Source organism: Mus caroli, unplaced genomic scaffold (genome assembly GCF_978045245.1).
Source record: "Mus caroli unplaced genomic scaffold, Mus_caroli_1 scaffold_18, whole genome shotgun sequence".
NCBI lineage: Eukaryota > Metazoa > Chordata > Mammalia > Rodentia > Muridae > Mus > Mus caroli.
In genome coordinates this window covers 11,603,809-11,675,321 of record NW_028227273.1, presented here as the reverse complement: position 1 = coordinate 11,675,321, position 71,513 = coordinate 11,603,809, and the positions used below count along the sequence as shown (strand labels likewise).

At 48.6% G+C, this 71,513-nt stretch overlaps 1 protein-coding gene across 1 annotated transcript; it reads left to right on the top strand.

The window, feature by feature from the left end:
- The first annotated feature begins 50,492 nt into the window (after window positions 1–50,492).
- On the top strand, window positions 50,493–60,037 carry Pkdcc (protein kinase domain containing, cytoplasmic). Its single transcript, XM_021186443.3, has 7 exons — window positions 50,493–51,163; window positions 55,040–55,162; window positions 55,926–56,197; window positions 56,761–56,840; window positions 57,080–57,184; window positions 58,754–58,927; window positions 59,198–60,037. The coding sequence occupies exons 1-7, from the start codon at window positions 50,525–50,527 to the stop codon at window positions 59,281–59,283; spliced, it is 1,479 nt and encodes a 492-aa protein (XP_021042102.1). The 5' UTR covers window positions 50,493–50,524; the 3' UTR covers window positions 59,284–60,037.
- The last annotated feature ends 11,476 nt before the right edge of the window (window positions 60,038–71,513 follow it).

Below are 71,513 nucleotides of genomic sequence, written 5' to 3'. Positions count from 1 at the left end.
TATGTAAGTACACTGTTGCTGTCTTCAGACACTCCAGAAGAGAGAGTCAGATTTCGTTACGGGTGGTTGTGAGCCACCATGTGGTTGCTGGGATTTGAACTCCGGACCTTCGGAAGAGCAGTCCGGTGCTCTTACCCACTGAGCCATCTCACCAGCCCTACATTACAATTCATAACCGTAGCAAAATTAGTTATGAAATAATTTAATAGCTTCATATTACGGTTGGGAGTCACTTCAACATGAGGAACTGTATCAGTGGGTTGTAGGAGGGTTGAGAACCACTGCCCATGTAAATGCTGACACACCTGCAAGTCCAATACTTAAAAGGCACAGAGGATCTCAGAGCAAGATAACTAGCTACACTAGTTTGCGTCTGCAAGACCTTGCCTCAGTGATTTAGATGGAAAGTAATGAAGAAAACTCCCAAAGCCAGCTTCTGCTCCCCACGGTCACGTGTGTGTGTGCATGTGTGTGCGTGTGTGTGTGTGTGTGTGTGCACTCGTGTTCATACACACTCACACACACACACACACATACCAAGGGCACTCAGAATGGCTTGTCAAGACAAAATCCGAGTGGTAAAAGAGCAAGTCTCAAAAGATGTTTTCAGTTTTATCAAACATCACTCGAGGGTGTGCAACTAGAGTTTCTAACTCAAGTCCTTGGAAGGAGGTGCAAACGCAGGGGCTCTGAGCTTAAGCTCTTGGACTGTATGGAATTTGTCAGTGGGTCAGTCTCCACTTGCCCTTTCTGAGATCTACATGGGGCTACCCAGAAGACATTGCAGTGAGTCCTGGTTCTAAAAGAGAGGCAACCCTGACTGTGGGAATAGTCCCGGGAACACAAGAACACATAACAAGGGTGGAACAAGGAAAAATAAACCCTCAGCAAGCTCAAAGGGCCCTCTAGTTACACTTAGCCCAGGAGTTAGGGAAGTGTGGGCCCATCCTGAGGGGTGTCTACTGCAGGAGTGATGCAAAGATATGGAAGAAAAATGAGTGCAGCAATTAGAGTCTGCTCCTCTGTCAGAGGAAAGGTTTTCACATCAGAAAGAACAAATATTGACAAGTCAGGTTAGAAGCCAGCAAGGAAGAACAGAGTGCTTCCTCCTACCTCAGGCTCACAGTAAACAAGTCTCTTGGTTCCTGCTTTCCAAATAGGGGCTCAGAGAAACTTGTGGATGAAATGGGTCAGTAAGAGCAAGGCTGGCAAAGATGGAAAAAGATGCTCAAGTTCTGTAGCTGACCAGACACGGTTAGGACCTTGCTCTCTTCTGCTGCAATGTTGTCCTCTGAGACAGACAGACAACCGTTAGTGTCTTAATCAAAGCTGCCTTGACTGCTGGAGAAATCCCCGGAGGATCAGACCTCCATGGGTGTGGGATGGGTCACTGCTTGCCCATTCACCCTCCTGCTAGCTGTGTGCAATACTGCCCCAGCTACACCTGGTCTCCCAAAGGGATAGCCCTCAGGGGCACAGCCTCATCCCTTCTGGTTTCTTCTATACCTCAGAATCATCAAGGATGAAAGCCCCTCCTCACCCTGTATCTCCACTGAGCCCCTCAGATCGCAGCCTGAACACCGCTCCCTTAGGAAATCTACCCAATTACTCGTTAGCATTTTTCTCATGGCTCTTTGTTAAGACAATTTTAAATGTTGAAGGGTAGGTTTCTCTGCATTTAGTGTCTAATGTCACAGTACTCCACAGTGAGTCCCTGGGAGTCAGGCTACACATTGCTCACAGATATATCCCTTGTGACTATTGTCAAAAACCTGTGCCATATACAGACTGAGAATTCTGTAAAACATATGTGTCCTCTCTGGGACTCAGTTTCCTCGTGTGTAAAAATAAGATAATAACAGTACTTATTCAACACGGTGCTGAGAGATGACCAAATAAGTTAGTCAAAGAATGAAAGGCTGTGGACAGTTTCCAGGTGTACCAAGGGCACAATAAATATTACTTATTTTTAAATATATTTATTTAGTTGTTATTGTGCGCATGTCAGATGACATGTGACACATGTACCAAAATATTTGTGTGGAGGTCAGAGAATAACTTTGTAGAGTAGGTTCCTTCCGGTGTGGACTTGGGTTTGCCAGACTCTCACGGTGAATACTTTTGCCTGGTAAGTCACCTCACTGGCCTCGAGTATTAGTTCCTTAAAAATAAACACAGCCAGACTGGGGTGTGGACCTATACAGTCTTCGCTAGCATCTGCAGAGCCATGGGATTAATCCCCAGCACTGCAAACTCCAGGTATGGTGGTGCACACCTGTAACGGAAGGCCTGGGGAGGTGGAGGCAGGACCAGGTGTACAAGATCATCCTTGGCTACCTACTGAGTTCAAAACTAGCCTGGGCTACTTGAGATCCTGTCAATAAATGAACGAATGATTAAAATCTTGTAGAGGTCAGTTTTTGCCTGAAAATAAAGTGAACTAGTGGGAGAAATGGATGCGGTCTCCTCTCTGTGTGCTTCCGTTTGTCTGTGACGTGAGGTATTTTCACCTTCTGTTACACAGCCGCACCATACTATCAAATGCTGCAGTCCCAGACTCGGCTTCTTTGTAGATTTCTGGAAGTCAATACAAATGACAAATAGAAGATGGGTTATAAAGCCCAGGGTGGTGTTTGAAGTCCAGCAGGGTTGTGGGTTCCCTGTTGATCAGACAAAAGCTTAATAAAAAGGACTGCCTTCATCCGCCAACCTCCTTTTCTGCTCTCCGTGTTTCAACATTGATTTTTGTGTCTACTCCCCCTCCCTTTAACAAGGCTGGGGATCTCTACAATGAAGAACACGCTGCCCCCGTGTTAACGTGTATAAGTAGTCAATGTATCTAAAGTGTGTAACACCCAGGCTAGTCCTTAGGGTGGTACTGGTAAGGCTGGAAGATGGGTGCAGAGGGCTTGGCCACTGGAAAAACTGACAGTCAGCATTCAGACTCGGCCCTTACATTCCCAGCAGCCACACACAAAGACACAAAGTCTAGTGTGCATGGAACCCCAATCCAACCCACAGCCCGATCTGGCCCTTCCCAGAGCAGTCAGAATTCACATTCCCAGTGCTGACACTGAATAAATGCTAAGATAACTCAAACACCAACTACAGCTCCAGAGACTCCTTTCCTACACTGCTCTCAGTTCCAGCTTCAACTCCAATTCCAAAGAAAATATGGAAGAGAATATCGCCAGTATCCCACAGCTGGTAGCCTTTCGGGGACAGCTGTCTGCAATTTGTATGGCCCTGTTTGTTTGTAGTTTGTTTTTATTCGCCTTTGCTTTGTTGTGAGACAGGGTCTCATTATGCATCCCAGGCTGGCTTTGAACTCCCAGTCCTCTGGCTCCTCTGGTGTCTGCTGAGTGCTAGGATGACAGTTGTGTGCTACCACAGTCGGCTTGCAATTTGCAGCTTGCTATGTGCCTCAGCCGATCCTCTTCTGGGACCTATGCCATTAGTAAAAGAGTTAGTAGACAGAACCCTTGGAAAGCCCCAGACACCAGGAAGCCGTGGCCAAGAAACAGGAGCATATAGTTATTCCCTCCATGAACAGCATAATAGGAAACTCCACTACAGGCCTGGGTCTGCAGGAGTCATCAGGAAGTCGGATTATCCTCAATTTGTAAATGGTAAGTGACTGGAAGCCTCTAGGAAGAGAGTGCTATAGAGGGAATAATCCAGAGGGAGTGTTAGGTTTTTAAGGGACCTCAGCATGTTTGACACTTACCATTCAGCCTCCTCCAGAGCCTCAAAGGCTGACTGCAGGTGCCAGGTCTGTGACCCACAGAGCAAAGGACCAAATGTGAAGTTGCCAAGCAGGGTTTCCCATGCCTGCCTCAGAACAAGGAGGCCTTAGGGGAAGCCCCAGAGATGGGCTCCTTCGAAGCCAGTGGGGTCAGTCTGGGAATGTGACTCCAAAACGGGCTGTCAATCAAAGAAATCAAGACAAATAACAGGCCCAGCCACAAAGCCTGGGGGCAGAGAGGGATGGAGAGCAGGGAGGGTCAGTCGGTTGCAGCAAGGGAGTGAGGGATGGGGGCTGAAAGCACCCTGAATTAATCTTAGAGTCTGGATAGCTACATCCCAAGCAGTTTTTTTTTTTTACATGCACAAGTTTTTGTGGAGAAGTCCATTTCCTTTTTTGAATAATCTTTTTCTGGATATTAAAAAAATGAACAAAAAGTTAGAAAGCATGAGAGTTGACACAAGTCAATTAAAATGAGTTTTGACCCTTGACCACAGGTCATGGTCTCTCGATGGACGGGGCATTACCAGCACATAATAATTTCAAGAATGTATCCCTTTGCCTCCTGAGTTCAATGAGTCACACCTAGAGGTGGGGGAGGGCTTTTGCTCCTGCCCTTTGTCTCAGAGGACACAGCCTCCATGAGAGAAGCCAAAGCTACAGTCAGTCCAGGTTGACACATCCTGCTTCTCTCACCTGAGTAGAACAGCAACAGGAGCTTCAGGGGAGGGCCTCTGTTCCTCTGCTACCTGAGTCACTGCTCTGCAGGTGCCAACCCTTGACTGAGCACTCACACCTTTGACCCAGGTTATCCCACCATCTACCCAGGTTATCCCACTGGCACACACATGTAGCACACTCCTATATCACGCTGCCACACACACATACACACACACACACACACACACATACACCAGTTATCTGTTCTTTCCATCATATCCCCCACCCCACCCCCACCCCCGGGTCTTGGTGTAAAACCTGCTATGGCATTTACTGTGCATGGACAGTGCCCGTCAATCTGTCCTGATTGTCAAATATGTCCATATGTCTGAAACACTCTGATCTTTCAAGAGATAGACCAGATCTGAATGGCAGTCTCAAGGCTTAGCTTGTGCATCCCATTTTCTCCTCTCATCTTTTAATTCCTGATAAACTCTCCCATACTGAGTTCCAGAGACAGAGGAGGAGCAGTGGTAGAGAATAGGTGTCCAAGTGGCTACCACTGCACCGTGTGTGCCCACTGCTGAGGGCCCAGCAGGGCGACAAGGACCCTTTTCTAGATCCGGGCATTGGATTCCTCAGTTCTGGAAGGCAGTCTGAATGACCAGAGGCTGAGACACACTCTGCAATGTCATGAAGGACCGTGGGTTAGCTCTAGCTGCTGAGAAGGGAAAGAGGAGGGAATGGGGTAGAAAAGTTGGAACCCCAGATGAACCCTGGGGTACTCACTTCAAGCTCCAATTCTGTAGAACTGACAGAAGTCCCTCGGGCTGCTAAAATGGCAGTCACCAGCGTCTTTGTTCTGCTAGATCAGGGATAGGTCATGGGATAACTCAGGGCCAGATCCAGCACTGGCACAGCTTCAGAAATGCCCTCTCCTCTCCCTGTTACAACAGCTGGTCAAGCTCAACCTCTGTCAGTGTTCTTGACTCTGTGTCAGGGCTAGAGCACCCAAGACATCTTACTGCACAATAAACACAGCCTTGGAGCAGGTCTCTGGATGCTTCTGGAGATGTCAAGATCTCGGTGACGTCCACATGACAATCTAACATCAAACTTGGAGGTAATGACTCCAAGTTTGACTTGAAGCAATGACAGTGGCAAGCTTCACCCTCCAGCCCTACCCCCTGTACAGAAATACTGGCTCCCCTCTTCCCTCCTACCAGTTGGCAACTTTAGGTACAACTCACAGGACTTGAATCCGCAACCCCCCTCCGGAGCCCATTAGCATTTTTAAGGTTCTTATTCTTATACACATCCTGTGCTGGGACTGTCCGCTTCCTTAAGGCATTAGCACCTTCCACAGGCCTTTTATCACCCCAGCCTCTCCGGCCTGAGGTCAGCCTTCAATCCACAAGTGTCTGGAGAAGAGACTGGAAGCCCAGTCACACTTCCCTGACACAGCCTGTCTTTTCCTGCCTGAGGCACGTCCTTATGTCTGGAGCTCCTTCCTACACCTTCTCCCTCCCCCAGAGGTGTTCCCCTAATCAGTAGGCATCAGTCGACTCTAATCAACCCCCTGTTTTGACTATTTTAGCAGCAATAAAAGGGCCATAAAGAGCGAGTCAGTGGGCCTCCAGCAGCACGGAGCTCTCTCTCTCTGTGATATAATGAAAAACACCAAGTGCTTCCTCAGAGCCTTAAGTGACAGCCCTGGCAGCAGAGCTATTGGAGGAAGCCTAATTATGCTATAAATTAAAGGGCTTTTTTTTAACCCAACATTATGACCTTTAATAAGATTGTTTTTACAACCGGCTGTCAATAAATCATCCAGGAGCGCCAGCAAGAAGCATTCTTCTAGAACTTCTGTGAATTTCATTAGCTGCAGTTTATTTGGGTTTTGGTGTGCTATGGTGTTTTTTAAATCTCAAATTAAAAGCTCTGAACCATAAAAACTAATTCAGAAAAGTTCCAGTTTGGGCTTCTGAAAACAAGCCCCCACCCTACCTCCACCCCAGCCCAGCCACCCCCATTGGAGAAATAGCTGAAATGGGACCAAGCCAGAAGGTCATTAGCTGGGAAAGAATGACAAGTGGCTGAGGCTACACCAGTCCTGGCAGCTGGGAGTACCCAAAGAACCGGAAGGTGATAGGCCCAGAGTGGACAGCTGACCCATGGGAAGGGGGTGATGGAAGAACAAAGAAGACAGCCCTGACCCTGAACCAGTGTCTTTGACCAGATAAGGGCAAGCCACCAAACAAACTGTTCAATCCATTGCTCAGAACTTCCTTTGGGTACAGTTCATAGCTTCTTCAGGAAGACCATGAAACTATACACTTTAAGACAAGGAGACAGAGGAAGAATAAAAAAACCGCCTTATTCCATTGTGTTTCCTTTTAGTTTTCCAAAGAAGGATTTCTCTGTGTGTCCCTTGACTGTCCTGGAACATGCTCTGTAGACCAGGCTAGAGTAGAACTCACAGAGATCATCTGCCTCTGCCTCTCTGCCTCTCTACCTCTCTGCCTCTCTCTCTCTCTCTCTCTCTCTCTCTCTCTCTCTCTCTCTCTCTCTCTCTCTCTCTCTCCCTCTCTCTCTCTCTGCCTCTCTCTCTCTCTGCCTCTCTCTGCCTCTCTGCCCCTCTCTGCCTCTCTGCCTCTCTCTGCCTCTCTCTCTGCCTCTCTGCCTCTCTCTGCCTCTCTCTCTGCCTCTCTGCCTCTCTCTGCCTCTCTCTGCCTCTCTGCCTCTGCCTCTCTGCCTCTCTGCCTCTCTGCCTCTCTGCCTCTCTGCCTCTCTGCCTCTCTCTGCCTCTCTCTGCCTCTCTGCCTCTGCCTCTGCCGAGTGCTGGCCACCATCTCCTGGCTCTTTACCCTGTTCTTATTCGTCTGTTTGTGCAGGAGGGGTTTGCATGCCATGGTACGTGTGCTGTCAAAACAAAACAAAACAAAACAAGTTATCGTGAGGAACCCAGGGATCAAACTTAGGTAGTCAGGCACCACAGCAAGCATTAGTACAGGTGGAGACATTTCTCTGGCCTGTAAGAACAACATTTAAAAGCATATGAGGGAGGGACTAGAGAGATGGACAAGGAGAGGGCTCAGGAGGTAAAGTATTTGCCATGCAGCTCTGCAAGTGTAAGGACCTAAATTTAATCTTCATTGACTATGTAAAACCCCAAGTGTGGCTTCTCATATGGGAGATAGAGACAGAAAGATCCCTAGAGCTCACTGACCAACCAACCAACCCAAACCCCTAATGCTGAGTCCCAGGTCCCCACAAAAACATCTTGTTTCAAAACCCAAGGTGGTTGGCTTGGCACCTAAGGAATAACATCTAAGGTTGACCTCTGGCCTACACACACACACACACACACACACACACACAAACACACACGCACATGTACTGGCAAGCACACAGAAGAAACAGAACAGGTGAAATGAGGCTTTGCCCACTTTTTTAGAAAGCAAAACACCAGGTGGCAGTGACACACGCCTATAATCTCAGCACTCAGGAGTCAGAGACAGGCAAATCTCTGATACCCCTGCTAACAGAGACCATGGAGACTTGAGTGTCTGCCCTTCTGGCCTCGACAAAGCAGGTGGTATGAATCACATCACTTTTAGTCTCTTTGAGTCTCCAAAGTCGAATGCCATCAAACTCGTGATATAGTCTTAATATATTTACCTAAGGTATGTCAAATCACACAGCACCGAGAGACAGGATGTACAAAAAGGTACACATCGAAACAGAGTTATTTTGTAAATAGATATTTCGTTTGTAACTGAGAGGCAGGTTTCTCTGCTTTATTGAAGTTATTCTATTAGAAGATTATCAGAAATAAGTACATCCTGCCATGACCTGCGATTTGACTTTCCTCTCCTTTTTTGTTTCCCTCAGAGAAAGATGAAAAGGTAGAAACTAAAGAAGGAACTAAATAAGACAAAGATATAAAAGGAAAAGGTTATTTCTGAGTAAGAGAAACTGAGGCTGGGACACAGCAGGGTCTCCTCCTGAAAGACTCCTGGCTCCTTTCGCCTCCACTCCCCCATCATCAACTCTGTCGGATCCAGGGGTCCTTTCTCCTAGGGCAGAAACAACAGGAGTCCAAAAGTTTCAGAACGAGAACCATCCGTGATGTTGTGCGTGGGAAATGAAATGCCAGCGCCCAGGCGTCTGTGGTCCTGAAGAGAGAGGGCAGGGCATCCCGGCTCACTGGGGATTCCTTTGGCTTGCCTCATTAATCAGCTCCCCTGGTCATCAGTACGTCTTGCCTCGGGCTCACAGGTCTGGTTTTTGTATAATACACATTTCCCATCCGTTTTTATTTCGTCTGTTTTTTTCAAGCAGCTTTTCCATTATTTCTGAACATTTCAGGGTTTTTTTTTTAAATGTAAATTACAGACGCCTGTGGATTGACGTAATCCAAAAAGAAGGCGACTGTTTTCCCTCCTTCCAAACAGAAAATGCAGCTTTCGAAACTAATAAACCCCTTAAAGTTCATGAGCCCATTTCAACCTTTTTTTTTTAATATTTATTTATTTATTATATGTAAGTACACTGTAGCTGTCTTCAGACACTCTAGAAGAGGGAGTCAGATCTCGTTACGGATGGTTGTGAGCCACCATGTGGTTGCTGGGATTTGAACTCTGGACCTTCGGAAGAGTAGTCGGGTGCTCTTACCCACTGAGCCATCTCACCAGCCCCCATTTCAACCTTTTAAAATGTCTAGTTTTTGAAGAGAAAAGGAAAAAGAAGAGGCAATAACTGCATCCGAGGCTGTTTCACTGCAGGAGAGAGAAGCTCTCGGAGAATGACTCTACCCCTCCCCCTACCAAGGTCCAAGCTCCAAGGTCACAGTCATGAACCCAAAGGAAGAAAGACCTCGATCTGGGGACCTGTCTAGGAAGCCCAGGTGGGAAGGAGAAACTGACTGAATGTGCTGGAGGGAGGGATATAGCGGAAGGGGTAGGTTCTGGAGGAGGCGAGAATCCAGGGATCAAAATCAAATAGGTGGGATTGGGTTCTGACTCCACAGCTGGGAACATGAGAGGAATAGCAGAGAGGGGGGACCCTCTGGGGATACAGCCTCAGCCTCAACTGCCTTCTCTATAAGCATGAACTGAATGTGGAAGTGACCATGGAGCTGCAAGTTCTAGATGGTTGGGAGGGCTTAAAGGGCACCATGAAGGACTCTAAAGGAATCAATAAAAGACAGGAATCAGGGCTGACCCTGTCACCAATGGTTTGGGACATCCACATGGAGCAGGGGCTCTATCAAGTAACTCCTAGGGTGGAGTCAATGTCCCCGTCTTCTCCTCAGAGGACTCTGACTGGTCATCTGCTCAGGCATTAGGTTCATTCTGCTTCCAGCTTTGAGCCAAACACCCAGTAGAGAAATATGTGGAAGTCTAGAGTGGAATCTGCTCAGTGAATAAATGGATGGGTGAGTTAGCTAATACATGAGCGGACAAATGAGTGACTGGGGATCACTCCCTAACCTCTGTCATCCTTCAGGAAGTTAGGTGCCTTGTCTCCTCAAATGTCAAGGACGCGCAACGCCCAACAATCAGGGGTGCCTGCAATGCTGCTACACGGGTACAAGGGATCCAGGTGATATCTTTGCCTCCAAACTGGCACGTCCTCAGGAAGCAGACCTTTCTAATAATAGTTGAGAAGTCTCTCTTGCTTTTTCTCTCTTAGTTCCTTAGATTTGAGAATTACAGAAAACTAAAGAGATTCCCCCCCAAAATTGTCATGCCTCCACCTCACAGCTCATTGAGGAGGCTTTGAAATTTAGCTAATTTAGCTCTTCCTTGACACATCGTGCCCAAGGATAGTGCTAGGGAGCTCTGGGGGCAATAACTTCCTGTCCCCAGGAGGTACACTCCCTTTTCAATGGAAAAGCAGGAATCAAAGATCAAGGTCATGGTAGCGGAAAGGACAGTCAACCCAAGAATAAACCCATTCTTGGCCAAAGCTAAGAACACATGGGGTCAGCTGCCACCCGACATGTCCCCTGCCATTTGAACTATCTGTGCCTACTCCACTTTGAAGTTCTACTCTGGGAAACAGTCAAGTCAAACATCTTTGGGCTCAAAGTAAAACCACTTAAAAAAAAATCACGACAGCTTATCAACTCCTATTTAGAGGTAAAAAAAAAACGCCTCAGAGGGAAGTATCCCAAGTAGAGGGAGAGTTTAGGGAATATTTCCCACATGGTTTGTTTGAAGCCCAGAGTAAACACACCCTACAACCCTTGGGGACCAAAAAAAGGGGGTCTAAGAAGCCTGAGTTTAACCTTTTGGGTGCTGGAGTGGGCTGTAGAGCTGGGCAGGAAAGATCACACAGCTGGAACCTGGCTCTGTCCTGGAGCTGGGTGACATAACTCAGCAAGTGTGTCAGATCTTCTTCCGATTTCTGTTTGCCTTTTGTTTTGATGGCCAAGAGTTATCTCGCTTCTATTCATTTTTTTTTAACTTCCATGGTGGCTATGATCATTAAGTTCTGTGCTTTCACGTTTGTGCAAATTAAAACCCGTATTTCACTAGTGAACAGACGCGGTGCCTGCTGGAAATGTAAAAAACATTAGTAATAAGAAGAATAATCGCAATGACAACTTTATTTCTTTATTTCTTTTTAAAATTGCCAGGGCCACTGGGGGTGGGGGTGGGGTGGCAGCGGCACACCTTTAATCCTAGTTGTGAGGCAGAGTCAAATGACTCTCTGAGTTGGAAGCCAGCCTGGTCTACAGAGCAAGTTCCAGGACAACCAGTGTTGTTACACAACGAGACCCTGTCTTGGGAGGGAAACCAAATTGCCAAGGCCTAAGACCTGATTACCCAACTCACTCAGAAGACACTAAGAGAAAGGACATTGAGATTTTTCTTCACCAAAGCTATATGCCTTTGTGTCTCTGTGAAATCTGCATCTGGAAAAGCCAGCACCAAGATGCCCATGCCAAAAGTCAAATTTCGAATGACTTTAGTCAGTCATGTTCCAGCTGTGACAACAAGAGGGTCTTCCAGGCCTCTTATCCGGCAAGCAAACTGGTGAATAAAACTAACAGAGCCATCTTAACTCCCAAGGAAATTTAAGAAGAGAGTGAGTCAACCCTTCTGGAGATAGAGACTTCTTGCTGGGGTTTGGCTGGGACATCATCGACTTCAACTGTAAGGGAAGGTCTTTCCCACGGAAGTGCAACCATGGCATTTGCTGCTGAATTCAAAGCAAGAGCAATGTAGTAAACATTTGGTAACAACCCCCCACACACTTGGATTTATTGACTAGTTAAATCTTTAATGGTTAAAGTTAAAAGACCTTTTATTTCAATGGCCTGGTGATTTGCACAGCTGGAATGTTGCCTTTTAATATATTCACAGTGCAACAGAAAAGCCAGAGTGACCAGGATGCTGACTTTCTTGTTTGCTTGGCCCCAAACTGATAGGAAGCCTAGCACCAGTTCCTTCCTTGCATCTGGGCTCCCCTCCTCACCCCAAGCTAAGCACAGAGAGGGAAGAGGAAATGCACTGCCCAGGGCTATCTCAGGTCTCCACCCCATGATGCTGAGAACTTAAGGAGTGCTTAGGGGACTGGCTCCTCAGAGCCTCGCTCTCTGGGTCATTCCTGCCTGGGTGAGTGGTGGCCAACACTGCCTAAGGGACTGCTCATGATTCTCTGGAAACCGACCATGTGGTGAAAGAAGAATAATAGACGTCAACAGAAGAACAGGGTGTGCTGGACCGTTTCGTGTCAACTTGACTCAAACTAGAGTCATCTGAAAGGAGGGAGCCTCAATTAAGAAAATCCCTGCAAAAGACCTGACTGTAGGCAAGCCTGTGGGGCATTTTTAAATTAGTGACTGATGGGAGAAGCCCTGTCTATTGTGGGTGGTGTCACCTCTGGGCTGGTGGTCCTGGGTTCTATAAGAAAGCAGGTTGAATAAGTCATGGGGAACTAACCAGTAAGCAGCCCCCCTCCATGGCCTCTGCATCAACCCCTGCCTCCAGGCTCCTGCCCTGTGTGAGCTCCTGTCCTGACTGACTTCAGTGATAGACTACAGTGTGGAAATGCAAGCTAAATAAACCCTTTCCTCCCTAAAGTGCTTGTGGTTGTGGTGTTTCATAACAATAGTGACCCTGACTTAAGACACGGGTTTGAGAAAAGACTTGGAAGTAATGGAAGGCGTTGCTGTGATGCTCAACCACCCATTTACTCTGTGCCACATTGTTTCAAGTTGCTTTCCAGGAAGTTAGTTGGCAGAGGACATAGGTTCTATTCCCTGAACCCACATGATAGGTCACAACCATCTATAACCATTTCCAGGCGATCCAACAGACACATACATTGTAAGGTCATGCATGCAGGCAAAGCACTCATACACACAAAGCAAAATAAGTCATCTTTTTAAAAACAGGTGTGTGTGGGGGGGACTGAAGCGCAGTGCACAAAATTAAACAGTTTGATAAGTTTTGAAAGAGAGGGACTCAGACAAAGTGACTGGTCAGCCTACAGCCTCCCTGAGGGCTTCCAGGGGATACGGCAGGCATGTTGGAAATCTTTCACTGAGCTGAGCCACTAACAAAGTCAAACCACTAAGGATGTTGTTTTTAGGAAGTCATGCTGTCCATAAATGCAGAGCACTGCTTCATGTAGTCCTTCTCTGTGTACCTGAGCACACAAACGACACCCTGACAGAGGGAGTCACTCACTCATCTCACAGGATTCAGAAACACACCAGGGAACCAACACTTCCACACAGACGCACTGAGACACACACATCTTCTAGTACCACACATGAGCGCATGAGCGCCCTCACATCAAATGGTCCTTTAGAGCTCATCCACTTTCTTGTTCCTCAAAGGTTGACCGATGGCCCTGGCTGTCTGCTATGTGTCCATGTGGTCATGGTAAAAATAATGCCCAGGCCCCCAAGACAAAGAAGAAATAGACAGGATGGTCCCCCCCAGCCCTTCCAGCTGCCTGTCCTAGGAAGCCCAGGCTCTCATCCTTCTTAGGATAAAAGGATGACCAACTCAGCCTCTGTCAGTGACCTTTAACAGTTCAAGGTTAAAGGTCAAACCTTGGTCTTTGGTTACCAATGGCTATCTCAGCTTGCAGGATGAAGACTGTAGACCACAGCAGGGGTCTGAGTTGTTCTTATTAAGGAAGCTTGATTGCTACGTGGAGAGAGGAGAGATGTGATGAAACATACTGGGCTTGAGGTGAATTTTATAACTCTTCAGCTCTAATATTTCTCATATGGAGACTCAAGGACATTCACAAGGTTTTTAATTTCAAGGCCATTTTGCTTTTTTACTGAGTTTGATGTTCTCTGCACTAACTCCGGTTTAATAATTGACAGAGGGCCAAGCTGCCTACGGTGGCACCTGGAGGTCTGTTCAGCTGGACAGCCAGGCCACTCAGTTCATGTCACCCACAAAGTCATACAGTCTATCCCCTGGCACAAGAGACCTTGCCAACTGCAGGAAGTTGCGAAATAAAAGAAATTTTTCAAATAAAAAGATGTCAATTTAACAGCCAGGGACCTGGAAACAGATGTTTCTCCCCTAGACCAAGAGCCGCCCACCCGCCCACCCATCCGTCCTCCGGGTTTTCAAAGTCAGTTCTTGTCAGGTGCCCTGGTTAAGAGGGAGAATTAATGAGCTGTGCTCCATTTTATGGCTGTGGTCTGATGTGGGAGCTGCATGCAGAGGGCTTCACGGACAGGCCAGCCAGGCCCCCAGCCCTTCCTCCATAGCTAAACCCTGATCAAAGCAGAGAGCAGCTCAGCTTTTATAGCAAAATGATTAAAACCATGTGGGGCTTGTTTCCTCACACGTGACCTCCTGACAAAGGGCATGGGGGACAGAAGAAAGGTGAACGCAGGGGTCTGTAGGCCCAGGGAGGAGCAGGACCCAAGAGGCAGAGAAGATAGAAACACATAGACACACATACACATACACATGCACACGCATGCATGCACACACACACACACACACACACACACACACACTGTTTTACATGGACTAACAGGAACATATTCATCCGCATAAATAAATGCTGTTTCCCTGAAAGATGAAACAGCCCCTGCACTCAGCCAGAGGGCCTAATTAGCCAGGATGGCTCGGCCCACATCACTACATGGATAAATAAATAATTCCTAGTTACTTGATCATGCGTAGTCCTTGGATTATGCTCTCAAAATGAAACCCCTTGACTCTGCTGTGTATAGTGATGAATTTCTCTGTCACCTCTGGTCCTGGGCAACTTCACTGCACTTGAAAACGACAACTCCTACATAGACCGACTGGATCCATCTGATGGCCTGTTCGATTCCCTTGTATCCATGTGTCATCTCCTTCCCCTTGCGCCAGGACTAAATTTAGTGACTTTACTCCCAGTGAAGACAATGAAGCAGAGACGATGTCACATTGCATCAGCAGGACCAGGACACGTGATCTGGTGCTGAAGGGAGCCAGATGCCACATGATGAACTGAAGCACAAGATGTCCACAAGGCAAAGAGACCCAAGAGACTCCGCCGAACCAGTACAACAGCCCTCACCTCCCTTTCCAATCCAAACCACAGTGTGAATACAGCCCTAGGTGATGCTATGGTAGCAGCCATCTCAAACCTAAGCTGTGCCTGAACACTGACCCACGAGAATACTAGGGTAACCAGATTGCTATTTTCACTGCTAAATTCGGGGAGCAGGAAGGCGACTTGTTTGTCAGACATAGATAACTAACACGCCTACCTGCTCCTCTTCCACAGCAGAAAGTCACAGTTCTTTAGTCTTTTCCTCTGTCTAGCACAACATTGATGCTCTCTTAGCTACTCTAAGACACTAGCGCAAAGTCCCATAGTGTACTGCGAAGTCCAAGATCAAGGCGCCGGAAGATTCTGTACCTGGTAAGGACCCCCTCTCTGCTTCATAGATGGAACATTGTATCTGTTCTTAACATGGCAAAAGACACATAGCAGCTCCCTAGAGCCTCTTACAGATGAGCATCAATCACTTAATAAGGGAGCCAACGCTATGACTCCATCGCCTCCCTCCTAACACCATGGCCTCGAGGGGATTAGGATTTCAATGTCTGAGTCTGGGGGTAGGGGAACAAAAACATTCAAATCACAATAGTACTCACCAATTATCCACTAAATAAATAGGTTAATGAAAGTAGAGATCTCTGACTTTCTGGACATCTACTATTAGACAGCAAGGACTCCATTGGCACTGTCAATAACCCTTAGGACAGGCTCCTACGGTCAGCATCAGTGATGCTCATTTTATAGAATGTAAAACCTGATGCAGAGTGGGAACTCCGCTATTCAAAGCCAGCAGCTAGCACAAGCAGAGCTAGGATTTGAGCTGCTGCCCTCTGCTCTGCCCTCTCTCTCCTGACCTGGATGCCTCTTTGCAGTTAAAGAACACCCAACACACCAGTACTGGCTCATCTTCACAATGACCCTGGAAAAGAATTGTAATTATCATCGCTGCCTTGACAGCTATGGGAATCTAAGGTCAGGGAGATAAAGGCATCTGCTGGAGATGACAGATGAACCAGCATTTATTTCTTCAATGCATTCAGGACACATTTGCTGGGCAGCATCTAGACTCCATGACTAATAGGGTGTGGTCCCCTCAATTTCTCTGGATCCCCACTCTCCCAGAGATACTCATCTATGTTAACTGCTGGCAGCCAGGCATGGGCAAGCTCAAGGGTAAGTGAGAAAGGAACATGGAAACACGGAGTGGAAAAGAGGCTACCGCTACAGACAGAGCTTTGAGAAATTCCCTTTTATCCTCAAACCTCATCTCCATCCTCTACCTACAACTATCCAATAGGTTTGATATGCATCATTTTTGTGTTCCTTTGAAACAAATAGTATTTTTAATTGATATAAATAATGGCTCATGGGATACCTCCTTCTTCCCTTTGAGTCTAAGCACCGTTTCATGTTACTGAAGTTCTGTCTAATCTCCTGCCTCCGACTCTCCCTACCACATCCTCCCTTTATAAAGCTCCAGGATGGCACTCAGGTGCAGTCTAATCAACACCAGCATGAGACTCTGACACACAAGCCAGGCCTTGTCCCCCTCGGAGGAGGAGGAAAACTATGTCATGGGTGCACTCCCACGCCCATAGTCCCTTCTCCTTTAACCGGGCAGAATGCTCCCTGACTCAGCATGCAAACACGTTTATGCTGCCATCTTCCTGCAGGCACTGACAGTCACTGACACCCAGGCCAACAGCTATAAATTTATTTCCTTAACTTGCGTTATTTGGGAAACAGAGAACTCGTCATATACTTTGGAGGCTCCAGGGATCTCTAGAGTTCACCAATCAGATTTGAAGCAGAGGGCGAAAGGCACACCCTTTAACTGACCTGAAGCATGGAAGACCCACCTGCAAGAACAGACATGTGCCCTGTTTTACTTAGCAAGCAGAACATGCCAGAAAGTACAACCAGCATGTCCCGTGTGAGGCTTCATGGCTGGCAAGGCAGGGGTGCCCTCAATGTAGCAAGGGTCTAATTATGAAACAGGTTCTGCTGCAGATTTTATGGCCCTCACCCCTCTTGCAGCTAAGTGAAGTGGCCTCTCTAAAAGCAAGGTGACTCGCCTAAGGCCTCCCTAGCACACAGGACAGAACTGGAGCCAGTTCTCAGGTCTGCTGGTTCAGGCTACACCTTTGCCCAGAGTGTTTAGAGAAGACTTTTGCAAGAAGCAGCAAATTGCCCAGGGTGTTGGAGGATGGAGCCATTCACAGGGAAAGCCAAGATTTGTGCCACAGCAAGGGAATTCCAGGATCCAGAGTTCACGATTGATCGGGATCTCCATGAACTTGTTGAAAGGGGGACCGTCCGTGGACTTTCGGAAGAGGGGCAGAGAGAACAGCCAGACTAATATAGATCAGCTCCTGGCCAAGGCTCTCTTGCCCCTTTTCTAAAGACCCAACAGCCCCTCTTCCCTACCGCTCTCTGTGTCCCCAGATTTATTTTGCTTTCTTTCGCTAAATCAAACTTTATCAGACAGTTTTACTGTCAGCCGTTAAACCAAAATGTGTTTGTGCAACAGTAAACACCTTGTTACTTCAGGGAATGATTACATAAACAACGTTGGATGAGGCAGACATGCTGTACCGGGAGGGAGGCTGCTGCCCACGTGGGTGTGGAGGAAGACACTTGGTGGGGGGCACTCCAGAGCCAGGAGGCAAGGGGATAGGGCTCACTCTGGCCTGGGTTTCTGCTGTAAAATGAGAAGGTGGGTAGACAGTCCAACAAACAGAACAATGAGGTCTTCTAAAGATCACAGTCAGGTAAGGGCCCTGTCGGAGCCCTGAGGGAGAATCGGTAGGGACAATACAATAGCCCAGAGAGCAGACTTTCCAGGAGGTGGTGCCTCAGACACCAGCTCGTTTTGACTCTCACACCCACATCCAGAAACTTAAGACCTGCATACCACATTCTCATCAATCATTTCCTTACTCCTACGCTACATCTACCGCTACCACTTCTTGTATTTAGCATTTGCTCTCTGGCAGGTACTCCGGCTTTATTGTCATTAACCCTCATATCCAGTTTAAAGGTCAGTTACTTTTATTATTCCATGTTATAGTTGGGGAAACCAAGATTCAGAGAAGTAGTATGGCTCTGGTCACACAGCCACTCTGAGCCAAAACTGCTGCCCACTCTCTCTAAGGCAGAGCCCTGAATCCCTGCTCTCTCTCTAAAGCCAAGCCCTGCATTCTTCCTGGACTGAGAGGATCTGAGGAAAGGGTACGGACATGAGAGGGAGAGCAACAAGCATGGCGAACCCACACAGAAGGACATGACTGGAATGTAAAGCAAGTATGCGTGCTTAGTGAAGAAGAGAGACAGTAGATGTCAGCTTCACTAGTGACCAGAGAAGTTGGGGAGCTCCTGGGCTAGCACGGCCCTAAAGCTTCCTCAGACACCGGGACCTTCTCTCCAGAGCACTGGAAACCAGTGAGGTTCCAAGTCAGACTGAGTCTATACTAAAATTCTAGTCTCCTCTCTGTCTCAAAGCCAGATCCCGAGCTTCCCACAGCCTTCAAGGCTTCCCCAGACACGTCTCCTCATCTTCTCCTCCATTACTCCATCAAGGACACAAACTGCCATTGAGCTGAGCCATCAGACCACAGAACCTGAAGTGAGCCAGACCTCAGGTTGCCACAGTCACTCCAATTGGAATACCTCAGCCTCTGGCTTCACTGACAAGATAATCCCTTAAAAGTAAAAACAAGAAATCAAGCAAGTGTGGATGCTGAGGTCTGAACTAGGATCCATGGTCACAAATCTTAGCCCTCTATCTAACAAAACTGTGAGGTAAGATCCAAGAGACAGACCTAAGATCTCAGATGCAAAAGGGCTCTGTGGTGATGTGACTGAGGCTGCCCTCCCACAGCCCCCCGACACACACACACCCTAGGTTCAGATGTTTGAAAACTTGGTCCACTGTTTGAGTAAGTCTGGGAGGTGTGGTCTCCTGAGAGTGTGGCCTTCTGGAGGTGTGACCTTCTGGGAGGTGTGGCTTTCTGGGAGGAAGTATGCCACTGTGGGTGGGCTTTGAGGCTTCAAAGCCACGTGCCATCCTTAGGTTTCATTTTCTGCATCCTACTGGTATCAAGGCATGACCTCTCAGCTCCATGTTCTGCCACATGACTGTGACTCCTGTAATGGTGAGCTTTTAACCCCTCTGGAACCAGAAGTCCAAAGACCCCCCACCCCTTCCCTTCTACAACATACCTTGATCATGGTCACAGCAATAGAAATGCAACGAATAAAGAAGTTGGTTCAGGATGGGCTATTGCTGTGTCAAACCCAACCATGCTGGTTTTTGGAGGGATTTGAAAGACTTTAGAACTTTGGACTAGAAATTCATTTCATGCTGTCAGCAAAGTTAATGAGCCCTCCCAGAAGAGTTTGAAAGACAGCAGTACTTAAGAGTTTTGCAGATTTTCAGATCAAGAGGTTCTAGGGGGAACAACATTAGGAACCAAGCTAGAGACCATTCTTGTATGACATTTTGACAAAGAATGTGCTTGCTTTCTGCTCTTGTCCTAAGAACTTGTCTGATACTAAATTTAAAAGTAACAGACAACTAGGAAGTGGTGGCACATGCCCTTAATCCCAGCACTTGGTGGGGAGAGGCACTCAGATCTCTCAGTTCAAGGCCAGCCTGGTCTACAGGGTGAGTTCAAGGACAGCCAAAGCTACACAGAGAAACCCTGTTTCATCAGCAGCAGTTCAGTTCACAGGCCATCAGTGGCAGCTTGATCCACTAGCAGACACTTCACGGATACACCAGCAGTCCAGGTTGGTAGAGTCGGGTTAGCAACACGAATCAGCAGCTGTGGCATGACCTAGACAGCCAGGCCTCAGCCTCAGCCTGCACGAGGGACCCAGAGGGTCACCAGAAGATCAGCAAAGACTCGAGACCCACAAGCGTTGCACAGCTAGCTGTACCAGCAAGCCAAGCTCTGTCTCCATCACTTTGTGAGATATCCTATTTATACCTTCCAAAGATCACATGTCCTCCATGTGTGTCTTGCCTTGGCATGTGCATCCAATCAACCCAAGTCCACAGAGTCCCGCGCAGCTCAACTTCACAATATAAAGAGGACCAATGCATGTGTGTTGTTAGCAAAGAATCCTTCATCACTTGTCCTTTCACATGCTTGCTTTAGCAGAACATCCTCCCTCCTGTGTCTACGTCAGTGAAATGTTCCTTCAGGAGTCTGCCTTAGTCTCTCACCTATGTCCACTTCAGGAAAACACTCCTTCACATGTCTGCCCCAACAAAACACCATCCAACACAACTGACTCTCCAAAGAACCCTTACGTTTCCACTTCAGGACTGAGTGCATTTTGCATTATGATATGGTCACTGGTCTAAGAGGGCAACAGAGTCAAACATGATAGCTTGAGTAAGAATCCCTCCCTCATCCGGGCGTGGTGGTGCACGCCTTTAATCCCAGCACTCGGGAGGCAGAGGCAGGTGAATTTCTGAGTTGGAGGCCAGCCTGGACTCAGAGTGAGTTCCAGGTCAGCCAGGACTACACACAGAGAAACCCTGTCTTGGGGGGGTGGGGGGGAGAGAACAACAACAAAAAAGAATCCCTCCCTCCAGGCTCAGTTGTTTGGGTTCTTGGTAACCATTTGGTAGCAATTTTTCAGAAAGATTAGGAAGTGTGGTCTCACTGGAGGAGTTGTGTAGGATTCACTTCTTCAAAACCTACTTTTAATAAGGGTTCTCAAATACTTTAACCTCTTTTCTAGCCCACCAACCACTAGAGGTAATGGAAAAGAAGGGATATGAGGGAAGTGGACCTGTTTAGAAAGGTTAATAGAGCCAAGGTGGACCTGTTTAGAAATAGTGTTAGGCAAATCCAATCTGCATGGTCAAGAGATAAACAGTTCAGTTGACACAAATCAGCAATGGTCGCTCCAACCATTTGCAAACACCATTCATGAATTAGCAACAGCGGGTCGTTCCAGAAGAAACGTTCCATGAGGCTCTGCCAATCAGCCTTAGTCTACTGAAGTGGCAAGAAGCTGCAAGAACAACCATCAGAAGTTCTCTGGTGGCGTTTTTCTCCATGAAGTCATGACTAATAGTGACCAGCAAAGAATTGCAAGGTGAACCAATACCACACAGCATTGTCAGCAAAGACCAGTGGCAGCAAAGCCCAACCATGACCAGCAAAGATGTACCAATAGCACACAGCACTGTCTACTGTCTGTTGGATTATACTTGTATCCTTTCCAAATGTGTATCCAAGTATCCGCTCTAGCAAAGTATCAAAATATCACATGCCCTTTTTCCAGGTTGCTTCCAGGAAAACACCACCTGTCTATTCTAAGGAAAACATCCTCCCATGTGTCTGCTTCAGCAAAAACATTCTCTCAAAAGACAGTTTCCAGAAAACATCACATGACGCAACTGAGTCTCCAAAGAAACCAGAAATTTCTACTTCAGAGTTGTCTCTGAGGGTAGGATTTAAGGTTTAAAGGCCATGTGACATTCCCCATTTGCCATCTCTGCTTCCTGTTTATAGCTCAAGGTATGAATTCCCAGCTTCTGTTTCTGTCACTTGTTCCCATGGTGAACTCTTACCCCTCTGAAACCATAATTCCAAATAAACAGTCCTGCCTTGGCCCTAACGTTTTGTCACAGCAACAGAAAAGTAACTAATAGAGGCCTACAGTTGGGTAAACATTAAATCATAGCATTAAAATCCTTGTATTTGTCTCTTATTCTTAGCCATGAGGATTGCATCCTCAGGCCTGCCCAACAAGATGGCTGGACCTGCGACCTGAAGTTGCTTCTTGGGACCCAGGACCAGAAACAGAGCTAGGAAAGTTGGTGTGCATGGAAACCCTCATTGCCACCCTCTGTTCTCATGCATGGATGCACCAATGCTGAACACAGATAGCCCAAAAGGCAGGTCACAGATGGCTCAGGGAAGACCACAGCTAGATAGGTGTCTGGTCATCGACATAGGGCAATCTGAGAGCAGAGGAAGAAGGCTGCAGTTTAGAGATTCATGTGGGAGGGAGAACCCTTGCTTCCCAGGAGCTGCAGCCAGGAGATCTTCAAAATCATAATAATAGATCCAGAAAAGACACCGCTCAACACACCCTGTCCCCAGGTCCCTGGAACCACAGCAGCACAGCAGCCTGAGTGACCTGAGGCAGTATATCAAAAAGATGGGTTACTCGGTTTCAGGATAAATAGCCAGAACTCAAGACCGGCCCTATCACTCAATAGTCGTGTGTGATCTTGCTTTTTTTTTTTTCTTTTTTAAGGTTTTGGTTTCCCCATTCTCAAAACTAAAATACTACTCACAGCGCAGAACAAAAATCAGAGATATTGTAAATACAACCCCTTCAGTAAGCACATGTGCAGTCAGAATCTCTGGGGAGCATATAACTTAAGTCTCAGCTTCATTCTGTCAGGTAGAGATTGAGGCTCAGAGAAAGGACCCAGCCTAAGGACAGGAGAGAAGCAGGGCTATGGCAATCCAAACCTCTGGGTGCCACTGCCCAGGCCTGGCAGGCACAGTGGCGGTGGGTGTGCTGGGGTGGAGGGTTATTCACTTGACTGGAGGAGTTTGTCAGTAACTAACATCAAGGAGGTTCTTTCTTTCATGGGCTATCATTTAAAGTTCTTTTGAGGAGGGATTCCATTTTTCTAAAAGAAAAAGTGTAATTAGAGACCACCGTGTGTCCCTGGAGCCTATCCCCGGTTCCCACCATCCACCACCTAGGGTGAGACAGAATAGAGTGGAGGTTGCCATCACGTCTGGAGTGAAGGATGCTGGGATGCCTGCCAGCAACTCAGTCTCTCCCTCCAACCCATGCACTTACTTCTTTCCAATGCTTTTGGCAGTATAATTAACATAACTGAAAGCACCCAATTTGTTGCATATGTAGCTTGATAAATTTTCACAATCAAACGCACCCTGTAGTGTGTTCTGTTCAAAGAAGAAAACAGTCCCAGAATTCCAAACGCCTCTCTCTCTGCTGCCTCTTTTTGAACAACTGTACTACACAGCCCCACAAAGGGCTGGCTTCCAACACCACTGATCAGCCTTACCCATTTTGAAACTGTGTATAAATAGAATCAAGTTGTATGTGCTCATGTCTAGCTTTCTGTTTGTCCAACCCTCCGTATTACAGACAGAATCACCTAGGCTGTCCCAGATAAACAGCAGCAGTTTATATTGTTGAATAGTTTTCTCACCACAGGTTCTGTATATGGGCCTGTATATGGTTTTCAATAACTGCTGGGGCTTTTTTTTTAATCCTTTGTGATTTTTTTAATAGCTAAAGAATAAGATCTCCAAAGATCTCATTGAATTTCAGATTGTGATTCATTATAAATGAACATTTTAAACAAAGGCAAAGAGGGTTTTTTTTTCCTAAAGTTAAAGCACCACATTCAATCACTGTGATGTTTTTGCCTCAAGTAGAAGTCCTAGAGAGATAGGAACTTAAAAAATCACTTTGGAGGGGTTGATAAGGTGGCTCTGAACACTGGGCTGTGGTAGCTCAGGCTAAGGAGGTTTTTTGTTTTTTGTTTTTTTTCCAGAAGTCGATCATAGTGGCCCAGGATTGTGATCCCAACACCCAAAAGCAGAGGTGAAAGAATCTTGGCCGTTTGAGGTCAGCCTGCTCTACATAGTGAATTCTGGGCCAGCCATGGTTACACTGGGAGGTACAGGAAGATTTAACATCTTCCATGGAAGTTGGGCAAGGGTGGCACTCACCTTTAATCCAACACTCAGGAGGAGCCAGGTGGATCTCTGTGAGTTCAAAGCCAGCCTGGTCTATGGAGTGAGTTCCAGGACACCCAGGACTACACAGAGAAACTCTGTCTCCAAAAACAGAAACAGAAAAGAAACAAACAACAAAAACAAAACAAGATGGCTCACTGGTTAAGAGTGCTGCCTCCTCAGATTCCCAGAACCTACACGGTGGCTCACAACCACCTGTTAAATCCAGTTCCAGGATATCTGCTGCTCTCTTCTCACTTCTGCAGGCAGGCACAGAGCATGCATGTTACATACACAAGTACACAAAGTTAAATACATTGTTTAAAAAGTCACTTCAGAGGTAGGGATACAGCCCAGTTGAAGAATGCTTGTCTGGAAAAGAAATAAGAAAACAAAGATATATATATATATATATATATATATATATATATATATATATATATTAATTACATACATTGTGTGTGTGTGTGTGTGTGTGTTTATAAAAGAATAAAGAGATAATATGATACTTGTGCCTGTCGCCCAGGATGAAGAAAAGACGTTTCTTTTATAAATACATGGGGAGGACTCTCCATCTCCCTTACTCTTATTGAGCTACTGCCGTACAAAATGCCACGAACTTGGTAATTTGTAACCATAAATTTAAACTTCACGGTTCTAGAGGCTAAGAAGTTCAAGATCCAAACATTGGCAGGGGCTGGGCATGGTGGTGCAGGCCTTTAACCCCAGCACTCAGGAATACAGAGGCAGGTGAATGTCTGTGACTTTGAGGAAACCCTGGGTTTCAGGCCAGCCAGAACATTGTAATGAAGATCCTGTCTATATAAATAATAAATTAATTAAAAAACAAAAACACCCCAAAACACTGTTCTGGTATGTGATATGAGCTCTTGCTCTGGTTCACAGAAATTCCTTCTGCTTATGTCCTCTAGGGATAAGGGAGGATGGCTGCCCACTGTGGTCCTTTTCATTGCCCCTTCCTGGGTTCTGCTGCGATGAAGGAATCAGTTCCCAAACGCCACCACTTCACACAAGTAATTTCAGAGTTAGCTCTACATCTGGGTGGGAAGGTGAGGACATAGAAAATCAGATCCAACAGCTTCCCCCTACATCTTCCTTTAGACCAGTCACGGTTCTGAGCACAGGCTCTGCTCTGCCTGTCTTGCTAGCAAACCATGATGACAGCAGGACACCAGAGCATGGCTTGGCGGGGAGAGGCTTCGTAAACCCTTCCTCGTCCTAAAGAGGCAAGGAGATACTTTCTTCTAAAAAAAAAAATGCTTACCGTTTTCTTCCCTCCCCAAAAATTGGAGACGTGAATGTTAAGTGACTTAAGTGGCTGAAAACACTTTCCTCTCTTAGACTGCAGTCACAAGAGGGGGAGGAGAGGGTGACTGACATGCGTAACCATGGTAAATTAGTAATTTCCCCTCCCCTGAATTTCTCAGTTACTATAATGAAAGCACTTACGGTACAGAAAATGCCTGAGGACTCATCTGACCCCAGAGCATCACCAGGGCCACAATAGTCTCCCAATTCTTCTTTTTCCTTCTCTTCTTTTTCTAAACTAACCTGTCACCAACACCTTTCAACTGCATTAAAGACTCATTGACAGTACTCCAAACAATGCTCGCAAGTTTCACAGGGGCCACACTTGGAAAAAGCTCTCCTTGTGGAGTTCTTACAGGGAGGAAGAAGATGGTGGGTATTGCCAGATATGTTATCTCTGCCCGGGCAACGTCACGTCTCTGAGCTGTTTCCTCATTACTAAAATGAGGACAGTAACAACCATCTTCTGGGATTTTATACTAATTAAATAAGTTAATATACGTGAGAAGCTCTTTAGCCATGGCCCACTAGGGGACATTCACTCTATGGTAGGTCTGGATAACAGCAGCAGAGGAAAGAGGGAGATTTGATTTACATTCAGAACACGAGGAAAGTCAATCAAATAGCGCTGACCATATGCCATATGTCCCCAGTTATCTACTGCGTTGCTGAGATCTCAGTTTCAGAAATTGTTCTGGGCAGAAAGGATTAAGAGTTGGATAGCGGAGCTGGAGGGACGGCTCCGTGGTTGAGAGCACTTGCTGCTCTTCAGAAGACCCAGGGTTCTGGGGTTTACTGGTTAGTTCATATTGTTGTACCACCTATAGGGTTGCAGACCCCTTTAGCTCCTTGGGTACTTTCTCTAGATCCTCCATTGGGGGCCCTGTGTTCCATCCAATAGCTGACTGTGAGCATCCACTTCTGTGTTTGCCAGGTCTCTAGCTGCATATGTAGCAGAAGATGACCTAGTCGGCCATCATTGGGAAGAGAAGCCCCTTGGTCTTGCAAACTTTATATGCCCCAGTACAGGGAGAACAACAGAGCCAAGAAGTGAGAGTGGGTGGGTAGGATAGCGGGGGGGGGGGGGGGGGGGGAAGGGGGGGTTCAGGGTATAGGGGACTTTCAGGATAGCATTTGAAATGTAAATGAAGAAAATACCTAATTAAAAAATTGGAAAAAAATGAAGAAGACCCAGGGTTGGTTCCCAGCATGCACATGGTATCTCACAAACATCCATAACTCCAGTTCCAGGGAATCCAATGTCCTCTTCTGACTTCAGTAGCTACCAAGCATGCAAGTGATACACAGGCACACATCTATAGAGGCAAAACACTCGTCTACACATAACAGATCTAAAAAAATCAAATCAGAGCCGGGCATGGTGGCGCACGCCTTTAATCCCAGCACTCGGGAGGCAGAGGCAGGCGGATTTCTGAGTTCGAGGCCAGCCTGGTCTACAAAGTGAGTTCCAGGACAGCCAGGGCTACACAGAGAAACCCTGTCTTGAAAAACCAAAAAAAAAAAAAAATCAAATCAAACTGGATGTCGAAAATGACCTCACCAATGATTTAGTCACTTAAGTTTCTGCACATCTTAACATCACTGGACGTCAGCCATGAAGCATCCCAAAAGGTCCTTTACCTCAGTCTGGTTGTGTTGTAAGGCAGCAAACCAGAAAAGAAGCAATAAAGACAGCCACAGATATGATAGATTGCAGCAGGTTCCATGGAGAAAGTTACCAAGGTGTAACAAGAGAGAGCAATGGAAAGAACTTTTAGATGACATTGAGGACTGAGGGGCTGGCTAAGTGGTTGAGAGCACTGGCTGTTCTTCCAAAGGACCAGGGTTCAAATCCCAGCACCCACATGGCAGTTCACAACTGTCTGTAATTCCAGTTCCAGGGCACCTGATACCCTCACACAGACATACATGGTGACAGAATACCATTGTAAATATTTTTTAATTGCTGGCAGATGACATTTAAGATGAAACAATGAGATTCTGCCAGGCTAGGAATAAAGGGACAGTGACCCCAAATAAATAGACAGGATTCAAAAAGGAGCTAAGAAATAAAGGGGGCTCACTTGGTGGCTGGGACCTATAGGTATAGAGAATAGATGGAGGGGCGTGGGGAAGGGAGGCAACAAGAAGAGGAAAAAGAGGACAACTGTGATTCCATATAGATTTCTGCATTGTCAAGAGATCTCACATAAAATTCCCACCGCATTTTTAAAAGTCTTCAAAATAGGTTATCAAACAAAACTTCACCGGCCAATTGTTCCTCAAACGTGAACTTCCAGCGGAAATCTAAACCGCTCTTTTCACAGTCTTTCATGGAAGGGCCTGGGCCGCTGTTGAATTTTCTCTGGCAACATCCAAGCTGATGCCAAACCAGGTAGAGAGCACATGAGCCCTTGAATGTTTTTCTACAGCTTCCTATGTGTCTATCCAGGGCCGATTTTAAACATCTAGAACTAATAGTGTTAAGACAGTAGACGACCTTGCCAACTGGGAGTCTGATCCACTGACGCTTTCATCCATTGCCACCTAGGCACTGAAAACTAGGGAGCCGAGTGAGCAGAGAGATGACGCAGTGACTGAGAGCACTTGCTGCTCTTCCAGAGGCCCTGAGTTCCGTTTCTTGTGTCCATGTGAGGCAGCTCATAACTCTCCACAACCCCAGCTCCTCTGTGCAGATAACCTGCCCATAACCTAAATAATAAAAATAAATACATAAAACCTAGGAAACTGGAAAACCAGTCTCTCCCATATGGTTTTTATTGCACAGGGGCAATATAGAAATATAGCTTCCACAACAGCCTCAAAATTACAGGCATTTGCAGGCAGTCAAGACATAGAATTTGCAAAGCATATACTTTTCTCCCATGTGAAACCTTTGAGGGGTGGGCAGGAGGCTTCTGGAAACTGTTCTCTACAAAAGGAACTCACTGAAAGACCTAACCTTGCCCTATACTTTTGCACATTTTAGGTTCCACTTACATCTGGGAGTAGAATTCCCCCCCCCCCCCACAAGAATGTTTAAAACACAAGCACGGAGTTGTGTCCTCAAACATATGTTTAAGCAGCCCTGGGTTTGCAACCAACACTAAAGAAAAATCTCAACACTGAGACCTTGCTAAAAAAGAATTGGGGGGGGGGGGGGGAATAGTGTCCACAATTTGGTTGAAGTCCCTGAGCTGATGCCTTTGTGTTGTTTTGTTCCTAGAGAGATCCTCACGTGGTGTCCCTAGGCTAATGCTGATCTGGCTGCTAAGAACAGCAGCTGGAGTCCAGTCCAGTGTCTCTCAACCCTCCTGATGCTGCGACCCTTCAGTCCAGCTCCTCATATTGCGGTGACCCCCAACCACAGCATTATCTTCATTGCTACCTTGTCATTGTAATTTTGCGACTGTTATGAACCATAATGTAAGCATCTGTGTTTTCCAGTGGTCCTAGGGGACCCTAGCCGAAGGATGGTGATGTCACCTCCACAGGCTGAGAACCACTGGTCTATTCCTTTCATAACAGATTGAACATTGTTTGTTTGAGGCAAGACCCCACACCCTCTGTATAGCTGAGAACGAACTTGAACTTGATCCTTCGGCCTTTATAGGCTGAGAACTGAAACTGTAGACCTGAGGTATCCAGCAGTTGATATGGTGCTGGAGCCTGAAGCCCAGGCTTTGTGTTTGCTAGTCAACAGCTCTACCAGCTGAATCCCCAACATCTACCAAGCTACATCCCTAGCTCTCAAACATTCTTGGCAAGAAACTTGAGCTGCAAATGCACAGAAGCAGCTATACAAACAGGATGCCCAACAAATTAAAGTTATGTGGGATTGATCCTTCCCTCTCTTACTTAAGTCCTCAAAGAAAACAACCAACTACTATGCGAATACCTGAGAGGAGGACACCCTAGAGGGGGACACCCTAGAGGGGGACACCCTAGAGGGGGACACCCTAGAGGGGGACACCCTAGAGGGGGACACCCTAGAGGGGGAGCCTGAAAGCCAGTCTCTGTTTGACACTCAACTTTCTCAATTGTCTGTGTGATCTCAGGAAAGCTGAGTAACCACTCTATGCCTCAATTCCATCATCTGTGCAATCCAAGCCATAAAAGTAACCCGTGCCATTGGTGACTGGGCTAATTAAATGAGATAATGTGTGAAGGACTTAGCAGGGTGTTCTTGGTCACGGCCAAGTGCTTAAAAAGCATTCTCTATTATTGAATTCTGCTTGGAAACAAAGCTTAGGCAAATGGCTCTTGAGAAGATAGCTCCCTCCTCCCAGAGCAATGAAGCCTCCCTGGCCATTAGGCCATTCCTAAATTTCACAGCCTACATCCCTTCCCCCAGGGCCAGGCTGGAGAAACTAGCCATTGCCATCTTGCTGCCCTGAGCCTCTTTCCCCATGTGAATCACCTCAGCCCATTTTTCTCTCTCTCTCTGTTTAAAGTGCCGTGTCTTCCCACAATGCTTGTAGATGACATCGCATCTTCCCCTGCATCCCCACCCAATTTGTCATTGGTTCAGTTAGAACAATCGCCAAGCTCGGCTAAGGCACCCAAGGTCAGGGGTAAGTGTGCAGATTGAATTGCCTTCTCTGTGAGTCACTGCCTATCATTTCATATTTGTGTCAGCAAACCCTTTCAGTGACAGCGACACAGGCAATCTACCCACATGGATTCTGTCTTTCGTTTTGTTCCCTCAGACCATATGTAATTTTACTTCAGCCTCTATGACTTTGTCTCTCACAATGGGAATTATATGTCTGCATTTTCCCACACAAGAGCTAGTCTCTATTATTTCCTTTGATGGAAGTCTCTTTGCTTAGCTGAAAACCAACCTTTTCCACACTAAGCATGATGGTTTAGATGGCGGGCATTGGAAATCTCCTGTTCTGGGCTTCATAGTTTCCCTTTCAGTTTCCAGAAGTCCCCTGTGATCAATAGGTCTAAGATTAAACTCATAATCTATCCCCCAGACTAGGTCTCCCCCCATGGTAATCTTATCTAAATGATGGCCTCTCCTTCACCTGTACACCTGACAACCCTGGGACCCAGGGGTTGGTCTCAGTTCCTTCTCACCTTGCCTGTCATACATATTACATTTCTAAGATCCGTGCTCCCAAGCACCGCCTGAACCCATCGCTTCTTTCTTATCTTCAGAGCCTTATTATTGGTTTCAGAGTCATACCGAACACTACCTAACCGCCTGGTGGGTCTCCCTGTCATCTTCCTAGAATTTGTCAATCTCTTGCTGACCACCATTGAGGAAAGACACATGAGTTCTGTTGTCCAAATTTTCCAGTTATGACTTGCAACCTTGTCATACATTGAACCACCTGGCATCTTAGTCGAATTCAGAATCCATTTGTAGAAGTTTTCATTCGCTGGGTTTAAGGGGAATTCCAGAGACTCCTTATTAAGTATCCCAAAATGACCCTGGTGCAAACGCCTGCGAATTAGCATCTGAAAGTCATTGGTTGTCCTCAGATGGGCCATCTTTGGCCCATTTTAGAGATCTACAGGCATGTTTCCAACATGAATCAAGCACTTCCTGAGCCTTCACTATGTGCCAGGCTTTTCAGGCAGAAGAGATAGAGGGATATATAATTGGCAGAAAAGTCCTGGTCTTCATGGAGCTGCTGACAATCTCCTAAGAGAGGAAAGAAAGAAGAATTAGAAGGATGCGTTGGTGTCAGTGAGCGCCGTGGAGAAAAGCATGCTGAAAACTAGAAGCCAGCGCTACGGAAGGAGAGAGGGCTTACAATGCAGAGGTCCAGGAAGACATCACTGGAGAAATAGAAATTAAAGAAAGACTCAAAGTAGGGAGGATAATGAGCCCTGGGGGATGACTCAAGCCTTTCCATGGTGAAGCCTGACAGCAGGAAACAAGTTGCTCCACTGGGATTTCCCTTCAGAAAAATACATATTCTACAAATCCCATGTTCATGATCTTAGTTCTCAACTCAACACTAGAAAAGGTCTTCCCGAGCCGGGCGTGGTGGCGCACGCCTTTAATCCCAGCACTTGAGAGGCAGAGGCAGGCGGATTTCTGAGTTCGAGGCCAGCCTGGTCTACAAAGTGAGTTCCAGGACAGCCAGGGCTATACAGAGAAACCCTGTCTCGAAAAACCAAAAAAAAAAAAAAAAAAAGAAAGAAAGAAAAGGTCTTCCCAGTGAAGTGTGGCCTTTCACCATGGGGTCATTATTCAATGTCTTCCTTCTGCCTGGGACCCTTCCCTGGACCCCTCAACCCTGTTACAAACACCCATACCTGGATGCGCTTCTGTCTAGACATATGAGGTGGAACACTGAGTTTCCTGGTTGATAAGTTTGTCCCCAGCTCCAAGCTGTCAGGATTATTCTTTTTTTTTTAATATTTTTTATTAGGTATTTTCCTCATTTACATTTCCAATGCTATCCCAAAAGTCCCCCATACCCTCACCCACCCACTCCCCTACCCACCCACTCCCCTACCCACCCACTCCCCTACCCACCCACTCCCCTACCCACCCACTCCCCTACCCACCCACTCTCACTTTTTGGCCCTGTCCTTCCCCTGTACTGAGGCATATAAAGTTTGCACGACCAATGGGCCTCTCTTTCCATTATCATAGCCTCAGCACACAGCAAAGTGATGGGCCAGAGTAGATTCTTAACAAGTATTATCCCGAGACCCCAGAGCTCCTGCCATCCAGTCCTGTGGGGTGTGACTCCCTCATTCCACCATTCTCTAGTAGTTCTTATGAGATGGTCTGCAGGTTCAGAGATGTGAACACAAGCTATGGTAGTAATAACAATAACCTCTCTAAGCTGCTTCTCTTCTGATTGCTCTGGCTTCTCTTTCCTTCGTTTCACAATAGGGGTATAGAAAGATTCAGACTTTTTAGAGACATCCCATTGACTCCAAAACGCAGAGGATTTTCAGCAAAGCAAAGGAAAATGCCTTAGAATTAATTGTCTTAGAGTTTGGAGGAGGGAGGTGGCTAGACTTGGAACTGGATTGAACAAGAATCCAAAAACAAACAAAAACAAAAAAGCCAAGAGGTTTCTAAGAGAGACATGTCGGCTGGGTTGGCCCCAAATAGACTTGGGGCCATTTGGTCCTCTGGTCTCTGTGTTGTGCAGTCTTTCAAGTCTGCCCTTGGCAGCCACAATGTCACTCAGCCCCGGGCACACTGGGCTTTTAAGCAGGAGCTTCCTTGCACTGGGTCACAAGCACCAGAAGGACCAGTATCTGGTTCCTGTGTGCACAAGATTCCTTCTCATCCCTCTCCTCTCTGTCTTCCGCTCGCCTTCCTCCCATCTGCCCGCAGCCCCAGAACATGCCTTCCACCAGACTTTTCTACCATCTGAAGATCAAATTTTCAACATGGGGAGGGGCAATCGGGATATATAGTTTTGTGTAGGGGGGTGGGGGAAGACATGAAAGGGTGAGATGGGGAGAAATAAAGGGTCCAATTAGAGCCCAATCTCTTGACTCTGGGAACTCTACAGAAACTTAACACCAAGACCAGGTTCTGCCAGGGTGGGGGGAGGGAGTAAACCATCTTCCCGGAGCAGGAAGTGAGGGAAAGCCAGAGAGAGAGAGGGAGAGAGAGCTGGAGAAGCGCTCTGTTTTCTTTGGCCTCCTTCAGCCCTGGAGGGAACTGGGAGAGGGAGAAAAGGTTGCAAAGAGGAGAGATCCGGGCTTTTGTGTCCTACCCTCCCCCAGGAGACAAGACTAGAGGAGAACAGGGAGGGGGCAGGGAGATGAGAGGGCCACCCAGGTCAAGCCAAGATTTCCTCCCTCCTGTTTCCTGTGACAGGCCGGGAACTGGGAATACAAAGTCCTAGAATCAGAGGCCAGACAAGGGAGAGCATGGTGTGCTGTGGCATGCAATGGAGATTGGATGGGCTGGAGGTTGAAGGCAAGGCAGGCTAGGTGTGGGAGGACTGGAATTACCCTAAAATTCGAGCACAGTGGGTGGAGAGTTTCTGATAGGCACTCAGATCTTGACCTGGTGTTCCCTCCCAGCCTGCTCTGCTCAAGGGAGGCCTTCATCTGGTGTGCTGTTCTTAATAACACTAATAGGTAGGAGGGACATCCTGGGAAAAGTGCCAGGCTTAGGCAGACAAGGAAGGGCACCCACTCAGGAAGCTGGGCCATCAGTGAACCACAGTGTCTCCTGAGTCTATGCCATAGTGTCTCCTGAGTCTATGCCACAGTGTCTCCTAAGTCTATGCTAAAACATGGCTGGATACTGTTTCTCATCCTGAAAACCAATTCTTCCATTGACTTCCACACAAAATGTCACCCAGCCTCAGATCCAATCCTAACATATCCATGCCTTACAGTCTCGAAAAAACCCAAATGGTGTCAACCCAGACTCTCCAACAGTTGGGTTTATCTCACTGCCTTTATCTGTCTCCCAATCCTAAGTCTTCCTGAGAGCTTCTACAGTAGAAACTCCGTAGACTGGCAGAGACCTCAGCATGGGCGAGAGGAACTGATTATGAAAAATACCCATTCCTGAGTAATCCCCAGTGTCAAAAATCACTAGAAACCTCATCACCACCACACTGGCCCTGCTGGTTCTGAGGTGGTTTCCTGATCAGCCAGCGTTCTGATTCATCTCACAAGCTAAGTAAAAGGGCCTTCTAAATACACATGGTGCCAGAGCCTTCCAGAACAGCAGGAGGGGACACCTCAATCAGGACAGAGACAAAAACCTAAACAGTGGTTTCTCTCACATATGTTTCACAGAGAGAGCTTGTTCACCTACCCACAAGGTCCCAGTCAGGACCGGGGCAGGTTGTTTTGTTTTGTTTTTCTGCTCCAGGCCTGCAGTGAAGAAAGCTAACAGAAGGTCTGCCTCTCCATCCCAGAAGGCCTCAAGTGGAGGGACACTGGCTTGCAAAGTTCCTCAGAGACCCATAGGCCAGAAATATACTGGAAGGAAGTTGCCCCTTTCTAGAGCCCTGTTTCTCCTGGGTCAGACTCTGAGTAAGGACACTTTTGCCATCATGTCTACTGAACCATGAAAAACCACATCAAGAAATGCTCAGCCCACCCCAAGCCTTGGCCATTGGTCCTTGAGTGACATATTGGCATTACCAATAGGCTTCCTTTCTTAAGCAAGTTTAGGAATTCACTCCTAAGACAGCCCAGAGAGACCACCCTCAGCCACCTGTGTTGGTCCCATCTTGTCCCTCCATCCACATCCATATCCAACCCCCTCTAGTATCCGACTAGAGCACCCTTGCACCATGATCCGTGTCTGTCTTATAGAGCCATACACTCTGAGCCAATGACAGTAGCCAACGGAACTGTTCCTAGAACAAAAAGGCTGAGTGTCATAGGCAGAGTAACACCAGGGAGGCCTGAGAACCCTGTCACAATCTGTCCCTAACTGTCTCTGACATGAGACTTCAGAGCCAATGACCCCTGAGAGCAGAGGGAAGACCTTGGTGACATGAAGGTTCCCCATCCCCATCAGGCCTCCCTTAGACACTGACAGTGCCTGAGATTAGGGGCCCACACCATCTCCAGATCCCTCTAGACTCCAGAGCTGAAGATAAAAGTCAGAATAGAAATGAGCAGCACTGAGCAGGGTAGAACAGATGCGGCCATCAGAGCCCCAGATGTGCCTCAGCCATGGCTGCTGCCAGGGCTGTTGTGCCTCTAGACAGGAATGTGGACCCAGATGTGGACTGGGATAGAGATGGAGGCTGGAAGAAGGGACAGATCTGCTTCTGGGCTCCAGGAGGGGCGCAGCTCTGAGAAAGAAAGAGGTTTAGTGTTTGGCTTCTCAAAAAAATGTTCAGCCTCTTCCTTGGGGGAAAAGATTTGTACAAATAAACATACCGCCCTGCTGCGTCCCCCGGCTCGGCACTCCATTCTAACACTTGTGTAAGTCCTGATGCTCAGCTCGACCTCTGCCTCACTGAGTCTTGTTCTTGGGCACCTCCTGCCACACAGAGGAGGGCAGTAGAAGCTGCCCCTGTCTCTGGAACAGGGTGAGAAATATCATTTTAGCCTGGTAGGTCCGCATCTTTCCCGAGCTTCACAAAGAGCCAGCATTCCAGGCACCCCTGAGATGTAGAAGGGGCCCACAGCCCTACTCAGTTCTTCAGGCTACCCCTACACATAAACACCCCAACGTCAAAGCTTCCTGTCCTATCGCTCCCGAGGCCCATTTACCTCCCACTCTGTTCTGAATTTTCATCTTGGGAGAAATTTGCAAATCACTAGCAGCAGGAACTTTCCGGAAGCTGCAGAATATATATTCAGTGTACTCTCAGCCTTCCAACTTTCAGGCAAATCTTTCCCAGAGAGTGTCATCTAAAGAAGCAGAGAAAACCGGAGTCTGAAGGTGGTTGGCACTGCCTAGGGTGGAAGAAGGCAGGCAGGGCTGTCTTCCCAGCCCCCACTGCACTTAACCTGACCCCATCCTGTTTGTAAAAATATAGACAACAGCCCACATGCTCTACTGTCCCAGGAGGACTGGCTACCTCCACAGAATATCTCCTGGGCGCAAAGTTCTTTAAATATAGCCTGAGCCTCTCCCCTCATCAAATCAACCACTTCCTCCTTGGGAAAATGGATACAGAGACAGACAGTTGTCACTTCTTTTACTGAGAGCCAGAGAGGCAGTTCCGAAGCAATCGTGCCCCAACTTGCCCATCTCTCTTGCCTTCCACACAGATCACTTTCCCTGTGGACACCTGCTCTGTGACCTACCCAGCTCTGGGTGCAGTCTTCAGTGCCACCCAGTCCCTTCAACAGGATCTCTAGGGACACTTCCTAAGTTGACCCTTTGCCTCTAGTCCCCTACAAAGAGCCATACAAACATTTATAATAGCATTTGCTGTCTGCGCCACCTGCTTCAGCAAATCTAATTCCACCTTGACACCTCTGGGAATGCCACCAGCATAGTCAGTTAGAGGAATTAAAACTTTGCCTCAGGCTACATGGTCCTGCTGACGGTGTCAGGACTGAGCAGAAGCCCCCTGAGCTGAGAAGACAGCGCCATCTGACAGATACTTGGTGGCCCAAGGAGCATGTAGAGCACTGGTCTTCTCTGAGGTGACTTCCCTGGCTGGCAAACAGGCTCGGGGGTCAAACCTGCACTTGCACTGTTGCACAGCCCAGACCCAGGGGTCTCAGCAGCCAAGAACATTCCCCTCCACCATAAGAGAACAGATAACTTTTAGAGTTCCATCTAGAATTACGGATTTATAAGGATTATTCATATCAGATGTGTTTAAATCGAAAAACAAACAAAGACAAGCAGGCAGTGGTCTTTAATCCCAGCAGAGGCAGGTGGATCTCTGTGAGTTCAAGCCCAGCCTGGTCTAGAGAGCTAGTAGTTGCAGGGCAGCCAGGGCTACACAGAAAAACCCCGTCTTGAAAAAAACGAGAAAATAAAATAAGCAAAAACAGGGAGATGGGCTTAAATCAAGGATGCCTGGGAAGAGGGGCAGTCACTAGCAGGCTGACATACATGTAGAACACTGGCAAGAGGAGAGAGGGGGACAGAGAAGGTAGAAGACCAAGGCTTGGAGAAGTGGGCTCGCCGCCGCCATGTTCTGTGGAAGAGATAGGGAACCCAGAATGGACACAAACTGTGTAGGTTCAGCTGGCTATCTGCAACTCTTCCCATCTCAAAGTCCAGAATCTGCATCCCTGAGGGGCTGCTCAGCCCTCTTCCTGCGGTCTCTCCACATTCCGCACATTCTTTACGCTCAATTAAGGAGAAATAATCAGGGGAGCAAGCAAGGCCACAGCAGCCCAGCCATGCCCCACACTGCCAGGATCACATGCTTAGAAAGTCTTCCTCCAGACAGCCAGGCAGGAAGACATCAGACCAGAAGGGTCTGCAGGAAGAAGAAAGCAAGCATCCAGGGCCCGGTGTCCCTCTGCTCTCCACAAGACAGAAGGTGGTAAAGATGGAGGATGAGGGATCAGGAGAGAGAAGGAGCTGAAGAGGCAAGGTTGGAGAGAGGGAAAGGCAGGAGGCCCCAACTGTACTCTCCTAAGCACGCTACTGCTTCACTATAGTCCCTGCCCACTGTCACATGTCCCTGGAGACCTCCTGGAGTGTGTACAGTGTCCCTTGCCTCCACCAGAGGCCAGGACAATGATGTCTGTGGTTGTCAAACCATTTTGAAGTCTGCGAAAGGATGCTGCCATTTGTGGCTTTGGTGAGACATGCATTTTATTTCTTCTTCCTTGGCCTGGTCAGCCAACCAAATGCTGTTTGTTTGTTTGTTTGTTTGTTTGTTTGTTTGTTTTCGAGACAGGGTTTCTCTGTATAGCCCTGGCTGTCCTGGAACTCACTTTGTAGACCAGGCTGGCCTCGAACTCAGAAATTTGCCTGCCTCTGCCTCCCAAGTGTTGGGATTAAAGGCGTGCGCCACCATTGCCCGGCCCATTGCTATTCTTATCTGCAGTTTATCCATAAGCAAGCTGAGACTTAGAAGGATTGTGTTACTACAATGTGATCCACAACGACCATGCTAGTCAATCAAGAAAGTGGAGTCTACCATGTTCAACTGTCAAAGCTTGTGCTGTGAACCTGACACTAAGATGTTTAAGGGTGGAGTCTGCGAATATTTAACCAAACTTCCCTCTGCATGACAGAAAAATAAAGGTACTCAGTATAAGGTGGATAGATAGATAGATAAATGGACAGATAGACAGACGGATAAACAAAAAGAAGATTGATTTGGGTTTCACAGGTTCAACTACAAAACTAAGAAAACAAAAGCCTGTTTTCCCATCTCCATGATAACCAACAGGTTCGACTTTGTGAGGTGCTTTGTTAGCTCACAGACCCATCCAATGTTTTCAATGGTTCTCAGATCAGGACTAAACTTAAGATAATGTGTGGCCATTTGGAGCTTCAGGCTGTGTTCGGGGCCACTGTCATGATGTAGATATGAAATGCTTTTGCACCCACCCACCCACATACAAAGGTCCCTGTGTTCAGGATTGGTTGCCAGGTGATAAGCTTTAAGAAGTTGGATCATGAGGGCTCTAATCTGATCAATGGATTAAGCCACTGATGGAGTCATAATTTGATGGCAAATTATTGGGAAGTAGAACTGATTTAGAGGTTTACTGGGGGTATAGCCTACAAGTCTCTCTCTGTCTCTGCCTGCCTCTGTCTATCTGTCTCTCTGTGTCTTCCTCTCCCTCTCTCTCCCTCTGTGCCTCTCTTTCTCTTTCTCTCTCTCTCTCTCTCTCTCTCTCTCTCTCTCTCTCTCTCCCCTCCCCCTCTCCTTTCCTGCTTCCCTCCCTTCTTCTCTCTGTTCCTAGCCACCCTAAGGTAAGCAGCCTGCACATTCCTGTTACCATGATAACTCATTTGCCTTGCTCAGGCCCAAAGCAATGGAACCCACTGCCCACTGCCTGAAACCACTTGACTATGAGCCAGATAAACCTTCCTAGCTGCAAGGTGATCTGCTAGCTATTTTGTTACAACAGAAAGCAAATAGCCCAGACACTTGGGGACTGCAGTTTGTGAGCCAGTTTGCTATCAGTGTGAGCCTGTGTTAATGATCAGCCTACAACCAGTAGAAGCTAGAGGAAGAGAACACGTTCCCAGCAAGCTGACTTTCATCTAAACAGAATATGGACAGTTTTCAACTATAGTCCTTCCACCCTAGGCATTTAGGGGTGAGTGGTGATGGGTGAGAGCAACCAGGAGGGAGAGTTTGGGCTGGGGTGCCTGGGAATGGGGGCTGGGGAGAGCCCACTAAGTAGGTGCCAAGTGTCATTTGTGAATCCCACGTACATGAGAGAGCAGGATATGGCACATGTGTGTGCTGTGTGTGTTGGGGCAACAGGGGCAGGGTGTGGGAGAGACAAGCACACACCTGTAATAACATTGGCTTCAGACGCGAAAAGAAAAGAAATCCCCCAACTGTTTTATCAGACCCCCAAGTTACCAAATTACACTGTTGTTTTAAATTTGAGCCCCTCTGCCTGCAAATGGGGGGATCTCAGGTTCACGAGTTTAATGCTTGGCTGGGCCTGGAGCTTGGCTACCCAACCCAACTGGGCTCCCAGACTCCCGGCCTGAGGAACAAAAGTCTTCTCTCTCAGGGCTTTGAAGTGGAAACACTAACTGCTCCCTTTAATTAGAAAGAAACCCCCTATTGTTCCTTCTTTATTACTGATGGATGAAGACATGTGTGTGTGTGTGTGTGGGGGGGTGCTCTGAAGAGCACAGTTTGGTAGGGGGAGAGCAAAGAGGGATGAAGACATCTTGAATACAGAATCTCCCAGGCCTGATCCAGACCAGAACTCCTTGTCCTCCTTCTTAACAAAGAATCTGCTAGACGCTCGGTCTTTTGATTCAGCATGACAGGGTAGGGAGACTGGAGAGCAGATACGAAATCGGTCCTTTTGATAAAGCGATAATAGTATGGAGAGAGATCATCCCATAAGACGGCCTCCGAAGACAGTTCTGGGGCGGGGTGAAACCGGGGACAAGCCGGAGTGTTGGCAGCCAGACTATAAGAAGGTGTCCCTAGGCCCTGCAGCTAAGTGAGTCTTGCAGGGACTCAGAGGTCAGGATGGTCTGAAGACACTGTAGGCAAGGGACCTGGAGGAAAGGCAGAAGGAAAATCAGAGGACCGGGAGCACGGGACACTTCAAGCAGAGGACAAGGCCTTGGTGATCCAGTAGGGAACGACTGACTAAATAAAAGGCTGCCTCTTCCCCCACAGGGTGGGAGCTGGCAGCCCTGTGCAGGAAAGCACGGAGCACAGGGAGAGTGAGACCAGAGAGAAACATTGAGGTACTCACACAGAAGCCGGGATAATGATGGTTTAGATTGAGGTGGCGGTGGTAAGGCCAGGAAGAGAAGGTGAGTCTGGGATAGACTTCAAAGGAGGAAAGAAGCCATGTTGACAGCATAGATATGAGGGGGATAAAGGAATGACAAGAGTCAGGCACCTCCAAGATCTCCAGTCTGAGAGACAGGGGGCAGAAGATGAGGAAAGAAAGCTGAGGCTGCCTGTTTTGGGAAGGCTGGGGTTGGCGAAAAGAAATTATAAAAAAAAAAAAAAAAAAAAAAAAACCTCCCAAATTCCCATTCTCACTTCCAGCGCCAAAAGCTGTTCTAACCGAGTGGGGTGGGAGGAAGGTCCATTCCTGAGGTCTGCCCCAGCAAGGAAAGCAGCCTCTTCCCACTCTCATGCACTTCAAAGTGACTCACACCTGTGCTTCATTTGATCCTCAAAAGAACCACAGCAGGTGTCAGTATCCCCATTTTGTAGATGAAAAAACTGAGACTCAGAGAAAGGCCAAATCTTTTGCCCCAAGTCACACGGGAACACTTTAGGGCACAGCTGGGAGCAGAAACCTTCAGACCTCAAGCTCAGAAGCCCTCCCCTCTGAAGGTTGGCAGCTCAGGGGAGAGAGGGGGAGAGGGGTGGGGCCACAGGTCCCCAGAGTCACTGGGGAGCTAGAAGTCTGGGGCTCAGTGAAAAGACCCACTAGGATTTGAACCACACTCTCCAGCCTCCTGCTCACACTCTTACAGGGTGTAAGCCAGGAGCTCAGGGTCGGAAACGCCAAGTCTAATCAGACTTCACAAACCACAGATGGTTTGAATCAGCACAATACCTTGATAGGAATAATGGGGAATCCTGAAGACAATCTCACGCCAGCTCTATCCATCTGGGAAGAGAACTGCATCTTCCAGGAGAACTTCCCTGTCTGGGATCTCATCCCTCTCCCCTCCACGCCCAGCAGGTCCTTCATAAGGAAATCCCCCTGCCCCAGAGAATGCCACCTATTCCTTCCCCCACCAGAACAACCACCCACAGGTTGCCAGGAACCTCTGGCTCTGGGTTCTGGTTTGACAAACACTGTGACCTTTATTGAGGACAAACATGGTTCCTGGGGAAATGGACTAACCATGGGCTAGGGTGGGATCTATGGGGTCAGCCAAGAGAGGCAAACGTATCTGGATACAAAGAAATGAAGACCAGGCAAACAGGTGTTCCAACTATTTCCTGGCACGATGAGTGTCGTGTGGGGCTTTTGTTATAGTGATGTGGGTTGGTGTTTTGTTTTGCTTTGTTTTGTGTTGTGTTGTGTTGTTTTTGAGACAGTCTTACACGCAGTAGCCCAGGCTAGCCTAGAACTCACTACATAGCCCAGGCTTGCCTTAAACTCACCAAAACCCCCTCCCTCACGCACACTTCAGCCTCTAGGGTGCTGGGATTGCAAACACCCTAAGTCACCTCACCCTGCTTCCCCCAGTGATCACTATGTCACTCACTGAACATGTCAAGTGTCTTTGTGACATTTCCTTTCATGAGACACTTAACCTAGGCTGCAAAGACCCTATGAAGACAGAAATTAATCAGTGTAGAAGGTGACATAGTCCCAAGGACAAAACCAGAGCCTTTGCTCAAAGATCCTATCAGAGACGAGCAACAGAACAACGTAGGCCTTCCCAGGGAAAGGGAACAATTATGACTCCTATCTTCCTAGCATTCAATGTTTGGTCAGGGATCTATTTCATGAAAATGTGGCCCTTAACCCACCCTCCACCAACCCCCACCCTCCACAAAGCTTGTTTTAGAGCTTAAAATACAATGAAGTTAATTTTTAAAAACCCTTTCATTGAGTTCCATGAGGCCCCTATTAATTTTATTGTTTCAATAAAGCATTTATTTAATTGTCTCCAGAAGGGCCCTGTTAAATGCACAGATGTTACCTGAGTCAGAAGGGAGGGAGCTTGGAGCCTCCCCCCTCCCCACCCCCCCACTCCACCCTCTTTCCCATTAGCACGTTAGCAGGATTCTGATATTGGATTAACTGATTGTCACCTTAAAGTCACAGAGTGGAGCCCTGAGGGAATGGGGCACCATTCAGCTGAACTACGAACAACCACAGGTCACAGTTGCAGGGATCCAGGCTGAGTCAATAAAGAGGCTGGTTGGAGGTTTGGTAGTTGTTTTCCTAATGGCATGGAGACATTATTTATTTATTATTAAGACACGAGCACATCACTAAATGTATGGTATCCAAATCATAGGAGGAGAAGCATTCACTAGGAAAAGCCCTACACACACCACTGCTTGGAGCTTGAAACACTCAATAGAGAAGAAGAAAGTTAAAAACCTGCCTTCATGCTGTTTGTACTCCTTTGAGGGGAGGCAGAAGGCAGAAGAGCAGAGCTATGACCAAGATGGTGTCTTGAGAACATAAACTAGGGTATGGCCAGGGAGCCAGAGGAGGCCTATCTGATGTGATGACCCTGGAGGTGGGGTACAGAGGAGCCCACCCTTTCTGAGAAGTTCTGGGCCAAGGGCCTGAGAGTGCAAAGATCCCAAGCCCCCCACCCCACCCCCGTTTTGAGAGGACTCTTACCAAACCACAAAGCAGCAAGACAGCTCCAGCACTGGGGCAGGCCCCAGGGGCTTCCTTTCTCATCAAGGACATTTGAGGCTGGAGAGATGAGTCTTCAAGGAATGCCTTTGTAGAGCAAGTATGAGCAGCTGAGTCTAAGTCCCCAGGACCCAAGTATAGTCTGATCAAGAAGTGCTTCTGTAATGCCAGAGCTCCTACCAGGAGTTGGGAGGCTGGGCCAGGAGAATGCCAGGGAGCATACTGGCCAGGTAGCTTGCGGAGCACACAGACCCTGTCTCAAACAAGATAGACAAGGACTGACATTCTCTGACGTTTACACATGCACTGTAGCAATACACCCCCACATTTTCACACACACACAAACACACACACACATACACATGCACCGTCTCCACCACCCCACATATAAAAATATTTTTTAAAAAGTATATGTCAAGCCTGGCTGATCGTGTGGTGGCACACACCTGTATTCACATCACTTGGGAGGCAGAGGCAAGGGGTTGGTAAATTCAAGACCAGTCTTAACTATACAGCAAGTTCCAGGCAAGTCTGGACTACGAGGCAAGACCTGCCTCAAAAGACAGAAAACAAAACAAGAAATGCCACAGGATGGAGACTTCATTATTCCAAGTAAATGTTCACAATGCAGGGCCGTCCCGTTGTTCTTAAATTCTACAAGGAGTTAACATAGAAAGAGGAAACAAAGTTTAGTTCCGGCCCTGGATCATTCGTGGTGGAGTGTGGGGAGGAATAAGATAGACAGACAGAAAAATTCGGAAAACTGGTGAAGCCATCAGATGGGGTGTCACTCAAGAGTCAGGAAGTACTTGTGCATATGAGAATCCAGAGGTAGGTCATGCCTGCCTGTAAGCGCCAGCTAACTAAATTACTCTCCAAACGAGGGAAATCATCAAAGCTTTCCCAGCGGGAAAACAACGTGTTAGAAGCAGTGTTCTTGGCAGATGAATCTGATGCTTTTGAGAGGAGACACAGTCCTGGAGGCACAGTGAGAGAAGGATCCAGACTTTGGAAAACCAGGGAGAAGAAGAAAAAAGAATTCAAACCAACAGGTTTTGTTTTGGTTTTGAATAGCCCAGGTCTGGGATTTGAACTTGGAAACATCGAGGGTCCTGAGTCTCACTTAAAGCCTGGCTGCAAAGAGCAGGAAAAGCCGGGTGGGGGAGGGGCTGAGGGGTGCACAGGCCATCCCAAGGGAGCCTTCACCCTCCCTGTGGGTCACAGTGGTCACCTCTGCAGATGGAGCTGCAAGAGCAGGCAAGATGTCTCTCACGTCTCACTACAGATAATCTCCTTTAATGGGCGGGGATTTTGTGCAATTTTTAACTTCCTTTTTTTGTGTGTGTATGCATTTCTGAATTTTTCAAATAATTATTTTAATTCCACGCAGCCTCCCAGATTCGAATTAACCCTTTGTAAACTACCACTTCTGATTAGTTTGTTTTCTTTCATCCTCACAAAAGGGGTAGGGGAAGTAGGCACGCTTTCAGAGCCCTCTTTCTGAAGTACTCTGCATAGAAGTTGAGGGGGCCTGCTCTTTTACCTCTTCAAAATGCCTTTGTCCCCTTCATTCCATCCCCATAGCTACTCACTGCAGAAGGACTCACCTTTTAACAGCACCACACACTTGTCTTTTAACCAAGATGGCAGTGCTAGACTGGGAAAGACAATCTCCGTGACTTTTGTTGCAGAAATCAACTCAACCCAGCCAGATGGTGAGCTAAAACACAGGCCAAAAGAGGAAAAGTCCTGCAGACCCTCTGCAGCGAGAGGCCTGGGCACCCAGGCTGTGCTCACTCCGCCTCTTGACAGCTCTCTTCAGGGATCCTTACCTCGGCTCTCTCTTATGTCAATTTTCTCATCATGAAAATTGGAGGTAATGATAGCATTTATCTCCTACACTTGTTAAGTAGATTATATGATAATGAAAAGTATTTAATAAGTGTGCTCTATCATTAGTATTAATAAGAACAATAAAATAATAAATCTTTATGACCAAGCCTTGTTACCTGGAGGCAAAAGTGACTTTAATGAACTTCTTCTGTCTTGGCGGCTTCCATTGGTGCCTTCGTCCCTGCCAGTCTCTTTGACTGAATTTCCCCCCACCCCACCCCACCCCCCAAAAAAAACTAATGAAAAGCTGAGGAAAGACCCAGGATCGGGACCAGAGTCCCTGTGTTTCATGGTAGTCTACACAGCTGCTTACAAAGGCCAGACCATTCAACAGATCCCCACAAGCTTCAGTGTCTTTGTCTGCAAAATGTCTACCTCAAAGGAGATGGAGCCTTCCCTGGTCCTGAGCATACTCTCCCAGCATGCCAGATTCTCAGTCAGCCTAGCTCTTTGGACCTCTGTCCTTTGCCCTAATCCCCACATTCTTCTTTACTGAGGACCTAATAGTTTGGGATGAATCTTCCCAATTATACTATAAACTCCTGAGAGGAGTCATAGAGCCAAGACTCTCTTGATAAGGAGTAGTGCCTTCTTCCTATGTGCCCCCAGGATAAAGAGGATGGCAGATGAGAGATAATTGCCCACCCTCTGTGAGTTTAGAGCCACGTGACACACTCAGTGGTCCCCTCTTGATCCCCCACTCCATTTCCCAAGCTGCAGTGAAAAGAATGGATTCATGGAGCAGGGCAGTGGTGTCATACACCTTTAATTCTAGCACTCAGGAGGCAGAGGCAGGTAGAGCTCTGTGAGTTCAAGGCCAGCCTGGTCTACAGAGCTAGCTGAAGGACAGCCAAGGCTACAGGAAGAAACCTTGCCTTGAAAAAAAGAGAGAGAGGGAGGGAGAGGGAGGGGGAGGGAGGGAGAGGGAGGGGAGAAAAGGAGAGAGGGAGAGAGAGAAGAAGGGAGAGGGAAAGATCGAGGATTGGTCATAGAAGCTGTGATATGTTACCTCCCAGCCATTACCTGCACACATGCCTCCAGCCCTAGCTCTTGTATGCTAAGTGTCAGGCTCTATTCCACCAGCCTCTGCTGGCTCAGTCCATCACCACTTGTGGATGGCCAACTCTTGCTCTCCACTTGCCACTCCATCTACCCAGCATAGGCAAAAGCCCTGGAGCTTGGTCCTTACTGTTTTCCCTCCCCAGCTCCCTGCTTCTCCGTTCAGTTCAGGGTCCCAGCCCCAAAGTAAACCTCTCACACCCTCTCCTGGGTGACACAGCAGGCACAATCTTAGAAAGCCAAAACTGGAGGTTAAGACGAGATCACCTCGAGCAGCGACCAGGCGTCCTGAGCTGTGGCTGCAGCTGAGCTGGAAGGAGCAGCTGGCTAGAACAGGCCTTGGCAAGAGCTGGCGTGGGGAGCCACTCCATCACAGGGTCTGGTGTCTGCTGGGGAAACAGCATAAACAGGCCAAGCTGTAGGAGCAGCAGGAGCCCTCAGAACATTCTGGTCCCTGGTTTGAGAGGGAGACTTGTTTCCTGGCATAGTTAAGGAGCTGAGGGGCTCAAGTTTCCAGGCAGAGTCCCTTGCAAGGAAGCAAAGCTGTGTCCAGAAAGCTGGGGTCCCCTGAGCACAGCTTTCTCCATCTTTGTCTGTCTACCTCTCTTGAGATTCCAGGCCTTTAGCTGTCCATGTTTCTGCTCCTTAATCATCTCTATTCAGGCTTTCTCATTTCCCCATCCCCATCTCCCATAACCTTGGGGACTCTGATGTGGGGCTCCTCTATGTCCTGTGTGTAAGAAACCTGTCGTTGTCTGTTTTTGTTTTTGTTGCTGTTTTGTTTTGTTTCTGTAGCTTGGAAAGATGAGCTTCACTTCTTCACTCAGGGAGGTGGACACCGGGTGAAGGAAGCAGGCTGTGGCCACCTCACCTTCCATCCTTTCGAAATCAGTCCCCCTCCCTGAGGACCTGACTCCAAGGAGGACAGAGCTGAGGCTGGGACTCTTGGTCCCTGTGGTATCAGAAGGTTGGGTCCAGGCCTTCTGGCAACCATTGCAGTGTAGAGGAGAGTCCGTCTGATGAGCTGCTGCCCTGCTGATTCCGGGGAAAGACAAAACTCCAACTCAAAGGGAGCCTGGAAGGCCGAGGGATTTCTCCAGTGGAAAACCAGGGGTAACGGAGCCAAAGTTGCTTCTGCCTTGAAGAAGAATCGCAGGCAAGCACGTTGTCTAACACGGCAAACATGTCTGTTTGCTATAATTAATTATATAATTACACATACTGAGGACTTACCATAATACAGAGAAGGGTTGACTACCTTGTCTACGGAATGTCAACTGGGACATGACTCCAAATCCAGAGTTCTTTACGCAACCTTTCCTAGACCTGAGCAAGGGATTCTGTACATTCTCTTAAAGGAAAGAAAGCCACAGAATTCCAACAATACACCCTCCAGGGTCCTGCATACCCTGGTAATGGAAGTACTGTCTTTAGTTTCTGTAAAATCTTGCACATGCAGCTGAGACAAAGGAAGGGACCGAAGGACCAGGAGAAGGCACTTCAGGAAGGTAGAGGATGGCCTGGAGGCAGCACCTGCCTCAGGCTGAGGAGTGTGGCTTTCTTCCCGGTGGTGGAAAGTTGGGGTGCCAGGCTGCATAGAGGGCTACCGGAAGCCCATGGAAGCCCGAGTTACCAGTTCAGCTCATCCCCTTGTTGTTTCAAGAGGAAAACAATTCTCCAACAGAGGCATTAGGGACCTGGGTTGAAAGGAACGGAGTTCTTTAACATGGGCAAGCTGGGAGGACCTGATGTTCTGAAGAAAGAAATTACCGGTCAACTATTTCCCAGAAAAGGTGACCTTTCAGAGTCTAGGCCGGCTGCTTCCTTCCCAAGCACTGGTGTCCTGACTGGTGTGTGGAACTGGGGGAAAAGGAGGAAAGAGAGAAAACATGGCAAGTCTCAAGCATGAAGCCTTGTTGAGCTAATGCTGGTCTGAAGGCTCTTGTGTGTGGTGAGGAGTCCAGTAAAGGGTGGGACCAAGAAGATGTTGCTGTCTGAAGCTGTTGAGAAAATAAAACCAGGGCTGAGCTGGACATTGGCCTGTGAGGCCCAGGCTGTGGTGTGGGCCCTGAGCTGGACACAGACCTGTGAGGCCCAGGCTGTGGTATGGGCCTTGAGCTGGACACAGACCTATGAGGCCCAGACTGTGGTGTGGGCCCTGAGCTGGACACTGGCCTGTGAGGCCCAGGCTGTAGTATGGGCCTTGAGCTGGACACTGGCCTGTGAGGCCCAGGCTGTGGTGTGGGCCCTGAGCTGGACACAGACCTATGAGGCCCAGGCTGTGGTGTGGGCCCTGCCTAGCCTGTTTTTGAGTGGCTGGGCAAACAAAAATGAGGAAACAGCAGGATTGCATAGTGTTCCTGTTTTCCAATTCTTTGAAACAACTCCTCTTTCTGGGTGGCACACACACGCACGCACGCACGCACGCACGCACGCACGCACACACACACACACACACACACAGGCAAACAATCAAAAATTGGTTAAAGTCTGTCAATTCAGAAACTCTAATTGGTTCAAAGGCTTGATCTCTTCCTTTTAGGAGCAAAAATCCTATTTCTGCGGCTGACCATGCATGTCTGTGATGTCTGTGTGTCTCCCTGTGGGCTGAGGGAAACAGTAAATGTGAGTCAATTCAACTGAAGGGTTGCTGTTTCTCTAACATGAGGACCCTGCTTTCGGGGTTCTGGGTAGGCACCAGGCGAACACTGGTGCCTATTTCTCTGGCCCTGTTGTGCACTGAACTTTCAAACCATAACAGAAACACCAAAGCTTGGCAGAGATATCACAGGAATAATTATCTAATTTCAGAACATGTTATTATAATACCTACATGATGTGTAATGAAGTTAACAATGTTCACATTCTATTCACCAACTCTGAGCTGTACACTCACGATGCCAAATCCTTCCCCACGGACGCTTCTCCAAGACATGAACATGCAGAGGATCTGAAGAAAGCTTTTCAAGAAATATACCACACACATACACAGTGTTTGGTTGTGCGGCCATCAGAGGTGAAACTGCCAGAAGTCAAACCTATCCTGGGCATGGTAGCTAGCTGGTCCTCACACTTCTTGAGTAGACACTGTAGAACTAGCAAGGGAATAGCAGTCACATTGGGGTCACCCAGGCAGACAGTCTTTCTTTGACTCATCTGTGGGCCAGGGCATTTCTGATCCCCCCAGCTCCCCCTCTTCCCTGGGGTGCTGGGTCTAGATGAGGCTCAGTGTAAGGGGACTGTTTGCTCCTGTTCCCTGTTGACTTTAGCCAGTAGCTATATTTACAAACCCAGGTTGGTTTTCACAGCACAGTTAATTAGACCAAAGACATCTGGTGTGAGGGCTGGGGAGGGCATCTGCTCAGACACCCCCCTCCCCAACCTCCCGGCAGCTATGGGCCAGAGCTGGGCGGAGCAGCTTAAACAGGAACAGACCTATAGAGCATACTCCATCAAACCCACCCAAATCTCTCAGGGAGAATCATGGCCTCCTTCAACCTGCCTTTCCCATGACGAATAACTCAGCATGGTCCCCACTTTCTGAGTTTTAGGGGACCAAGAAGTCAGAGCCAGAAGGCCTACCTCAGTGCGATCACAGGCTGAACTTCCAAAAGAGCTAGTCACAAGTTTTATTCCCTGTCACAGAGTTCCTCCCTGCGTTGGATAGGAATAGGAGACCTCTTAAAGGAAAACCTCTCCTCCCTAGAAAGCCCCTCAGAAAGGCGGCTCTGGATTCTTCCTCCAGCCCCTAAATTTTACCCCATATGCCGTCTCTCCAGCCGAATCCACGGCACTGCAGGAAGAGAGATTCTTTTTCCTGCCCAGAGGAAAGCAGGAGGGAGCCTGAGGAAGTGAGACGACCTCGGTGGACAGTTTCAGGGCCCTAGGGAAGTGGAGAGCCACGAGGGGGAGGGGCAGCAGCTTATCTCGCAGGAGGGGGGAGCTCACTCCAAACAGCTAATGCACTGGCGTGTGAAAGCCCCTCAATTAGCACTAATGATGCAATCAGGGAGGGAGGAGGCGGGACCAGAAGTTCTGATGGAGTCAGCACTAACTCTCACACAGGGCACACACTCACTCCCATCCTAGAGACACAGTAGCCCCTCGGGACATACGGATGCACACATTCCACAGACAGATGTGCGTGGACACTAATGCACTCGCTGTATACGGTTCCGACCCCCTACTGGCGGGTCAAAGATCGAGGTTCTCCGGGATGGGGATTGGAGCTGTGTTGTCGAGATGTGGGGATTCGGGGACCAGAAAAATCAGAAAGTCCTGGTAGAAGACAGTTGAAAAAAAAAAAAAAAAAAAAGAATTCTTCCGAAACCTCCTGATTAACTCTGAGACCACAGTCCCCACCCCTCGCGCTCTCGCAGGTGCGGGGCAGCCTCCCCAGTCCGCCGCCCTTCACCACACCCTGAACCCGGGCTGTCCCAGAGCAGCCTCACCCGCAGGAGGAGGAACCCCTGCGCACTGCACCGCAGCCCCGACTCCCCACCTCCCCCAGGAGGCAGCGTGCACCCCTGAGATCCCCGCACCCGGGCCTTGCCGGCTTGCCCCTCGGAGCCCGTTACCCGCCGGCCTCGCCCCTCCAACTCCCCGCACCCGGTCGGCCAGCTCCCCTTTCGGCCTCCGGGTCCCGTTATCCAGCCTGGCCTCGGGCTTGAAAGCCCTGCGCGCGGCCGCCCCCTCCCCCTCCCCCGCTCCCCAGCCTGAGCTCGGGGGCCGCGCGCCGGGCAGGGCCGGAGCCGCCTCCGCGCCGCTTCCCAGGCCCGGCTGGCCGCGGGAGGAGGTCCCGCTGTCAGTCAGCGGGGAAGGCCGGCCCGGGCGGCCAGAGGGGGCGGCGCCGAGGACTGGCTCGGCCGGGCGCGGGGAGGCGCTGGCGGAGGGGCGGGCGCGGGGGTGGCTCCGGGCCTTATAAGCGGCGGGGGCAGGGCGGGAGGGAGGCAAGTGTCAGGCCGATGTGCCGCCCGCCGGGGGCCGGGGTCGGGGCTGCCCGGGCCATGCGCGCGGGCTGGGCAGGGGGCCGGCGCGGCGCGAAGCCGAGTCGCCTCGGAGCCTGAGCCGCCCGGGGCCGGGGCCAGGGCCGGGGCCGGGGCCGGGGAGCCGCGCGCGGCCGGCCGGGGGGAGGGGAGCGATGCGGCGCCGGCGGGCGGCCGTAGCCGCTGGTTTCTGCGCCTCCTTCCTGCTGGGCTCCGTCCTCAACGTGCTCTTCGCACCGGGCTCGGAGCCTCCGCGGCCAGGCCAGTCCCCCGGGTCCTCGGCAGCCCCGGGCCCGGGCCGTCGCGGGGGCCGTGGGGAGCTGGCCCGGCAGATTCGGGAGCGCTACGAGGAGGTGCAGCGCTATTCCCGCGGGGGGCCGGGGCCGGGAGCCGGCCGGCCGGAGCGGCGGCGCCTGATGGACCTGGCTCCGGGCGGGCCGGGCCTGCAGCGTCCCCGACCCCCACGGGTCCGGCCCCCACCCGACGGCGCTCCGGGCTGGCCCCCTGCTCCCGGCCCGGGCTCCCCCGGCCCGGGCCCGCGCCTAGGCTGCGCCGCGCTCCGCAACGTGTCTGGCGCGCAGTACGTGGGCTCAGGCTACACTAAGGCTGTGTACCGGGTCCGCCTGCCCGGCGGCGCCGCGGTGGCGCTTAAAGCAGTGGACTTCAGCGGCCACGATCTGGGCAGCTGCGTGCGCGAGTTCGGGGCGCGAAGGGGCTGCTATCGCCTGGCGGCCCACAAGCTGCTCAAAGAGATGGTGCTGCTGGAGCGGCTGCGGCACCCCAACGTGCTGCAGGTACGACCGTGGGGTTCCGGGATGAGGGGGCTGGCTGGCCACTCTGAAAGACTCCTTGGTCTTACGGAGTAAATAAGTGTCAGGGCGTCCAAGACTGCCCAGTTGCAGCTAGGTGCAGAACCCAGATTAGGGAACCACACTCAGCACCACCCTGCCGGGCTCTCTCACCCTTTGGGTAGAACCCTGTACCAGCTTACACGCATCCCGTAAAGACAGAGGCAAGGACCAGAAGGGTCCCAAGCTGATAAGGCAGTGATTAGGAGTTGTGACCACAGAGGACCCTGCTGGTGGCTAAAGCTGGCGGAGTATTATCTCCAGTCATAGTGACCTCGAGTCCAACTCCAACATCCAGCTTCAGTCAGCTCCCAGATGCAGAAATAGGATCCCCCATATTGGTAGAGCCTGAACCACGCTTCTTTCAAAGTCCAGCGACACGTCTGGCTTTGGAGGTGATGTTAAGCCTCAGTGGGTATGGGAGGGGCCGAAAAGGAGACCATGGATCTGACTTGATCTTCAGGGAGACCCTCATTTCTCCCTGGGCTCACAGGCCATTGAAAGGGATAAAAGAGGCCAGAAAATACACAGCCTTTCCCAGAAGTGACCACAGGCTTCCCTGGGACTTCAAGTGGGTCCAACGGAACCACAGAGAAGCCTCAGGATCGTAGGCCAGAAGACTCAAGGTCTGCTAGTATGCATACCACACTCTTGCAAGTGTGCTTAGCCAAGAGGCGTACTTTCCTAGCGAGAAACTCTGTCCTTGTTCATTGGGGGCACAGGCAGGAAGGATGCACCCCCACATCTCGTCCATCCAAGGTTGCATTTAGAACAGACCTTCACAATGCCACCGCCATCCAAACATAACCCCCCTCCCCCGCTCTGAGCTCTCTGCCTTGGATAAGACTACTTGCTCTCTATGCATATGTGTGAGGTGACTGAAAGGGGACCCCTGACTGCTCTTGGCTGGGTGACATAAGTGTGTGCAACACCCCCCCCCAGCTGTCCATACCACCCACCCACCCTCAGAGTCACTTTTCTATACCCAAAGAGCTGGCCAGAGGCACAGCAGTCCATCTTTTCTTCCCTCAGCACTGAGAAGGGGGCCCCAGGCCTGGAGGGATCTGTGGACCACAGAATAAAGAGGCCACAACACTACTTGCACTCCTAGTGGCTCCAAGTCTCCCTAGAACTAATGCCCCCAGTCCTGGCCAGACTCTTGTGACAAGTTCTGTCAAGGTCCCAGGCCCTGCATTGGTCCCAAACACCCATTGTGTGTGTTTATGTCTGGCTAACGCTGTGACGACTGGAGCTTAAGGGAGTGAGCGGCTGGTTACGGGGCCATTCTAACTGGGAGGATCTTGTTTTTTCTTTTCCTCTTCTGGGTTCTTGGGAACTCTCTGGAAACCCTGAGGTGCCAGCCAGATTCTGAGGAGGATGGAGAGGCCTTGACCAAGTGACTTAGCGGGGCATTCGGGGTTTGTTAACGGTTCAAGGCTATTTCTCAGGAGAGGTTTGACATTCAGTGGGCCTTCCTAGCCATAGGGATTCCTCCCTCGATGGCCTCACCACACATTTCCACCAGGATCCGACTACACCTACAACCAGAACCATAGAGTGGTCCTTGTCTATAACGTTGCCCCCACCCCTAGTAATGAGGGCACCAGAGAAAGACATTACAAGGGAACATGTCTCACCCGCGCCCTCTCCAGCATGGCATCTCTCAGAATTGTTTGTGAGACTCCCAGTCTGAGGAGCTAACACCCCTAGGACAGAAGGATTCAGAGTCCTAGAGAAAGTGGAAGTCCCTAGGGGACTTGGGGACAGCTTTGGGGATGAGATCCTCTCATTCGTTCTCTTGACGACCATGCCATGTCCCTTCTGACTTCTTCAGTTAGGCTGGCTGCCTCTGTGGCCAGCACAGCCTGCAGTGGGTCTTCCTGCTCAAAAGGCCTTAGAACTGTGTGTGCCGCGAACCAGACACCACGTTGTTTTAATAGCTCCTAATCATTTAAAAATTCAAAACCGTTTGACTGTTTGCTGACCTAGGGAGGAGCCAGAGGACTTTCTAAAGTATGGCAGGCTCCTGAGACCCAGCTCTGGGCAGCCTGAAGTTATACTGTGGGCTCTCCTAGTGAATACAGGGCAGCCATGGAGGGCCACTGTGCCTTGCCCAGCACAGACTCTGGTCACCTGGGGATCTTTCTGTCTTTTGGACCCTCTTTATTCTCCACATACTTTCTTCCTCCCAGGATAGATGCCTCTGCCACTCGGGGTCAAAGGGCACAAGAGTCTTCCCTCTCCCCACCCCATCATCCTGGGACCTCACCAGGCCAGCCTGGGCTGCAGATTCTGACCATGCTAGACTGAATTTCTCTTCCCCAAAAGAACAAAAGATACAACTCCTCAGCTTCATGCTTCCTGGTGGTGGTGGTGGGGGGGGGGGGTTAATGGTGTCTTTTTACTTTTTTTCCTGAGGGGTGTTGATTAATACCTCGTTAATAATGCATTTAACGACCTCTGGGTGTTTAATAACCTTCAGAAGTTTCCCACAAAGGCTCACACTGGAGCAAGAAAATGAGAACCAGGCCTCAGGGCTGCTCTTTACCGTCCCCAAAGTCCATTCTGAGTCTGGGGCCTTCCTGGGCTGACTGGGGATATGGAGGGAGAGAGAAAGAGGGTCCCAAGGGTGGCCCCCTGGTCCCTCAAGGCACAGCCCAGGTAATCTGGTAGACTAAGACTGAGTCTATCTTCTCTGGTGGGACAGGATCGGGGCTCCTGGGAGGAGTGTGGGTGTTCGGGGCAAGCAGGGCAGCTGGGGAGGATGTGGGCAAGAGGAGCTGCTGTGTACAGCACATTTAGGCCATGGGCTCCCTGTCCCCCATCTCAACCCTCCGCCACAGAGATCTTCACTTTCCCTTGTAGGGCTTGGACAACTCAGCCTTTGTGTTCCCGCTCCATAGGATGCTGGCTGTTTGGCATCCATTGTAAGCCAGAGCTATGCAGTGTGTTGGGAGAAATGTTGAGAAGCAGGCCACCCTAGGAGAATGCTGAAGTGGGTGTTAATGTTCAAGGCTTTTCCTGCCTAGTCGGGTGGTGCCAGGGACCCTCCCCAGGGTGAGGAGAGAGAGATGCATAGCAACTTATCATCCTCTCACACAGACCTTCCCTGAGAACCACCTCTCTCTGGCTCTTCCTGTATGTCACCTACACACATATGCACAGAACACCAGACGGGCCTCTCTGGCTTTAGAGAGTTGAGATGGTAGAGACATCCACACAGATTGTGGGAGGGGAGGGAATCAGATGGTCATTTGCTGAGCCGTGTATTAGCAGGAAAGCCAGATTGTGAAATCCCGGCGACACCCATTAGAATCCTAGCTCTGTGTTTATTAGCTGTATGACCTATTTAACCTCACTTGAATCAACTTCCCCACACCAAATCAGGCATAGAGGCCCTAGCTACATGCCACCAAGGCGATTTCAAGAATCAGAAAGACTAGCAAGATAACTCAGTAGTTAAACGTGCGTGGCACCAAGCCCGATGGCCTGCACTCCCTCCCTAGAACACACAGTGGAAGGAGAAAACTGGCTCCTGAGAGTGATCCTCTGACCTCAGCGCACGCGCTCAATCATACCACACCACAACAATACAGTAAAATGAAGTTTAGAGATAAGAACTGAATTAAGCCCATAATACCTTTAGCATTGTGCCTGGTAGGGACATGGTAGCTAAGTTTGCCCATTTCCCTGATTTTAACAAGAGGTGAAGGACTAGTGTCACCATGCCAGTAGAAACTAAGAAACAGAGGCCAAACTTCCCAGGCTCTTCCCTGTTCTCCCTACCCTGTGACCTAATGACCTGCCCTGGCTCTCCCCCAGCTCTATGGCTATTGCTACCAGGACAGTGAGGGCATCCCGGATACGCTGACCACCATCACAGAGCTGGGTGCCCCTGTGGAGATGATCCAGCTGTTGCAGACTTCCTGGGAGGATCGATTCCGAGTAAGCAGGGAGGAGGGTTCAGGCCTGGGATTTTTGTAGGGATGGTTCTCCCTTAGAAGGCAACCTCTCAGAGCAGCCTAAACTCCTCAGCCAGGGAGGGAGGGAGGGAGGGAAGGAGGGAGGGGCACACACTAGCTCGGCCATGGGCCAAAGGGTTAAAAAAAAAAAAAGAACAGGACAGAGAGCCTGGCCTTTTGTGTTCCTGCTGTTCTCCCTGCTCTCCATAGCACACGTGCATATTTATGTGAGTGAGTGTACACACATATGGGTTCATGAGGGCAAGTGTGTGCATAGGTGTGTGGACACACATACAAGTGTGTGCCCAGACATGCACTCACACACACACCTTTTACACATTTGGATTCTTCCTTTCAACCTGAGGGTCAAAACCCCTTTGGCGATCAAAGGACCCTTTTCTCAGGGATTGCATATCAGATTTACATTATGATTAATAACAATAGCAAAATTATAGTTATGGAGTAGCAACAAAAATAATTTCCTGAGGGGGGGTCACCACAACATGAATTGTATTAAAGGGTCGCAGCATTAGGGTGGTTGAGAGCCACTGCCCTAGTTCCACGAACTGAGGCCACATTCAACATTCCTGTTGCTACCTCACTCCTAATGATTAGTCCAGCCAAGGGTCAGTTAGAGACCAATGACCTTTCCAATGGGACCAGAAAAAGAGAAAGGCCAACCTCCAAGCTAAAGCCAGAGCCTTTGAGTCCAGCAGGCCTGACTCAGCCTCTGTGACTACCCTCAGATCTGCCTCAGCCTTGGCCGCCTCCTCCACCACCTAGCCCACTCCCCGCTGGGCTCGGTCACCCTGCTTGACTTCCGCCCTCGGCAGTTTGTGCTAGTGAATGGGGAGCTGAAAGTGACAGACCTGGATGATGCCCGCGTGGAGGAGACACCGTGCACCAGCGGTGCCGACTGCACACTAGAGTTTCCGGCCAGGAACTTCAGCCTGCCCTGCTCGGCCCAGGGCTGGTGCGAGGGCATGAATGAGAAAAGGAACCTCTACAATGCCTACAGGTAATGACCATACGTGGTGGTGGGACTCCAGCCAAGGGGACTGGGGGAGTAAGAGCCAACCAGGGAGAACAACCTTGACCTAGGGAACTGAGGGGCCCAGGCAGGATCGAATGTGGCTCTGGAGCTAAGAATAGATAGTGCTGAGGAGAGCTAGGTTGGAGGGGCAGCTGGAGGCTTCCTAAAATAGTGTCGCATTCAGAGCCTGGGACTGCCAGGACTGGCATGTGCCTTCTCCACCCTAGCTCTTAACCTTTACAAAGCTCCTCGCGACTGAGAAGCCCCAACTATGGAGCTGTTCCACCACCGGGGTCAAACAGAGGACAGTGTGGCCTGGAAGATGAGGACGGGTAGAGAAATGGACCTCTGGGCCCAGTTTGGTCTGAAATCAGCTGTAGTCACAACTGAGCCCAAGCCCATGCCTCACAGCTAAGTAGTGTAGGCCTAGTCCCTGCCTGAGGATTCTTTCCCAGACCACGTTGAAGTCCATTGCTAATGGAAGTGAAAGGGAAGGGATGTAGTTCCAAAGGCTGGGCCCCTGAGCCCCTACCTCCTCTCTGCCACAGGTTCTTCTTCACATACCTCCTGCCACACAGTGCCCCGCCTTCCCTCCGACCTCTCCTAGATAGCATCGTCAATGCCACGGGTAAGCATCGCATCACCTGCCCCGCCCTCTCAGAAATGGGGACAAGAATGACCCTGGGACATGCAAGGTCTAGGACCCATTATATTCTAAGATAGTATTCTGTGGTAAGGACCCTCCTTAGCCACCAAGTCCTGGCTTCGGGAAGGAAAGAGGATGGCTTCCCATGGGAGGAATGGGAGTAGGAGCCAGGCATGTGGTGGTAACCGGGCATGTGGTAGTAACCATACCACACTTTGCAGGAGAGCTCGCCTGGGGAGTGGATGAGACCCTGGCCCAGCTGGAGACAGTGCTACACCTGTTCCGGAGTGGGCAGTACCTGCAGAACTCTACAAGCAGCAGGGCTGGTGAGTGACGGACGGGGCAGGAACCCTGGGACTGGGCAGGCAGGAGCAGGATTAAGAGTGAGTGAGTGACCTCCACCCACTGGGCTATTACTTACTTTCTTCCGAGACTCGAGACTCGAGACTCCTGTCTCCAAAGGCCAATCTCGCTTTGAAGCCCTGCCTCTGACTAACCTGAAACAGCAAGCATTTTGCCTTGAGCAATTGGGTGAGCACTGACACCCTCTGTAAGAATGGCTTCAAACCCCTCCAAGGAGCTGGCTGTATGACTTACCCCTGGGGCCTCTTTTATTCTCAACTGTGAATTTGGGTTCAAAATAATTCACCTAGCAAACTTTCTTATGGGGATTAACTAGCCTACAAGGTGTGTAAAAGCAATTAGCACAGTGCCTGTTACACAGCTGGATCACAACACACGTTAGCTTCTCTTCCCTTCCTCTGCACTCCTGGGGCTTGGAGGGCAGCCGGAGGAGGGGGCAGCCTACTCTGAAACCAGCCAAGAAGCTGTTTCCCCCAGGGAAGGGGGGGGGACTATAGCTACTGTTACAGGCAGTGGTCCCTCTACAGAAGCCTAAGGGTTTAAGCAATGGTTGGGGGGGGCATGGGGTGGGCAGCCTCCATTTTCAAGGAGGCCTGACCAGCCTTAGGGGTGGGGGAGCCCTCGTTAGCCCTGTAAATAAAGTTTAACGAGGTGAACAATGGCTGGCTCTGTCCCTGAGGACTCCGTTTATGGGGCCATAAATCACAGGCAACCCTGCTTGGACTTTGGTCTAGTCCCTGGCAGGAGAAGGAGGCAGGAGGGTGGGGTGGCCAGAGGCCCAGGGCTTCTGCATTATCAGGCAGCAACTGGGGCTCCTAGGGTGGTGGGAAAGACCAGTGAGCCAGAGGCCCACCTCTCAGCCTCTTGAAGAGCCTCTGCACTCTCTGAGCATCTGAGGCTCTGAACCACAGGGAGCTTCCAACCCCCCTCAAGTCCTTGAACCCCGAATTGTGGCATTTTGTGTTGATCTACCTGCTTCTTAACCTCAAACTCCTTTGCTGGAGTCCCGGGTCTATCTTAGAAGCTTAGCTGGCCTCTCTGCCAAGTCAGGACCAAGTACGTCTGAGGGGCTCTGAACCCTTGCCCCGTGTGGACAGGACTGGAATCTAGTCAGGAATCCTCAGGCCCCACCCCAGGCCTTCCCAAATCAGTATCTGCATTGCAATAATACTGCATGAAAGTGCACATGTACCACGATATGTGAGAAGCCTGGTCCTGAATGTCTAAAACACCCTGGGCTCCGGCACAGACAGCTGGTTATCTCTGAGTACGTGCCTGGCCCACATATGCCATTTGTTCTATGCTGTTGATACTAGCTACGTGGCCTTAAATCTAAGAGATGTGTGTGCCCTCAAACCCAAGTCTACCTAGCTGTCATGTGAGCTTGAAGAGCTCTGGCTGCCTTCATTTCCAGGCTGGGTGTGCTGGCCTGGACGTCAGCTTTCGTCTAGCAAATGAGTCTTGCGATCCCTGCTCACAGAGCCATCCTCACCCGGGCACACAGTTCTCACTCTCTTCCCTTTAACTCTTAGAGTACCAGCGCATCCCGGACAGTGCCATCACACAGGAGGACTATCGCTGCTGGCCATCCTATCACCATGGCGGCTGCCTCCTGTCCGTGTTCAACCTGGCTGAGGCTATAGATGTCTGTGAGAGCCATGCTCAGTGTCGTGCCTTTGTGGTCACCAACCAGACCACCTGGACAGGTGAGCCAGAGGGAGGGGGTATCTCAAAAGAGTGGCTATACTTCTCCAAAAGATGTGAAGGGCTCCCCTCAGAAAAACCAGAGGGCAGGCAGAGATGATGATTGATATATCTATATCTATATCTATCTATCTATCTATATATATATACATATACATATACATATATATATATATATATATGTATCCTTCAAGTCAGTCACTTTATAGAAAGTAGTCTTACCTCCAAGAAGAAAATTACCCAGATCTGTAAACTCTTATCTCTGCCCCTAGGTCGGAAGCTGGTCTTTTTTAAGACTGGATGGAACCAAGTGGTCCCTGATGCCGGCAAGACCACATATGTGAAGGCCCCTGGTTGACTGGTGGGCTCAGCAGACCAGCTGGGCTTGCCTGCTGCAGGCGTGACTTGCATCCCACCTGGAAACCCCTGCAGACAAAAGCTAATGTCCCAGAGCAACTGATGTGACCAGGACAAAACGTGCAATATGCAAAATGTTAAAATGTGAGTTTGCCAGCTTCGGTCCCAGACTGGTTGGAACCCGATTGCCTCCCTGGAGCTGTGGGCTGTGAGCAGGACTCAGGCTGGTCTTAACTGGGACAGTCCCGTGGGCAGCCCATTACTGCATTCATGCTTTGAGAATGTAGCCAGAACACTGCTGCTACATAAGCCACCGTGGGCAGGAGCTGCCTGGGGACAGCCAGTCTCAGAGTGTTCTCTCAGCTCAGCTCCGCTCCAAATGGAGAGCGCAGGATGTGGAGATGTGAGTGAACCAGCACTGGGAAGTTTCTCTGGCCTCTCCCTAGAGGTTGCTCCTAGGCCAGCCCCGGGGCCGTGGGCAGCAGTGCACGCATCCATATGAGCCAAGACTAGAGTGGAGGAGCAGATTGCATTTGAGCCAGGACTGGGGTGGGGGTAGGGTTGGGGCCTCTCTGCCTCATTTGCTTTCAGTGAAAGCCACGCAGCCGCAGCCAGGCTCCTCCCCTTCCTGGAGGCCAGGCTCCTCCCCCTCCGGGAGTTTGCGTACCCAGAAGCTTTTATACTTCTCGTTCATTAAATTGTTTATTTTTGTAAAAAAAAATCAATCAATTAATAAAATGATGTTTTGTGACAAATGCTCCCCTCCGTCATGAGTTCTTGAGAAGCCCCAGTTATATGCCTGCAGTACGTTTGGCTGGTGGTGTGTCTGATGGAGTTTGGCAACCTATGGGGAGCGAAATCTCAGTGGCAAACCCTGAAGACTCGGTGGCGGGTTTCTAGGCTCTCTGCCCTTGATGCCTACCCTGAGCAGATGTGACGGTGGATCCCATCCCCGCAAGGAGGTTCTAACTTGAACACATTTTTGACTTCCGGTGCACAAAGCCCTAGAGTGTCATCTCCATAGTAGGGTGTTGGCCATCTCAATTACCTGATGGAGAGATAATTAAGATAGGAGGAGTTAGCCAAGCAACCTCCAGGCTTTGCCTGGTGCACCTACACCTGGGTGACCACCGATGTCCGGCACAAGTTCATGGGCAGGTTTCTTTCTTTTTTTTTTTTTTAGGTCCTTTCTTCAGCAAGAAATACATAGAGAGTGAAGAGAAAGAAGGCTCTTTGGAAGAGCGAGCTTCAGTTTTCTGAATTTAGCAAGAACCATCTAGCAGGGAGCATATGAACCAGAGCAAAAATGATGAGACGGGGTTGGGGGAGAAAGGGGAAGAGAAAGCAGGCTGGAGAACTCATCCTTGTGCTGAGACTGCAACAAGCCAAGGCATAGAACCTTCTCAGAAAGAGCCACCCAGTAGCTGAAGGGGCGGCAGATACTTTTCCCCTCAAACCTGGACACCTTACCTTACAACCCCTCTCTGAGGACAGAAACAGCCGCACTTAGTCCTGCAAACTTGAGAAAAAACACATTTGCAACCTGGAGTGGCAAGGCTAAGACGTGCCCAGGAAAGGGGTGTCACTATCCGGCAGCATTGTTCTCCCCTCCAGATGGCGCATGCACATCTTCCTGTCTCTCGGGTCCTGGCAGCATAGTTTTCTCCTTCCCACAGACACCAGAACCAGACCGTGACACCTGCTCTGTCCCACCCCACTGGAGCAGCCATGATTTTCCTGGAGCGGTGGGCAGAGAAAAATACATTCACCTACTGCAGCCTCAGGCGATGTCAGAGAAGGGAAGCCTGGTGGGATGGGGGGGGGGGGGGCGTTCAAGGCTGTTTCCAAGTCAAGGAAGACAGAAACAACATGAGGAGACGGTGCAGCTGAAGGGTCTTTGAGGCTTCAGGACCAGACCAGGATGGCCAGCAGTCCTAGGAAGTGCTACCTTTGTTCACTGTCTAAGCTGGCTAAAACAACCTCCCTGAATATATGTCAGTAAATTATAGGGTAATACTACCTGAAGAGTTTGGAATGAATGAAATTCTGTTCACAGCCAGTACTGTGGCCATATTTGCAAACACTGCCACTGTTTTATCGGTTAGTCGAGCACGCAGGGCATTAGTTAACTGAGAACTCAATGTCTGCCTGTGGTGTGTTCACAGAGAGCACCCAGGGCTGCTTCAGGGAGCAAGGCATATCAGACTGTCTGAGTACCCCTGCCTAGGGTACCCTCAAGCCCCCCAAGCCAGCACTGCCTTTGACTAGGAAGAATGAGCCGGCTCCCTGGCCAGTGTCCCGGGGAGTGGAGTGTGCAACAGACAGAAAAAAGCTAGGAAGAGGATTAACTTGAAAGCAGAAAATGGGATTAGGAGACTTAGGGATAATGTGCCCACCCACCCCCGTCCATGACAACAGCTTCTGGCATTTTCATTCTTTGGCCAGGACATGTAAAACACGGTTGCCCCCGCTCCTGGATCAAGAGGCAGAGAGTTGCTTGACTAACTACGATTGTTCTCGGCTGCCCTCCCATGCACTTCTCCTTTAATCCTCTGGGCAACGAGATGGGTGTTTGTCCTGAGGGATGCGGAGCCAGGATCCAGCCTGTGGTGTTTTAGGTATCCAGAAGCCTCCTATGTCCTCCTCTCAGCATATCCCCATCTCTGAAGGCCGGGGTCACCCACAGGACCAGTGATTCACTCACCCATGCCACTCCACAGGAAAGGGATCCCAGACTACACTATATGTCTTAGTTGGGATTTTATTGCTGCGGTGAAACATCGTGAACAAAAGCAAGTTGGGAAGCAAGGGGTTTGTTTGACCACAATCCATCGCTGGAGGAAGTAAGGACAGGAATTCAAGCCCAGCCGGAACCTGGAGGCAGGAGCTGATACAGAAGTCATGGAGGGGTGCTGTTTACTGACTGACTTCTCATGGCTTGCTCGGCCTGCTTTCTTATAGAACCCAGCACCAGCAGCCCCTGGGATGGCACCACCCACAATGGGCTGGGTTCCATCAATCATTTACAGCTGGCTCTTAGGGAGGCACTTCCTCAGCTGAGGCTCCTTTTCCTGGGATGACTCTAGCTTGTGTCAAGTAGACCACACAAAACCAGCCAGTACAATTGACCCCACTGTCAACCTGACACACAAACACGTCACTAGTAAGCTGCAGCCCTTACTCTTATTCTCCCCAAGATCTAAATAACTTTAAAAGTCCCACAGTCTTCACAAATTCAAACTCATTAAATGTTCAGTGCCTTTAAAATATCTACTCTCTTTTTAAAATCCTAAGTCTTTTACAATTCAAAGTCTCTTAACTGTGGGCTCCAGTAAAATTCTTTCTTACCTCAGAGGGAAGAAACAGAGCAGAGTCACAATCAAAGCAGACCAAAATCAAACTCCAACCATCCTCGCACATTCTCCAAAGAGCTTGGGTCACTTCTCCAGCTCAGCCCTCTATAGCACTCAAGGCTGTGGTTGACTCCGCTCCACTGCTGCTGTTCTTGGTGGCCATCCCCCTGTTACTGTTCTTGGTGGCCATCCCCCTGTTACTTGCATCTCCAAAACGCTGGGGTCTTCTGCTGTAACTGGGCTGCACTGTCACCAATAGCCTCTCATAGGTTCTCTTCATGGTGCCAAGTCTCAGTTTCTCTGCATGACCCCTTCAGTCCTGGGTCTTCCACTGCCACTGAAGCTACACCTTCTCCAATGGCCTCTCCTGGCCTCTCACAGTGCCCAGCCTCAGCTGCTCTCCATGACCCCTTCACGCCTTCAAAACTGGTTACCACCTGGGTGACTCTTGGACAGTACCAAGTCCAGCTGCCAACACGAAGTACAACCGTGACTGTCTCTGGAACACAGCTTCTCTGTGCTCTCAGAAAACACCAGAAGATTTCACCTCAGTGATGCTGGTCTCTTCTTAATCATTGCTAATTTCTTAGCTCCAGCTAACCAGCAACAATTGTCCCAATAACATAAAAGTTTCACTTTAGTTGTCCTGGTATCTTGTTAATCACAGTGGATTCTTTAGCCTCAGTTATTCAGAACCACAGAATCTTAAATCAAAATAGCAATAGCCCTGATAGAGTCTTTAATCTTCTCACTGAAATGTCACAAGCCAGGCCTCCATCTCCTGCACTGCTCTCAACATTCTTATCTCCCAAGACCCTACAGAACATCAACACTCAATGGCTTTTCCAGCTCAAAGTTTCAAAGCCCTCCCACAATCCTCCCCCAAACATAGTCAGGCCTATCACAGCAATACCTCAATGTGCTGGCACCAACTTCTGTCTTAGCATTTCCATTGCTATGAACAGACATCATGACCAATAGAACCCTTATAAAGAGAGACATTTCATTGGGGCTGGCTTACAGTTTCAGAGGTTAGTCCATTATCATCATAGCAGGAAGCATGGCAGCCTGCAGGTAGACATGGTGCTGGATGAGTCGAGAGTTCTACATCTTTAGGCAGCAAGGAGGAGACAATTTCACTGAGCTTAGCATGAGCACATAGAGTCTCAAAGCCTGCCTCCATAGTGACACACTTCCTCCAACAAGGCCACGTCTCCTAACAGCGACACTCCCTATGGTCCAAGCATTCAAACACATGAGTTTATGGGGGCCAAACCACCACACCACACCTTTGAAGGGCGGCACCATAGATGGAGAAGCAGGACCATCTATCTCACTGGCTTCGTCACACACAATGAGAATGTCCCCACAGGGCCAGTCCCTGAAGGACGCTATTGAGGCCTGCTGCACAAGAACCCCAACTTCTATCCACCTGTCTGTGGCTTGTTGTGCCTCTCACATGGAAAAACTGTCAGTCAGTCTAACTATAGGAAGCCGACAGATCAAGATCTTTTCCTAAAACGCCCTCTCAAGCTTTCTGCATCCCCCCTGACAGCTCTCCTCTCGCCTTGTGCCACTTCCATGATTTCCTTCTCAAAGTGTGGTGGCAAGACGCTCTGACTCCAGCATCCAGGGCCTCAACAGAAAGCAGCAAAGTGAATGTAAGCCACGGTGACAAGAGTAGGGCATAGGGGAGTCCCGAGAGCAGTGCTGCGACCTGGAACGGTAGGAGCTAAATTGTCACCATCTCTTACCACAGGAAGGGATTGGGAACTGTTACCAGAGCCTGGAATACCCCCCCCCCAAAAAGGAGTCATGTGGAACAGGACCACAAAAAAAAGAAAAAAAATGAAGTGACCAGAACAAACACTTCACACAGACTCTTGTCATAGTCCCCTCCCTCCCTCCCTCGCTCTCCTCAATCTCCCATCAAAAGGACCAGCCTAAGTTATCATCGGAGGGCTAAGGAGGCTGGTGTGGATGCATTGTTACCCAGTCTCCCAGAGAGGCAGCAGCGTGGCAGGGGACCTACACAGACCAGGAGCCCACCACTGCTCACGCTGAAGAACTGGCTGGCCTTGAGGTGCTGAAGAGAAGATGTCTAACTCCAGTTCCATCTCTATGTATCTAACCACTTACTGAGCCATTCTGGTGAAATCGTAGCTTTGGCCCAAACTTTCAGGGGAGTCCTCTATTCCATATATTCATATTGTGGTTCCCCATTCCTGAAAGAGTTCTTTCTCTCTGATGAAACTTGGCCCTTGGAAGAAAAAAAAAATCTTAGAGAATACAATGTTTTGTGTCCCTCCAGATTGTAACCAGATATGCAGCCAATCTATGCTATTAACATCCTGTGGGAGGTGTCTAGGGAGATGGCTCAGTGGATAAGCCTAGACATAAGGACCTGAGCTTGGATCCTCAGCACCACATAAAATCCAGGCAGAGTGACAAGTGTCTGTAACTCCAACATCACGTGGACACACCCAAATATCCCATGTCCTCAAAGCCAGTAGTGAAGATAATAAAGGAGAAGGCTTAGAGAAACCCATTTTGGTTTCTTGAACTGTTATTGAGAGTTTTCAATTTGTCACCTCAGGCCAATATGGTGGCTCAGCAGATAAAGTCACCCGATGCCAAGGCTGACATCCTGAGCTCAATCCTTGAGCCCCACGTGGTAGAAGCCAAGGCTGACATCCCGAGCTCAATCCTTGAGCCCCACGTGGAGATCTGTGCTCTCTCAGATCTCCACACGTGTGCCACTGCGTACACCCCCCGCATTCTAAATAATAAAGAGCTAAATAAAAAATAAAACAAGTGTAAACAGAAATCTCAAATTTTAAAAAATGAGTAACTTGCTATTATTTATCTAAAGGGATATTTTCATTCTTCCCACAGTTCATGCAAAAGCAAAGCACAAAGCCTTTGTGATACTTGCCTGCCTTTGCCCCTGTTGAGCATCTTCCGATCTCAGGAGCCTCCTACATCTTGGGCGTTTTACAGCCCCTTATTGAGATTTGAAAGAGCTCTTAGTCGTCAACAGATGCCAGCCACCCTGCTGCATATACCCCCTCCTCTTTCATGAGCTGACTGGAGATGCCACCAAAACGGACATGTCCAACGAAGTCACTCAGAAGACATGGCTGTGGCAGGAGGTTGACCAAACAAAGGGATCCAACGGTCACATCTCTCTCGCCACTGAGGGTCTGCTCACCCGGACCACCAGAGACATCAGTTCCCCAGCAACCGCCTGGCTGTTAACATTTTTCCACACCCAAGGAAACACTTGCTTATCCCCGCTCTTTAGTTCTTATCTCAGAGTGGCTTCCCTATTTGTCACCAGACATTCTCCCCATCCCCATGGCGACAGCTCTGTGGACCAGGCTTTTGGCGCGGAGCTCTCTAAGGATTCTGGGATGTGTAAATAGATTGTGCCTACCACTTCCCCTTATCCACACTCTTGTCTGACCCTTCAAAGGGCTCTGGTAGATTATGGAGCCCTGGTTTCCCCTTAGCACAGCCAGGCTGCCTTGCCGCAGGAGGTGGGGTTCGCTCAAGTGCTCTCTAATCCTGCCCTAAGCGACTCCCTGGCTTTCACGCTGGTGGGCGGTTTCCCAGACAGGCCGCCTGTGTCTCAGGTTCTTCTTCGCAAAGGAGTCAACCACAAGAAAAGCATCTAACTTTGTCGTGCCTCATCGTGAGAGCGGTCTCTTCGTTTATGGGTCACGGGGAGTCGTTGGGTACAAGAAAGGCAAATAAATAAAAATCCACCATGTGGTTGGCTTTCCACGGCTTAGGGATTTAAACTGCTGCGTTCATCTGAACTTGTGCAGGAGGCAGTGCAAGGTTATCTGTATCCCATTTCATTTAATGGTACACTGCTTTGTTTACACCATTCTCTGGGCTGTATATAGGATATAAATTGACCTCAATGATCTGGTCTTGTCTGGTTATTTTTTTTTTCTGCTGTCAATAAAAAATTTTAAAGGCAGCTCTTTTTCTAAGAAATGACTGTTGCACTCAGGGTTCCGAAGTGTTGTAATTGGAAAGGACAGTCTGCCTCCTATCTCAGTCGCCTGTATCTTCTCCTACCAACCTTTGATGCTATGAGGCGTCTCCCGACTCCATTGTTGACCCACACAGCATCGTGCGGTTATTAAAACTAGTTTCTTCTTTAAATGTAAAAATCTCCTGAGCATATTTAGTACTGTTTGACTTGAGTGTCAGGATATTGCTAATCTTAGAATGAACTTCCTATACTGAAATTACATATATATATATATATATATATATATATATATATATATCCCACAATCCTGCTGAAATGACCCCCCCCCCAACATAGCCTTTCCAGCAATTTGCTGAGATGAAGAGATTTCCACAGGGCATTTTTGGGTTAGAAACTTCCGGGTTAAGAAACTTTGAGTCTTCTGGCCTGGCAGTGGTGGCACATGCCTTTAATCCCAGCACTTGGGAAGCAGAGGCAGGCGAATTTCTGAGTTCGAGGCCAGCCTGGTCTACAGAGTGAGTTCCAGGACAGCCAGAGCTATACAGAGAAACCCTGTCTTAAGAAAAAAACCAGAGACACTGAAACTTATAGAGGAGAAAGTGGGGAAAAGCCTTGAAGATATGGGCACAGGGGAAAAATTCTTGAATAGAACAGCAATGGCTTGTGCTGTAAGATCGAGAATTGACAAGTGGGACCTCATGAAACTGCAAAGCTTCTGCAAGGCAAAAGACACCATCAATAAGACAAAAAAAAAAAACACCAACAGATTGGGAAAGGATCTTTACCTATCCTAAATCAGATAAGGGACTAATATCCAATATATATAAAGAACTCAAGAAGGTGGACTCCAGAAAGTCAAATAACCCCATTAAAAAATGGGGCTCAGAACTGAACAAAGAATTCTCACCTGAGGAATACCGAATGGCAGAGAAGCACCTGAAAAAATGTTCAACATCCTTAATCATCAGGGAAATGCAAATCAAAACAACCCTGAGATTCTACCTCACACCAGTCAGAATGGCTAAGATCAAAAATTCAGGTGACAGCAGATGCTGGTGAGGATGTGGAGAAAGAGGAACACTCCTCCATTGTTGGTGGGATTGCAAGCTTGTACAACCACTCTGGAAATCAGTCTGGCGGTTCCTCAGAAAATTGGACATAGTACTACCGGAGGATCCAGCAATACCTCTCCTGGGCATATATCCAGAAGATGTCCCAACCGGTAAGAAGAACACATGCTCCACTATGTTCATAGCAGCCCTATTTATAATAGCCAGAAGCTGGAAAGAACCCAGATGTCCCTCAACAGAGGAATGGATACAGAAATTATGGTACATTTACACAATGGAGTACTACTCAGCTATTAAAAAGAATGAATTTATGAAATTCCTAGCCAAATGGATGGACCTGGAGGGCATCATCTTGAGTGAGGTAACACAATCACAAAAGAACTCACACAATATGTATTCATTGATAAGTGGATATTAGCCCAAAACTTAGGATACCCAAGATATAAGATACAATTTGATAAACGCATGAAACTCAAGAAGAATGAAGACCAAAATGTGGACAATATGCCCCTTCTTAGAATTGGGAACAAAACACCCATGGAAGGAGTTACAGAGACAAAGTTTCGAGCTGTGATGAAAGGATGGACCATCTAGAGACTGCCGTATCCAGGGATCCATCCCATAATCAGCTTCTAAACGCTGACACCATTGCATACACTAGCAAAATTTTGCTGAAAGGACCCAAATATAGCTGTCTCTTGTGAGACTATGCCGGGGCCTAGCAAACACAGGAGTGGATGCTCACAGTCAGCTATTGGATGTATCACAGGGCTCCCAATGGAGAAGCTAGAGAAAGTACCCAAGGAGCTAAAGGGATCTGCAACCCTATAGTTGGAACAACAAGATGAACTAACCAGTACCCCGGAGCTCTTGTCTCTAGCTGCATATGTATCGAAAGATGGCCTATTCGGCCATCACTGGAAAGAGAGGCCCATTGGACTTGCAAACTTTATATGCCCCAATATAGGGGAATGCCAGGGCCAAAAGAATGGGAATGGGTGGGTAGGGAAGTGGGGGGCGCTATGGGGGACTTTTGGGATAGCATTGGAAATGTAATTGAGGAAAATATGTATTAAAAAATATTAAAAAAAAAAGAAAGGAAAAGAAAAGAAAAGAAAAGAAAAAAGAAAAGAAAAGAAAAGAAAAGAAAAGAAAAGAAAAGAAAAGAAAAAAGAAAAGTTGAGTCTCGAGTCTTTATAGAGCCCAACTGTGCTACTTATGAAAATACAGGCTGATGGCAGCACATGCTTTTAATCCTAGCACTCAGGAGGCAGAAGCAGGCAGATCTCTGTCAGTTCAAGGCCAGCCTGCTCTACAGAGTGAGTTCTGGGACAATATACAGAGAAGCCCTGGAGAGAGAGAGAGAGAGAGAGAGAGAGAGAGAGAGAGAGAGAGAGAGAGAGAGAGAGAGAGAGAAAAGAATGCAAACTTTAAGAAGAGTTAAATGTTGGGCTAGGGATGTAGTCATTTGGTGTTTGTGTGGCCTGCACAAGGCTGAACTCAGTCTCCAGCACAGCATACACTGCATAGTGGCCCACACCTGCAATCTTGGCACATAGGAGGTAGAGGCAGGAAGACTGGGAGTTGAAGATCAATTTTAACCATATAGGGAGTTTGAAGCCAGTCTGGGCTATGTGAGATCCTGACTCAAAAGAAAACACACAAGAAGATTCAAACATACCTAGATGTTTCATGCAATATTATTTAGAATCACAAAAATGAGTGTTACATAACAATATGAGAAAATACATAAATTATAATGATAAATGAATGAAATAGGAGGCAAACCTAGGCTTTTCCAGTGGTGGAAAAATGAACGTAAAAAAGGATGGAAGGAAGCCAGGCAGTGGTGGCGCATGCCTTTAATCCCAGCACTTGGGAGGCAGAGGCAGGAGGATTTCTGAGTTCGAGGCCAGCCTGGTCTACAGAGTGAGTTTCAGGACAGCCAGGGCTATAGAGAGAAACCCTGTCTCGAAAAACCAAAAAAAATAAAAAATGGAAGGAAATACCGAGGACCAGCACTTCTTTATAATATTTTCTTCATTTTCAATCGTTTCATGTCTGCTATATCATTTTACTTCTTATTTATATTAACCTACAATGTTTCACTGTGGCATTTCAAACTTACACGTCACTATCTTTGCAATATTGTTTTTAGTAAAAACACCCAATTGTTTGTTGTAGTGGGTATTGGAAACAGAGCCTCATGTCTGCAGCTCACACAGTCTACTACTGAGCTGTATGACAAGCAGGGAGGCTGGGCTATTTAGATAAGAGTTTCACTGAATTGAAGAAATAGTTTGATCTCTGTACCAAAAGTGGGACCAAAATCTCTCATTTTAGTATATGACCTTTCTGTAAACTGAAATTTTAGCAAGCCACTCCCACTAATTATCTAGTCCATAAGAATCACTTAATAGAGGAGTTGAACTCACATGTAACTACGGGAGCCAGCAGGCACTGACACAGCAGGTCAGGCCCACCTAAACAATGCAGAGCTGAGCTCCAAAGGCATATTAGAGGATCCAGTGTGTGTGTAAGAGTGTGTGGGTTTATGTATTATGTGTATGTATTGTATTGTGAGTGTATGTGCATGTGAGTGTGTATGTGTGTATATGTTGTGTATGTGAGTTGTATGTTGTGTGTGTATGTATTGTGTGTATGTGTGAGTATGTATATATGTGTGGTATGTGTATTTTGTGTGTGTGTGTGTGAGTATGTATGTATTGTGTGTATGTGTGAGTGTGAGTATATATGTGTATATGTGTTGTGTGTGTTGTGTGAATGAATATGTATGTGTATGGTCCTGTTGTGAGAGTGTATGAGTTTATGTATTGTGTGTATGTATGTAGTGTGTGTGTGAGTGTGTGTATGTAAGTGTGTATGTATTGTGTATATGTGTGAGTATGAGCGTGTATGTGTTGTATGTGTATGTATTGTGTGTATATGTGAGTGTGAGCGTGTGTGTGTGGTGTGTGTGTGTGTGGTGTGTATATATGTGAGTGTGTGTATGTGTTGTGCCTGTTGTATGTATGCTGGGTGTCTTCTTTCTTTTCTTTTTAGTTATATATATGTGGGTCATGGGATATGTACACAGAAGTGCAGGTGACTGAGGAGACCAGAGATAACAGGTCCCTCTAAACCTGAAGCTACAAACAGAGCCCAAGTGTGGGTGGTAGGATCCAAAGTCAGGTCCTCTGAAAAGCAAGACATACTCTTGACCACTGAATGGTATTTCCAGCCCCTCTCCATGACTTCCAGTCTTTGTGCTTTGAGTCATTAATTGCAGTTTAAAATTAAAATAAGGTAAAGACATTTGTGGATCAAGCTAGGCATGCCTACAAGTTGCAGGTAGCCAGCTGACAGCCAGTTCATGAACTCCAGCATAAAAACCATCTCAGAAGTTCCAGCCAGCTGCCTTCTTTCCAGGTACCCGGGCAAGCAACCTCCTCTCCCATGAAACAGCCCATGATTCTTGGCTCGCCCTTCTGCTAGCCCTGAGATGCTGCCACCTGCTTGATGAGGGTGATGAAGCGTGGAAGTCCTCAGACTCAAAAAGGCTTGTGAATCTGTCCTTGGCTGGAAACAGTTCTCCTGCCAGAATGTGAAAGCTGGCAACATTTTTGGTATTAATTTGTTCCTCCGTCTGTCGCTTACATTAAGTGTGGCTTTGAGGAATGGATCTGATGCTGTTCTAATATGCCCAATTTCATCTGCAAGCCGCTTCACAGTTGTCAGATGGTGCCAGCCAGTCCAGGGCCCTGTTTCCAGATTGTCAATCAGACTTCAGCAATCAATGTAT

Excerpts from the sequence above, each read along its gene's own strand:
- Pkdcc (XM_021186443.3), top strand. The coding sequence starts at position 50,525 with ATGCGGCGCCGGCGGGCGGCCGTAGCCGCTGGTTTCTGCGCCTCCTTC. Across the intron at positions 51,164-55,039 it reads GGCACCCCAACGTGCTGCAG|CTCTATGGCTATTGCTACCA; the intron begins GTACGACCGTGG and ends GCTCTCCCCCAG. Across the intron at positions 58,928-59,197 it reads CAACCAGACCACCTGGACAG|GTCGGAAGCTGGTCTTTTTT; the intron begins GTGAGCCAGAGG and ends CTCTGCCCCTAG.